At 35.4% G+C, this 72,089-nt stretch overlaps 4 protein-coding genes and 1 pseudogene across 6 annotated transcripts in view; 3 read left to right on the top strand and 2 right to left on the bottom strand.

The window, feature by feature from the left end:
* LOC131630658 (probable 2-oxoglutarate-dependent dioxygenase SLC1) overlaps positions 1 to 903 on the top strand; it is a 2,794-nt gene extending 1,891 nt beyond the window's left edge. The window contains exons 4-5 of the mRNA XM_058901419.1: positions 1 to 135; positions 244 to 903. The exon at positions 1 to 135 is cut by the window's left edge and continues 238 nt beyond it. Of these exons, the coding sequence (XP_058757402.1) occupies positions 1 to 135; positions 244 to 495 (387 nt within the window). The 3' untranslated portion in view covers positions 496 to 903. The remainder of the gene's footprint in view (positions 136 to 243) is intronic.
* A 38,188-nt stretch (positions 904 to 39,091) lies between these two features.
* On the bottom strand, positions 39,092 to 42,116 carry LOC131630656 (uncharacterized; annotated as a pseudogene).
* A 4,167-nt stretch (positions 42,117 to 46,283) lies between these two features.
* LOC131630653 (uncharacterized) lies at positions 46,284 to 48,652 on the bottom strand. Its single transcript, XM_058901417.1, has 2 exons — positions 47,474 to 48,652; positions 46,284 to 47,378 (listed from the first exon to the last, which is right to left on the bottom strand). The coding sequence occupies exons 1-2, from the start codon at positions 48,650 to 48,652 to the stop codon at positions 46,284 to 46,286; spliced, it is 2,274 nt and encodes a 757-aa protein (XP_058757400.1).
* Positions 48,653 to 51,061: 2,409 nt separating this feature from the next.
* Positions 51,062 to 62,339, top strand: LOC131630642 (uncharacterized). Of its 3 annotated transcripts, XM_058901404.1 has the most exons (20): positions 51,063 to 52,819; positions 53,571 to 53,642; positions 53,725 to 53,929; positions 54,060 to 54,168; positions 56,453 to 56,545; positions 56,743 to 56,838; positions 56,950 to 57,036; positions 57,143 to 57,224; positions 57,299 to 57,358; positions 57,456 to 57,508; positions 57,635 to 57,801; positions 58,800 to 59,010; positions 59,196 to 59,253; positions 59,420 to 59,476; positions 59,559 to 59,804; positions 61,156 to 61,220; positions 61,319 to 61,375; positions 61,460 to 61,553; positions 61,713 to 61,853; positions 62,012 to 62,339. In XM_058901404.1, the coding sequence occupies exons 1-20, from the start codon at positions 51,374 to 51,376 to the stop codon at positions 62,162 to 62,164; spliced, it is 3,552 nt and encodes a 1,183-aa protein (XP_058757387.1). In that variant the 5' UTR covers positions 51,063 to 51,373; the 3' UTR covers positions 62,165 to 62,339. The 3 variants fall into 3 exon arrangements, with proteins under 3 accessions (XP_058757389.1, XP_058757387.1, XP_058757388.1); XM_058901405.1 differs by lacking the exon at positions 56,453 to 56,545; XM_058901406.1 differs by lacking the exons at positions 61,319 to 61,375; positions 61,460 to 61,553; positions 61,713 to 61,853; positions 62,012 to 62,339 and having other exon boundaries at positions 51,062 to 52,819; positions 60,993 to 61,214.
* Positions 62,340 to 62,588: 249 nt separating this feature from the next.
* LOC131630644 (probable pectinesterase 15) lies at positions 62,589 to 64,987 on the top strand. Its single transcript, XM_058901407.1, has 5 exons — positions 62,589 to 63,507; positions 63,702 to 63,873; positions 63,970 to 64,176; positions 64,307 to 64,557; positions 64,675 to 64,987. Exons 1-5 carry the CDS (start codon positions 63,086 to 63,088, stop codon positions 64,829 to 64,831), a joined length of 1,209 nt encoding a protein of 402 aa, XP_058757390.1. The 5' UTR covers positions 62,589 to 63,085; the 3' UTR covers positions 64,832 to 64,987.
* Positions 64,988 to 72,089: the final 7,102 nt, after the last annotated feature.

The following is a 72,089-nucleotide window of genomic DNA, read 5'->3' as shown; positions in this document are numbered from 1 at the left end:
CATTCTGATTATGGCTTCCTCACATTACTTCTTCAAGATGAAGTGGAGGGTTTGCAAATTCAAGTTCAAGACAAATGGCTCACTGTTCAACCTATTCCCAATGCTTTCGTCATCAACATTGGCGACCATTTAGAGGTAATATGTTCATCTATAAATCAGATATTTTTTGTGTGCAACTGTACAAAATAGTCTTTTTATAATTTGTCTGGTGCTAATATTTTTTTGTGATGTATTTATTTTCAGATATTTAGCAACGGAAAATACAAGAGTGTATTACATAGGGTTTTGGTGAATGAAGTTAAGAGTAGAATATCTATCGCTTCGCTACATAGTCTTCCCTTTAACTGCACTGTAAAACCGTCGCCAAAACTCATTGATGAAGAGAATCCAAAGCGTTATATGGACACAGATTTTGGTAGTTTTCTTGCGTATGTGTCCACCAGAGAAACCAAGAAAAAGGATTTCCTAGAGTCAAGAAAATTGACAAATTCATAATTATTAAACAAATTAATTAGAAAAGGAACAAGAGCTATAGCCTGTAGGTAATTTGACATTGAAGTGATCAAGAGCAACAAAAAGATACAATTTGTCACCAAACACCCATGTATTATATATTTTGAGTCATGCTATTTATTACTAAGTCTTTTGGAAACAAAGTACCAGAATCAATGGTTAAAGAATAATAAATATGGTTTTTTATTTTATTTTTTGGAAATCAGAAGAGTAGTGGTAGTTAAGAGAGGTGGGGATTTGTTCCTTGTAATTCTTAGTTTTACAGTTCGTAAAACTAAGCATTTCTATTTTATTGTTACTGTATTCATGATCTTTCTAGCTTGTTTCATCGTGTGAAAATTATATTCTTTTTGAAAAAAGGATTGAAAAATGTAATTTGTAATATGTTGAAGGGTTTGTTTTTTTTATTCAAGCATCCACCATTGATCATAGTTGATTTTCACGGATGCAATAATATTGTGTTCAAATGATCTAAAATTAAAAAAAAAAAAAAAAAAACACTCATCATCCACGTGGTTTTCACGCCACAAACAACAATATTATGTCACAAACTATAAATTAGCGACGTGAACGAACACGCCACAGGAGTGTATGTGGCAACTTGGTGCCACGTAAAAATTATGTCACAAATTTGTCACGTGATATTCACGTCACTAATACGTACATAGGAATAGGTGCAGAAACCACCACCACCATGTTTCATCTTCTTCATACATTCATCACCATTTTAACGCAACAACAAAATCAAATGTGATCAAGCACTACTACAAAAAGTGTGAATACAAGATCACACTCACAAAGATGTTTTTGATTCATGGCAAACTCAACAAGCATACAAGCAACAAGATACAAGCAGAAGAACTCAAAGAAAAGCAAGCATTGGTCACTCATAACAGAGCAGGTCGACCTACTATGAATACAGGTCGACTCAACACAAGCAAAATAAGAGGAACTCAGAAAAACAGCAGTCAGGTCGACCTACTCCCAACACAGGTCGACCTAAAATGAAGAAATTTACATATCATTCTGCTAGGTCGACCTACACAACAACTAGGTCGACCTAATCTGAGGAAATGTCCCCAAAACGCATCTGAAGTGGATTCTGGTCGACCTACTTCTTTAACAGGTCGACCTAACTGGGAACAAATGACATCCAAAGGATATGCAGCTCTGTTAGGTCGACCTAAGCACCACAAGAGGTCGACCTATCTGATCAAAAATGCCAAAATTTCTGGTTTTCTCTGCTCCAACTGATAAGCTCTCATATATATTGTCCAAGGTTCAATTATTGCATAGAACACCAACGACTGAAAGATACACAAAGTCTTCTCATCTTCGTTCTTCATCATCTCCAACACAATTACACATAATCATTCTTGCGTTGAGGGTTAGTGATCGAGTTCGATAACGTCCATGGAACGGAATTGAAGATTCCTAGTGGGTGAAGATTTGTGGGGTTTTTGGTGAATAAAATCCGAGGGTTTTGTCCTCCAAGATAGGTGTTTCTTGGGGGTTTTTATCAAGAGGTTTCATCGAGGATCCATCTGAGTGTGAAGATTGAAGAACAAGGGTTCAAGGCAATTCAAGACACTGCAGAAAAGGGATCAAGTGAAGCTCTTGGATCACCTTGATCTGGCTCAAGATTAAGGGGGAAGAAGATTCAAAGGATCGACAAATTCGGTTTATTGTTTATCGCTTTGTTTTCTTCTTTGTATAAACTGCTTTCAACATTAATGGAAGATTTCCCAATTTCAATTTGGAATTGGGGCCAGACGTAGTCGTAGCGAGGACGATCGACGAACTGCCTGAACAAATATCGTGTTCTTGTCGCTTTTATCTTTTCATTTACGTTCTGTTCATATTTGGCCATAATTGCAAAATTGATTAACGATTCAAGTGTTAAAATTGTGAATTAAGGTTCCGCATAAACATCACAATTCACCACATCTTGAATCATCATCAATTTGAACATTATCACCAAGTGTTTGTCTTTTTGCTTATTCCATTATTACTGCATTGCAAACCAAAGTTTGTCAATTTAGAAGTTAATTGATTTTCAGCTGTGAAACGTATTGATTCGATAACATATCACTTCATCGTTAATCTCAATTATCTTGTGGTTTTGTCACATATACGACCCTTGCAATAACGGTCCGGAATAGACGCAAGTCGATTCAGAACCGCTTTCGCTTTAGTTCGAAATAATTCCGAAAAACTCTGTGAGATCTATTCACCCCCCCCCCCCCTTTAGATCCTCAGGCCAGCGTCTAACAAGTGGCATCAAGAGCTCTGGTTTATTCCGTGCTACGTGAAACACTTATTGGAAAGATGGCTTCCGGACCTAAAGGGGCTCACAATAGAGCTCCAGTTTTCAACGGTGAAAACTATGGCTATTGGAAGGATTGTATGTGTGTCCACATCAATGCAATTGATAGGAACATCTGGACAGCTATTGTCAATGGTCCCTTTCAGATCACCATGACAAATGCAGCTGGTGCAGTTGTTCCAAAACCAGAAAATACTTGGGATGCTGAAGATGAAAAGAGATATGCATACAATTGGAAAGCGAGAAACATTCTAATCTCAGCTCTAGGAGTTTATGAATACTATCGCGTTTCCCATTGTAGATCCACTAAAGCTATGTGGGACACATTGCAAGTTGCCCACGAGGGAACGGATGATGTCAAACTAGCTAGAATCAATACGTTAACTCAAGAGTTCGAACTGTTCCACATGGAAGATGGTGAATCCATCGAAAACATGCAGAAGAGATTCGTTCACCTGAAAAATCGGTTAAATTCTCTTGATAGACCTGTTTCCAATGCAGTTACTACTAACAAAATCTTAAGATGCTTTAACAGGGAATGGCAACCCAAGGTTACAGCAATAAAGGAAGCAAATGATCTAAACACCTTAGACATTACCACTCTCTTTGGTAAACTAGAGGAACATGAACAACACCTTAAATGCCTTGACATGCATGAGAAAAGGGCAAAGAAAGAAAAGAACATGGAGAAAGAGGTAGAGAAGAAGTCAATAGCTCTAAAGGCTTCAAGCTTCAAGACCTCAAGACAAGAGCTAGAGGATAGTGATACAAGTGATGACGAAGACTCCGATGATGAGGAAATGGGACTGTTTGTGCGAAGATACAACAAATATCTAAAGAAAAATGGAGCAAAACATTCTGACAAAGGCTTGATCAACTATAGAAAGCAATCAAACAAGTTCAAACAAGATGACAACAACAAAGGAAAAATCAAAGGCCCTTGCTTTAATTGTGGGAAAGCCGGTCACTACAAACCGGATTGTCCATACCTTAAGAAGGAAAAAGAGAAGAACCAAAGCAAAGGTCATAACAAATCTAAGAGAGCCTACATAGCATGGGAAAGTGATTCATCTAGTGAAAGCTCATCAAGCGATGAAGAAAAATCAGCAAACCTATGTTTTATGGCTCATCAACACAAGAAAAAGAAAGCTGTAAGTCATCTTAAACCTGAACTCGTAGATAAGGTATCTCATTCTCAACTAAAACTTGCTTTTGAAGAATTACATAAAGATGCAATTAAAGCTTTCAAACTTTTGGCCTCAAATAAGAAAATCTTTTCATATCTTGAATCAAAAGTTGAGAAAACCGAAAAGGATATGGAAGCTTTAAAACAATCTATGCTAGACATTCAAAAGGATAAAGTTGAAATAGATCCTACATCATGGTTTGGTTGTGAGACATGTAACATTTGGCAAAAAGAAGTAAGAGATCTAAAAGCCAAGTTAGACAAGGCTCTACAACCAAAAGTGACCTTTGCGGTTGATCCAAATAAGTTCAAAAGATCGTATACTCCTTTATATAGTAAATACACTTTTGTACCAAAAGTATCAACTAGCAAAACAGCATATTCTCATCATATTACCTGTCATTATTGTTGCAAAAAGGGTCATACCATTGAAAAATGCAAATTTAGGAGAATTTTAGTTCCTAAAGGAGTATTTCAATGGTTGCCTAAGTGCAACAAATTGTGTACTCACTACCAAGGACCCAATGAAAATTGGGGACCTCCCTCTCTAAATTAATCTTGCAGGAAAAGTGTCTTGACATTGCCGAAAGGTTGTGGTTCCTTGATAGCGGATGTTCAAGACACATGACGGGAGACCTATCTCTTTTCGTTGAGTTTCAAGCAAAGAAAAAGGGGTATGTCACCTATGGAGATAACAATCGGGGAGCCATACTTGGTAAAGGAAGTGTAGGTAACCCTTCTACCACTACTATAACTGATATGCTGCTAGTAGAAGGCCTTAAACATAATCTTTTAAGTATAAGTCAATTGTGTTACAAAGATTTTAAAGAAATGTTTACAAACTCTGGCTGCACAATAGAACATACTAAGAAAAGAGACATTATGTTTAAGGGCTTAAGAGTAAATAACATCTACATGCTAAACTTGGATGAGGTATCTAAGTCTAGTACCAAGTGTCTAATTGCTCTAGGCGAAGACTCATGGCTTTGGCATAGACGTCTCGCCCACATAAATTTTGACTTACTTAATAAAGTTGTCACAAAAGATTTAGTAATCGGCTTACCTAAAATGAAGTTTTCAAAAGATCATCTATGTGATGCTTGTCAAAAGGGAAAGCAAACAAAAATCTCTTTTAAATCAAAGAACGTGGTTTCAACATCACGCCCTCTTGAACTACTTCACATGGATCTCTTTGGCCCTTCAAGGACTAAAAGCATAGGTGGAAACACCTATGGTTTTGTCATTGTCGATGATTACTCTAGATTTTGTTGGACAATCTTTCTACCTAGTAAGGATCAAACTTTTCCAGCTTTCACACAATTTGCAAGATTATGTCAAAATAAAATGAACAACAAAATAGTTGCAATTCGAAGTGATCACGGTGGAGAGTTTGAAAACTATCTTTTTGAAAAATACTGTGATAAACATGGAATTGAGCATAACTTTTCAGCTCCTAGAACACCTCAACAAAACGGAGTGGTTGAACGTAAAAACCGGGTTCTAGAGGAGCTGGCAAGAACAATGCTGAATGAGGGTAATCTACCCAAGTATTTCTGGACTGACGCGATTAGCACCGCATGTTATGTTTTGAATAGGATAATAATACGTCCTATACTGAACAAAACTCCCTATGAATTACTAAAAGGTAGAAAACCAAATGTATCTCATCTCCATGTATTCGGTTGCAAGTGTTTTGTCTTGAACAATGGTAAGGATAATCTTGGTAAATTCGATGCTAAAGCTGATGAGGGCATATTCCTTGGTTACTCACAATCTAGCAAAGCATATCGGGTATATAATAAGAGATTACTTATAGTAGAAGAGTCAGTACACGTGTCTTTTGATGAATCTTATACAAAATATGTCGAGAAAGGTCTTTCGTTTAATGGTGCAGGTCCATCCACTGAAGACATTGTCAAAGATAAGGAAGACGAGAATGAAAGTATTGTAAAGAAAGATGCTGAGAAAGAGAAAGATGAGTCTCATGATGAAAATGAAAAGGAAAGCATCTCAAACAATGAAGAACTTCCTAAGGCCTGGACAAATGTGAAAGACCATCCAATTGACAATATAATAGGAGACATCTCAAGGGGCGTTACAACACGCTCAAAGATAAGTAACTTCTGTCATCATTTTGCTTTTGTTTCACAAGTTGAGCCGAAAAACGCTAAGGATGCATTACTTGATGAGCATTGGCTAATGGCCATGCAAGAAGAATTAAACCAATTTAAACGGAATAATGTTTGGGACTTAGTCCCTCATCCGGGAGATCATCAAGTAATAGGCACTAGATGGGTTTTTCGTAACAAACTTGATGAAAACGGCGTTATTACTAGAAACAAAGCTAGATTAGTTGCCCAAGGTTATAATCAAGAGGAAGGTATTGATTATGAAGAGACATACGCTCCTGTAGCACGTCTCGAAGCTATTCGTCTCTTACTTGCTTATGCGTGTTCTAAAGACTTCAAACTATTCCAAATGGATGTTAAAAGTGCCTTTCTAAATGGCTATATAAATGAAGAAGTCTATGTTGCTCAGCCACCCAGCTTTGAGAATTACATGTATCCAACTCATGTTTATAAACTGAAACGTGCTCTATACGGTCTTAAACAAGCCCCTCGGGCTTGGTACGAACGTTTAAGCAAATTTCTTCTTAGTCAAGGGTACTCTAGGGGTAAAGTTGACACTACTCTCTTTATTAAAAGAAAAGATAAAGATGTTCTCTTAGTCCAAGTTTATGTAGATGATATTATATTTGGGTCGACTAATGCAAAACTTGTCAAAGATTTTTCTAAGCTTATGCAGAGTGAATTTGAGATGAGTCTCATGGGTGAGCTAAATTTCTTCCTTGGCCTACAAATCAAGCAACTCAGTCATGGAACGTTTGTGAGTCAAACTAAATACTGTACGGAGCTGCTCAAAAGATTTGGAATGAGTGAAGCGAAGGAAATTGACACACCTATGGCAACAAATACTAACCTAGACAAAGATGAGAAAGGTAAAGAGTTTAACGTGAAATTGTACCGAGGTATGATAGGTTCACTATTGTATCTTACTGCCTCAAGACCAGACATTATGTTTAGTGTGTGTATGTGTGCAAGATATCAATCTTGTCCAAAAGAATCTCACTTAAAAGCTGTCAAAAGAATTCTGCGATACTTACGTGGAACTACTACATATGGCCTATGGTATCCAAAGGGAAATGAGTGCTATTTGGTAGGATTCTCTGATTCAGATTTTGCTGGCTGCAAATCTGATAGAAAAAGTACCAGTGGAACATGTCATCTATTCTCAAATTCATTGATAAGTTGGCATAGCAAGAAACAAGTATCAGTTGCATTATCTACTGCTGAGGCAGAATATGTAGCTGCTGGAAGCTGCTGTGCACAAATATTATGGCTCAAGCAACAACTTCTTGACTTTGGTATTAAGCTTGATCGTATACCTATCATGTGCGACAACACAAGTGCCATAAACTTGAGTAAAAATCCTGTCTTACACTCACGAACCAAGCATATTGAAATAAGACATCACTTCCTACGAGATCATGTAGAGAAAGGAGACGTTACATTTGAACATGTAGAAAGCAAGAAGCAACTAGCTGACATCTTCACCAAACCTCTAGCAACGGAGCAATACTTCAACATTCGTAGGGAATTAGGGATACTCGATATCTCTAATTTGGGCTAATTACGTTTGTTCTCTCTTAATGTTATTCCTTTACTTTATATCTATATTTTTCTGCTAACATTTCTCTTAGCGTAAAGGTAGTTCATTATCAAGCCAGGCGTCATTCCACATTGACTAAAGGCTTCCACTAAAGTTGACACCTACATATTGAGAAAGCGGTAACGTAACTGTTGTTCACTTCCAAAAATATTATTGATACTATAATATGCTATCAATTAACATGCTTATAGTGACTTCATACATATATCTCTCTTGCTCATGCATGTGTTTCATCTTTAATGTACCTTTAAACATATTTGGCTCTCATGCTATCACTATCTACCTTTTATCTACTATACTATGAATGCTAGCGTTTTATCTATGTTTCTCTCGTTACTCTCCTCTTCTGTTTTTCTTGTATCTCTTTTGATGTTGTCAAAGGGGGAGATAGATGTTGAGTGTACGGGGGAGCTCAGCTGAGTGAATAGATGGGGAGCTCAGCTGAGTGAATAGATGCTGAGTGTACGGGGGAGCTCAGCTGAGTGAATAGATGCTGAGTGTACGGGGGAGCTTTTACCACTTATTGCCAAAGCTTCTACTACCGGTTTGCCATCATCAAAAAGGGGGAGTATGTGAATACAAGATCACACTCACAAAGATGTTTTTGATTCATGGCAAACTCAACAAGCATACAAGCAACAAGATACAAGCAGAAGAACTCAAAGAAAAGCAAGCATTGGTCACTCATAATAGAGCAGGTCGACCTACTATGAATACAGGTCGACTCAACACAAGCAAAATAAGAGGAACTCAGAAAAGCAAGCATTGGTCACTCATAACAGAGCAGGTCGACCTACTATGAATACAGGTCGACTCAACACAAGCAAAATAAGAGGAACTCAGAAAAACAGCAGTCATCGACCTACTCCCAACACAGGTCGACCTAAAATGAAGAAATTTACATATCATTCTGCTAGGTCGACCTACACAACAACTAGGTCGACTTAATCTGAGGAAATGTCCCCAAAACGCATCTGAAGTGGATTCTGGTCGACCTACTTCTTTAACAGGTCGACCTAACTGGGAACAAATGACATCCAAAGGATATGCAGCTCTGTTAGGTCGACCTAAGCACCACAAGAGGTCGACCTATCTGATCAAAAATGCCAAAATTTCTGGTTTTCTATGCACCAACTGATAAGCTCTCATATATATTGTCCAAGGTTCAATTATTGCATAGAACACCAACGACTGAAAGATACACAAAGTCTTCTCATATTCGTTCTTCATCATCTCCAACACAATTACACATAATCATTCTTGCGTTGAGGGTTAGTGATCGAGTTCGATAACGTCCATGGAACGGAATTGAAGATTCCTAGTGGGTGAAGATTTGTGGGGTTTTTGGTGAATAAAATCCGAGGGTTTTGTCCTCCAAGATAGGTGTTTCTTGGGGGTTTTTATCAAGAGGTTTCATCGAGGATCCATCTGAGTGTGAAGATTGAAGAACAAGGGTTCAAGGCAATTCAAGACACTGCAGAAAAGGGATCAAGTGAAGCTCTTGGATCACCTTGATCTGGCTCAAGATTAAGGGGGAAGAAGATTCAAAGGATCGACAAATTCGGTTTATTGTTTATCGCTTTGTTTTCTTCTTTGTATAAACTGCTTTCAACATTAATGGAAGATTTCCCAATTTCAATTTGGAATTGGGGCCAGACGTAGTCGTAGCGAGGACGATCGACGAACTGCCTGAACAAATATCGTGTTCTTGTCGCTTTTATCTTTTCATTTACGTTCTGTTCATATTTGGCCATAATTGCAAAATTGATTAACGATTCAAGTGTTAAAATTGTGAATTAAGGTTCTGCATAAACAGCACAATTCACCACATCTTGAATCATCATCAATTTGAACATTATCACCAAGTGTTTGTCTTTTTGCTTATTCCATTATTACTGCATTGCAAACCAAAGTTTGTCAATTTAGAAGTTAATTGATTTTCAGCTGTGAAACGTATTGATTCGATAACATATCACTTCATCGTTAATCTCAATTATCTTGTGGTTTTGTCACATATACGACCCTTGCAATAACGGTCCGGAATAGACGCAAGTCGATTCAGAACCGCTTTCGCTTTAGTTCGAAATAATTCCGAAAAACTCTGTGAGATCTATTCACCCCCCCTCTAGATCCTCAGGCCATCGTCTAACAAAAAGTACATACAATGACGCCACCATTACTACGGTCCTTTGAAGGACTGTGGTGATATCTCTAAATTCAGCGCTTTATATATTTTTTTATTTATAAATTTAACATTGTTAATTTATAATTACTTAAAACCTAGCGCTTTTTTTTATATAAAATATCATTAATGTAAATCTTATATTACCACGATTGTTTAAAAAATCGTTTCGATATATTTTTCATTATTTTTAAAATTTTTAAATGCTTAAAACCTGGAAATTTTTTATAAAATTTTATCATATATCCCAACGGTTGTAATAAACAATTGTGGTGATATGATTTATTCACTTTAAGGAAATAAAGTTAGCTAACTTGTCTCTTCAGTTTCATATTTTCATTTTCATCACGAAAAACGTCATTTCAACCCATGATGAAACAACACCATTTGCAACTCTGACCAAACAACATCATTTTCAACCTTAACGAAACAAAATAAGTTTCAACCCTATCGTAACGTACAACACCATTTTTAACCTGAAGAAAAAATGACATTTTCAACCAACTTCTGTGCTTTCGTACTGTCGAGGAAGGAGCCGACATTGTTTCTTCGTTCTTGACTTACATTCGGTTTAGCTGTCGAGGAGGAACTCAAAGATTCTGACAACATTTTTTACTTATTTGTCACGTTTCTGGTTCATGAACGTTTTCCCCATGCATCTACACTGCTGTCATTTTCCATTTATGTCGCCATTGTTGTTTATGTATTTGTTGATGATGCCATTGTTGCTTGTGCATTTGTTGTTGTTGATGATGCCATTGTTGTCGATGGTGTCATTGCTTTTGTTGATGCCATATTGTGTTGATGATGCCATTGATGCTAATGTATTTGTTGTTGTTAATGTCATTGTTTTTTATCCCATTATTTTTTATGATGCCATTATTGCTTATGTATTTGTTGTTGATGACGCCACTCTTGTTGATGATGTCATTATGTTGATGATGTTATTGTTGATGATATTTGTGTCTTGATGTTGATTGTTTTATGTCTTGATAGATTGCCTTTTCTTCATCTAGTAGCGGCGAAGACGTATACAAATGAAACCAATACAAATGATTATCAATCTGTAGGCGGAGAATAGGAAGAAAAAAAACAAAGAAGGGCCACAATGACAGCTAAGTTATTAAAAGTCAACAAGTCGTGTATCAGACTTCCTGTCGAGTTTAAAGCCGCATATACAATTATTGATGGTCCTTATTCTTCACTTTTAAAGAGTTATGTTGTGTTCCTTAGACGTAGCAAAGTTAGTATATTGATAAATGATTGTAAAGATGTAATAGACATGTGAAAAAGAGCATATGGACAGACGTTCAGGTATTAATTTTAATTTTCATCGATTCGATATTACTTTATATAAACACTAATACATAGCTATTGATGTAAATGTGTAGTTGACGTTTGAGTTTAGCGATGATTTGAAGTTGAAAAAAAAGTAGATCACTTATGTTGGTACGTCTTGAAGGAGTTTTAAGTCACGGCTCACGAGTGACTACTATTGTAACAATTTTGGTTCATCAATTAATCCTTGACACTCATCAACTAAACCTTCAAACCGGAGCTCTGATAGCAATTGAAGGTTCAATGAAACACATGAAAGAGGTTTGAATTGGGTTTCTAGAATTTAATCTTTTTGAACTCCTAAACTTCAAACAATACTCATGCACAAAGTAAACAACAATAATAAAATACACAAGTATTTTTATCCTAGTTTACCGTTAGCTAGGTTAGTCCAGTCCTCCCACCAGAGTGATTTTTCCATATCAACAAAGACTGAATCCAATAATCAATTCCATGATTACAACCGCAAAGACTATCTGCCAATGTCTTCTCAAGGATCCTAACTAAACCTTTAGTCCCTCAAGGAATTACAACTCAGAAAAACTGTCAATGACATCTCGAGTATTCTGACTAAACTTAGTCACTCAAGGAAAACCTCAACAACAACTGTTATTCACTTCTCAAGGATTTTGATCTAACTAGGTCCCTAAAGGAAATTAACCAACTGGTTAAATACATTGTTTTTTTATATACATGATTGCTTCTACAAAAAGCTGATTACACGAAATTTAAGCTTAACAGACAACACTTAAAATAATTTAAAACATAAAGCTCTAAGTTTTTCTGTCTTGATGTTCTTAAAAATCTTCTTAACACTTGCTCTTTACATCTTGTTGAATATTCTTTTTTCTTCCATTTGCTATGTGTTAATATGTTTCTTTTGCTCCGTGTAAATCTTCGATGCAAATCTTCTTTTGAAGAACTCTTTTAGTATGTGTCTTTTTCTTCTTTGAGACTTCTTCTTATTCTTTGTGCTGCTTCTTCTTCTTTTTCTTTGTGTCTCACTCTTTGGTGTATGTATTGTCTACATTGTTGTTACATAATTCTTCTTCTATTTCAATGGTCCAATTTTTTAAAAATAGATAAAGACAATAAATCCTTTGGAGAAAGAGAGATAAAGTATCCACACAGTAGATAGATGTTGGAGACATTAAATAGAACAAAAGTAGAGTGGCGGTAACATCACTATGATGAGACGTGTCAACAATACAGTGTACAGTCTTTTATCCTGATTTCCAGGCTTCTAATAAACATTACTCCTTTGAATCATAGGCTTCTAATAAATAGTAATGAAGCTTGTTCGTAATTCAAAGTCATTCTCTTTCATCAGATTTTGCTTGCTTTTCATGACTTTAACCTTCAGACTTCGCTAGTCTTCAGATTTCGCTAATATCTAGATTCAACATGTACTTTGTAACACCCTAAAAACCCCCACTTATATGATGAAATAAAGCATACACAATATATATATATATACCACACTTAGGATGTTACTCGACATCAAATACATATGCTCTGTAACACATGATCATATAATAAGACATTCAATGCCTGTCATCGCATGCTCACCTTCACTTAGGGTATCATTGCAGCAGAATCATAAAGATAAACGTGCTTTGCAAAGTCATATAAGTCTCATAAAATACTTTATTAAAACTAAACAAATACGGTAAAAATCTCCTCAAAATAACATAGTCATCACAACGACGAGAGTATAACATCCAACTCTCTAAAATAACATTACTAACTAAAAGGAAACAATTTTTGCACCGACCCAGTATTACAGATCAGAGCAACATTATTCTAAGAAAACGCAAAACAAAAAGGAAAGAAGAAAAACCTCGTGCCATCCTCTCGTTCTAAGAAGCTACTCAGTTACCTACTTATTTATACTCCAAGAGGAGCACATACCACAAAAACAACAAAGGGATAAGAAATCTTATTAATAAAGTAACTGGTACATACTACAAGGTAGGGTATCAATACCTACATGTTCTACAGATAATTGCATACATCATGTCATAATACATCCTCACGCCCAAATCAACAATCACACATAAATAGATATTATACATGCAACTCATTAAGATAATGCAACTCAACTATGCAACTTGATGCATATGCATGTTGTACCAACTCAATATTGGGTTCTCTCAGGAACCCGGTCACCTCTCTAAACCCATAAACCCCTTGTCTGAGCTTGGGACAAGTCATAAGTCTCATCTTTTAACTAGCGAACATGCCTCTTGACACAACTCAGATGATGCATGAATCATACATATCAAGGTCAATGCGTTAAGACCCCTCTCTGATCCTAACATAATGCACTGACAACCCTCATAATCCACTCTCTGGATTACCACACAAGCACAGTCACAAATGCAAAACACAAGTGAAATCAGCGCAACACAATTATTAAATAATTTCAAAGTCATTAGTACTCATCATCTCCAACATAACATCAGTAGCCCATGTAACCCACATCCATAACTCAGGTTATCAATAGACATTCACCCCCTGATAACAATTCTATTGATAGTAATTCGCGTTCATTTTCCTATTCTTCAAACGAAAACTCATTTGGACTTACGGATCAAAAGTTATGGCCAAAATCGTTGGGGAATACAACTTAAGTTAAAATGATATTTTTTTCAAATTCTGCCCAATATATGTCAACTACTAGGGAGCATGTGTCGACTTTTGGGACTTATGTGTCGACCTATGGGACTTATGTGTCGACTCCAAAAGGACAGGAAGTCCGAATTTCCAAACGAATCAATATGGTTTGACCCATACGATGTGTGTGTCGACTCCCAACTACATAATGCAGAATTTCTGCATTTTCTCATCGTTAAAGGCCTTTCGGACCACTGATTTTTATTCTGTTAAAACCCTTGGTCTCAGAATTCGACGTACTATAGATATCTGATGAGTAAAACAACAATTCAACATACATGATTCTCAATTTTCTCAAAAATATCACTACGCCGTACAAGGGCTTTCACAGCGCTTTTTTTGGCCTTTAACAGCGCTTTAAAGCGCTGCCAAAGCCAGCGCTGGCGTAGGCTACGAAAGCGCTTTTAAAAGCGCTCTGGTAGACCCCCCCTTTAAGAGCGCTTTCCTGGAAAAAGCGCTCTGGTAGGACCCCCTATAAGAGCGCTTTCCTGGAAAAAGCGCTCTGGTAGACCCCCCTTTAAGAGCGCTTCTTAGTAAAAGCGCTGGCAAAGACCAGTAAAAAAGCAAAAAAAATTAAAAAATTACGCAGCATACAAAAGCGCTTTTGGAAAAGCGCTCTGGTAGGCCCCCCTATGAGAGCGCTTTTTCCAGAAAAAGCGCTCTCATAGGGGGGCCTACCAGAGCGCTTTTCCAAAAGCGCTTTTGTATGCTGCGTAATTTTTTAATTTTTTTTGCTTTTTTACTGGTCTTTGCCAGCGCTTTTACTAAGAAGCGCTCTAGTATGTGGACCTTTAAGAGCGCTTTTTAGAAGCGCTGTAGTTGCTAAATGAGGTATTTTTATGTGCAGCCTATAATTTAATCCTCCCAGTCGACCTGTAATGTTTTCGACCTGTAATATTTTCGACCTGTAATATATTTTCGACCTGTAATATATTTTCGACTATATTATTTCAGCCATCAGTAAGACAATATATATACTAATATATACCATTATAATATCCAAAATTATATATATACATCATTACAAAATTATATATATACATCATTACAAAATCAACAATATTATAGTTCAAATCTGCATGAAAAATAGCTTAATATAAAATTGACACAATTCCTCTTTGATTTCTTCTAACTTTAGCTTCGAGTACCCAGCAGCACGGAATTCGTCAAGGTACTATAAAACAAAAACATAATATGAATAATATATTTAGGTAAATGTAATAAATTATATGAAATTATCTTAAGTTATAACTTTATACCGTGGGAGGAATCTCTAATTGATTCGCCTGAATGATTTCTTTCATAAACCTCAATACAAAGTATCCGCAGTCTGAACTGTTACGCTGTAGCGGACACTACATAGAAAAACAAATAAGATTCTATATAAGTTGTCTTGTTTTACCAAGTAGCATAAATATTATAAGCAAATTTGTGAAAAGTAATGTACCTGCACTTCGATCCAGGTGATGTTGTTTGATTTAGTCCGGGATACCTGTGCGTCCCGTTGACTACGGAATACTTGTATTGATCTAATTAACAAATATATAAAAGCATATGTTTAGATCAATCCCACAAATAAGTAAATATATAAATATACACGAATATATATTTAGAACGATCCCACTTACAAATCAACGATTTCCTTCATGGCCGGATAATTGGTCCATTCACCCTTTACCGAATTCAGATAATACACGACTTCCCTTATCGGGTTGATAGCAAGCAGCAACCAGTGTGCTCTATAAATTAAAACAATAGGTTATATGAAAATATTGCTATACACTAAAGAAACAGAGATTAGATGAATAAAGAATGAGAAACTAACCCTACTGGTCGGGTATTATACGCCCAAAGATGCAGACATTCTGTATTGCCGGTGGACATGAATCTATCGACTAAGCGCTGTCTAACAGATTCCGGATCCGAAACAATTTCCATTCCGCTGCAATGGGCGGAAGACACGAACCGGAATCTGTTAGACAATGCAGTCCCGCGCAACACTCTGTCATACAACAACCTTAAATAAAAACATAATAAACATTAGATTCTTTTCATTGAAAAGTGTAAATAAATTATATTGTGGGACTAATTAAATAATATATCGGATGAGTGAATATTACCGGATGTATGATTGCATATTACTGACGCCTAGTTGATCATGGTTAAAAATCTCTTGCAAGTCATCAATTGTAATATGTGACTTGAACTCAATACCGAAGACACTTTCATCCATATCGATTTCCCGTAAAGCACCATCCTTCATATCGGACATATCAACCATTGTTGCGAGTGTCGCCCGGTATCGAGGCACAAAAGCACCGCCTTTTCTTGCCGCTTGCTTCGGAGGACCACTGGGTGGTACGCTACGAACCTGCTGCGTCACTTGTTGTGACTCCCGAGCGGATGCCTAAAAATCATATAAGTTAGGTAAAATATAAAATCATGCATATTTTGATTCAGATTATATATTAACACTTTAAATGTACCTCTTTTAGCGATGCAACAGACTCCTCCTCCTGTAAAATCCCTTTACCCTTAATTGCGGGTTTTATAGGAGCAGTCTAAAAATAAAATGTAAAACATAATTAATAAACGGTTTAGAATTGACATTCGAAAACTAAATGATTCATAATCGTTTTCAATTTACCTCATCACTAATGGTAATGAGCTCCGAGGGCCATGCAACAAACGATCCTATTGCATCTCGCAGCAATGTCGTCTCTGAGACCATGTCAGGTACCGGTAGAATCGCATCACGATCTAATACAACATCCACCGATACTTTCAGGTGTCCATCCGGGAGCGGTCTGTGGTGAAGTAAATCTCCCGAAGTGTTGTGCACTTTTCCCTTGCCAACTAGTCGATAATTCGGTTCCGATAAGTATAGTTGGCAAGATGAAATGCCCTAAACCAAAAGTAAATATAAAGTCATTATCATTAATAAAATAGAACAGTTTGTAAGGAAAAAAACTTATAATTACCTCGGGAAATTTCTTTTGATAGTTGATACTAGCCTTATCACTAGTTTCTCTCACCGATGAAGTGTTGCACTTTTCTCTCATATACATATCTTTATCTCTTTGCAATTCAGAGACCTGTGCTTGCAATTCCTGCAACTTTTGCAACACTTCTTCATTGGTAAGATTTGATCTTCTCCTAGAACTCTTATAAAAAGAGGTTGGAGTCACACCATGACCCTTACCCCTCACCCGACCGGGATACTCGGGAGCATCTAGTACTCTACTAAGTACGCTCTCCTCACCGGTGGATGCCGATTGCGACAAGGTCTCCTGTAATTCATTTACATTTAAATAATTATTAGTGGAGATAAAAAGTCATTTATATATTAAAAAACATTTGATTTAATTAAAGACACAGTATTATACTTACACATTCAGTATAAACTCTCTGAACATCGGGATCGACAGCGTGATTCTTGCCCACACGAGCTTCCTTCCACAACACATGTACAGGAAGTGAAGCTTCCTCACTTTTAGTCTCCTCCAACTATGCATTGACACAAACGATAAAATCGTCAATTAAAACATGCACATGTAGACAATTAATTAAATCGAATTTCTATTTACTTACAATTTTATCCTCTAAGCGTGCATATCCCAAACGCCCTTTTTTGTATGGATACGCGGGTTTGGATGCTCTCTCCCTATTCGTGGCACTCTTTTTCTGAAAAGCTTCATCTCTTTGCTTTACAAACTCAGCCCAATCTGCTTCATCAATGAAGGTCGCATACTTTGTTGGCCGTCCCGGTGCATCTTCAAGAAATTTTCCATCTTTATCCTTAAGATAGGTGTTTGTCAAAAAACTTTTCCACCCTCTATATCTCTTGCCGGCCAAACTAAGTATGTAGCTTTTACGTTCATCTGGTATCTCAAAAGTCCTCTGCAAAAAAACGTACGCATAGTGTGTTAGTATAAATAATTTAAACAATTTATCGTCAAGATAATAACAACAATTAACCATATATGATATATACCTGAAGCTCTTCCCAAATCGCTTGTTTTTTCTCCTCCAATTCTAAATTTTTCGTTTTCGATTTCCAGGTAGCTATGGAGACCGGAATATGCATACGGACAAGTGTACCAATATAACTTGTCAACTTTGCAGAATTAGGACCAATTGGTTGTTTATCAGAATTCCATTCCAATCGGTATACTAATCCTTGGTCTCTATGTCGTATGATACTCCTCATAATAGTGATGCCTCGTGCAACCTCTTTTGCTTCAGTATCAGGTGGAGCATTTGTATCCGAAGCAACTCTTTCTTGTGAGTTTTCTTGTAAGTTTTCAGGTGGGTTTTCAGGTGGAGCATCTCTATCTGAAGCCATTGAACCTGTATCAAACAAACTAAAGCACATTAGTACACTATTAATAAGCTAACAATCTATACAAGTCAAATGGAAGTCAAACCATGCATGTACAAGTAAATCGGAAACGAAATCGGTACAAATCAAAATAAGCGTAAAAAAGAAAGTTATCGGAATTGAACGAAATTTACATGGCTATGGTAAAACGTCGCCACGGACTCAAAAACAAAGTCGGTTTTCCGAAATTCAGACCCTAAGCCCGACTTTTGATTACGGGCAGAAGCAAAACCGATAAAAAATAGTCCCGAAATGTAAAGATAAGTGCATGAGCAGCTCCGGAATCGTCAAAATAGTATAGTTACATGTAAAGAAGTCAACAAGCGGATACATGGTTCAAAAGTTATGTACAAAACGAGAATATGCACCAAATTGAATAAAACAAATTAGTCGGACTATGTATACTATTACCTTTATCACTAACGTCTCTTTCTTTTCTTGGTAGGTTTGTGTACTACGCGTCTCTTAACAATGCGGACGGTTGGATTGATCCAAATACCCTCATTATGATCATTTCTAATACAAGATTCATTCTCATTTTGATCGTTTCTTGTACAAGATTCAATGCCAACACCAATATCACCTTGATCTTCAATTTTTTCATCAACTATTTTGTTAGATAAAAGCACTATAGACCATTTCGTACTTGTCGGATCATTGACATAGAACACTTGTTTAGCTTGAGAGGCTAGAATGAAAGGCTCATCTTTGTACCCTACCCTATTGAGATCCACTTGCAAAAATCCTGACTTATCCATTCGTACGCCACTATTATTTTCAACCCACTTGCAACCAAATACAGGAATCTGAAACTTCGCGTAATCAAACACCAAAATGCGCTCGATAACCCCAAAATATGACAAATTTGCAAATTTCGGATTTAAGTCATTCGCACTTGATATGTGCATAGCTTCAGCTACCAAGGTAACACCACTATTTTGCATAGTACTTTTATCATCCTGTTCTTTGGTATAAAATGTGTATCCATTAATTGCGTATGCGCTATAAGAAAGTACAATTACAGATGGACCATAGGCTAAACATCTCAACCTTTCTGTTACTGAAGCAGGATCTGAACGATACTTTGAATAAATATGATCTCTAAACCACGGTATGAAACTTCGATTGTGCTCTCGTACTATCCAGTTCTCATTTCTATTTGGATTTAAATCTCGGAGAACAACTTTGTGCATTTCAACAAACGGCTCAACCTCAATCTCATTGTGCAGAACATACAAGTGCACTTGATCCCGTTCGACCATTGATACTGTCACAACTTTATTTCCAATTAGCCTTTTTCCTTCTTTTTTTTCGACAATATGAGATTTGGGGAGTCCAATTGATTGAACATTTGACAGATATTCAGTACAAAACTCAACCGCTTCTTCAGCAACGTATCGCTCGGCAATACAACCCTCCGGTCGACTTCTGTTTTTCACGTACCCTTTTAATATTTTCATATAACGTTCAGCAGGGTACATCCATCTCATATAAGCTGGTCCGCACAGTTGTGTCTCTTTCACAAGATGAACGACTAGATGAACCATTATGTCAAAAAACGAGGGAGGAAAATACATTTCAAGATCACATAAAGTAACAACTATCTCATTTTGCAATGTTGGTAAGATCGCGGGATCGACCACCTTACTGCAAATAGACCTGAAGAAGAAACACAGCTTAGTTATTGCGCTTCTTACTTTTTCTGGCAGAATAGAACGTATACCTATTGGTAAAAAATGTTCCATTATAACATGGCAATCATGCGTCTTCAAACTCTTTAACTTGAGGTCTTTCATGGACACAAGTCTTCTAATATCTGAAGAGTAGCCTTCTGGAACTTTTACTTCACTGAGGAACTTACACAATGTTTTCTTCTCCTTTCTAGATAGAGTGTAAACAGCAGGTGGCAGATATGTTCGTCTTCCTTTCGTCACGGGCCCCAATTCAGTTCTCATCCCCATGTTTACCATGTCATTCCTTATGTTAACGCCATCCTTAGACTTTCCTTGTATATTGAGTAGCGTACCTATAACGCTGTCAAATACATTTTTTTCAATATGCATAACATCCAGGAAATGTCTTACGTACAACGACTTCCAATATGGAAGTTCAAAGAAAATTGACTTCTTCTTCCACCCACCCTTGACAATTGAATGTGCAAAAGGCTTGCCAAACTGAGTGCTCACATCTTTCACCTTTTCAAAAATTTGATCACCTGACAAAAAAGGCGGGGCTGTACGATGTTCGGCCTCTCCATTGAATGCTTTTCTCCACCCACGGTAGTGATGATTAGAATTTAAGAATCTACGATGGCCGAGAAAGACATTCTTCTGACAAAGCGCCAATCGTGTCGTATCGGTTTCATCTTCACAAACAGGACACGCCTTTTGACCCTTGTTGCTGTACCCGGATAGATTTCCGTATGCTGGAAAATCATTAATTGTTCCAAACAACATCGCCCTCAAGTTGAAACTTTCTTTCCTATACCCATCGTAAACCTCCACACCTCTCTCCCACAAAAACTTTAAATCTTCGATTAAGGGTGCCAAGTATACGTCTATGTCATTCCCTGGTTGTTTAGGCCCAGAAATTAGCATAGATAACATCATGTACTTACGCTTCATACATAGCCACGGAGGTAAGTTATAAATCATAAGAATCACAGGCCATGTGCTATGCGAGATACTTTGAATACCATGCGGGTTCATTCCATCAGTAGACAATGACAACCGAAGGTTTCTTGCTTCTTTTCCAAATTCAGGATATTCAGTATCAACTTTACTCCATTGTGGTGAGTCTGCCGGATGTCGCAACTTTCCATCAATAATTCTTTCATCTGCATGCCAAGTCAAGTGTCTTGAATCGGTCTCACTACGATACATGCGTCTAAATCTCGGAATTATAGGAAAATACCATAAGACTTTAGCAGGAGACAACTTTTTCTTATATCGAGGGGCACCACATTTAGGACACTCATTCAACGCTGCATACTCGTTTCGAAACAAAACGCAATCGTTTGGACATGCGTGTATCTTATCATAGCTCATTCCAATAGAAGACAACATCTTTTTGGCTTCATACGTTCGATTGGGAAGAACATTATCCTCTGGTAGCATATCTTTCATAAGGGCTAATAACTCTGTGAAACTTTTATCCGACCATCCATTGTCCGCCTTTAAGTTGTACAACTTTAACACCGCAGACAATCTTGTGAATTTTGAACAACCATCATACAACGGTTTCTCTGCATCGCTTACCAACCTCTCAAACATTTTGGGACAATCCGCTAGATCTTCTTCCAGCGCTTCTGCAATCTCTTCGACTCGATCACAATCGTATGTGTCTGTGCAATCGTCGTTTGAAGCATACTTCCTATTACACCTCGACCCAGCATTCCCGGTACTTTTCTCACCATGCATTGTCCAACATGTATAACTTCTATCAATTCCAAACCGTAGTAAATGAGATCCCAACTGATTCCCGTCAACCTTACCCCCGGCATAACAGCAACCCAAGCAAGGACACGGCATTCGAAGCGGGTCTTTGGAGTTCGCAACCGCAAACTCAACAAATTCCCATACCCCTTTCTCGTACTCTTTCGACAATCGGTTTGAATTCATCCATGTCTTATCCATGTCTTAATTAAGCTAAACAACAACGGTCAAACTTCCACTCTTCACAAGTAACCCCTATGGCGAATTCAATTCACAAAGTTAGTAAGTACCTCCTATATTAACTCTCTAAACACATAAAACTAATGTGTTTCTGTCAAAACGCAAAGTATAAACGGAATGAATCCGAAGCAATAAAACGTAACATATATAATCACACAATTTCAGACAAATTCATCATAATACCAGTAATTTGAGAAAGAAATTTACCTCGGATGTTACCGAACTCAAGAAAACGCCAAACGTCGAACTAGGCTGGGAAACGATCAAACTTTCACTATACACAAGTTACCCCTATAGCAAATTCACAAAGTTAGTAACCACCAAGACAAAATCGATTGAACAAAGGAAATCAACAATAGTTTGATGTGTGTACATACTCCTAAATATGTAGTACCAGAGTCAATGATACGAGCTCCAAAGAGATCCAAAGTTATCAATCCAGTCAGACCTATACAAGAAATTCAATTCAATGTATGATTATAATAAGAATGGGTGAATAGCTCATGATGCAGTTAATTAAATACACCACTACTAACACTACTAACACAAGACACACGATGCAGTTAATTAAATACACCACTACTAACACGAAGCTATAAAACTTTTTGCTCAAAAGCAAACCTTATGAATCATCCTTGTCTATATACATTAACTCACTCTTGTTTCATTCTTTACCTTCTCTCTTCCTCATTAATTCAACTCTCATAAGGTATATATTATTACTATTATTATATATTATTTATTATTTAATTTCTCTATGTGCTGTCATTCTCATACTTTACAGTACTTGGCATCCTTGAACAAGCCAATTTATTGTACAATATATATATACCATCACTCTCAATCTCATACACACACAACATATATATCATAGAGTTATTATATATAAATAAAAGTATATAATATATATTTTATCAAATTCCAAAATCTATATAGCTATGTATGTACTAGCTAGGGTTATTGTTGTTGTTATTATATCATCATTGGTAGAGAAATATTGCACCTCCTCCACTATCTTATACAACAGTCAAGAAACTTTACTCACAATTTCAATTCTACTAAGATAACAAGAGACTCACAATTTCAATTGTACTAAGATAAGAAGAGGCTAAGGACATAAATGGAGACCACAAATTAAGAATAAGAGCCTCTCTATGGAACAGAACTCAAAAGATAAGAAGAGGTTAAATTTATATTTTGTGAAAACCATACAAGCAGACCCCAAACAATCCAACAGCCACCATTTCACAGTTCAACAGAACTCAAAACCCTATCACTTAGAAGTTTCTGGAACAAACCCTATCACCTAAAATCACACGTTTCTGGAACTAGGCAATTGCTAACAGAAATATTATGTATATATATATATATATATCAAAGGCCTTAAGAAAAGAGCATTCCATCAAATTCAGAATCACAAGGATACATTGATACATCTAGGGTTTTGTTAAAAGCTATGAGAAGTGTGATACCTGGGTGGCGCAAAGCAAGTTGCTACCAGAGGAGAAGAGACGGAGACGAAACGATGGTGGTGGACGGAGGAGAAGAAGTTCGCGCGATGGTGGTGGACGGAGGACCGATAAGGTTGACGGAGGACCGACGACGGTGAGGGGTACTGGGGTTTCTGGTTCGCGTGCAGAGAGAAAAAGAAAGAGAGAAAGTGAGAAACAGTAGAAGCGTGTTTTTGGTTTTAATTTTAGTAATAAGGCTACTAAAGCGCTTCTGGAAAGCGCTCTCATAGCCTGGGCTATACCAGCGCTTTTGACAAAAAGCGCTCTCATTAAACACCCCTACCAGAGCGCTTTTGAAAAGCGCTTTCGTTCCCCCCACGTTCCCCCCACCTACCAGAGCGCTTTTGTAAAGCGCTTTCGTACCCCCCCCCCCCTACCAGAGCGCTTTTGAAAAGCGCTCTCATAACCCCCCCCCCCCTACCAGAGCGCTTCTTAAAAGCGCTTTCATACCCCCCACTATTAGAGCGCTTTTTTAGCGTGTTTTTTAATTTTGTCTTTAGCGAAGCCTATGCCAGCGCTTTTCCTAAAAGCGCTTTCGTAGGGGTGCTGCTAAAAGCCAAATTTGGCGTAGTGTATATTAACCCCGAAGCTTCAACCTTCAACATTGGTGGAAAATATTACAATTTCAAACAATAAAATCACACATAATCATACACAAAAATTCATCATCTATTCAGCCAGCAACATCATAACAATACCAAAAACTCATATTTAATCAATATAAAATACACTATTGAAGGTTAAGAACTCCTCTACCCTATCCTCATGCACATACCCTTTATTAAGGTTGTTCTCTCCTGCCTTAGATTCTTAATAGCCAAACTGAATTCAGATTAGAATGGGTGTTCTTCCTTCTTCAAGCTCTAGTCTCTTTCTCCCAAACTTTTTCTTCTTTCTCTTTTTCTCAACAATTCTACGAACTGACCTAACTTCTTTCCCTCAACTCCCTTTTTAAAATAAAACTTAATTCCTCATTAGGATATTCATACCTTACCCTCATCTTTTTTCTCTAACTCCCACCTGTTCCTCAATATCTCAACAAACTCATATTTTTCCTTTATCCTATTATATTATTTAAATAATAAAAATAAAACATTATTTCAATTAATAAAATAAATCTAATTTATTCTTTCCTCCTCTAATTACTCTCCACACTCCCACCATAATGTCACACACCTTTACTATCACCCCTGTTTATTTAATTACCACCACATAATAATTAAATAAATACACAAAATTCATAAATAATTTAAATAAATAAAATAACCTAAATTGGGGTGTTACATGCTTAGCTCAGCATCGGGTGCATTCCAACTTACCTTTTTCAGAGTTAGAGTTGCTTTATTTTAGATATGCACTTTGACAACCATTAGAGAACAAAATTATTCTTCGTACAGGAGCACTTGTTATCATCATAACTTCAAGGATTAGTTGACGAACAAAATATGTTCCAACAGAACCTCCTCTAGGATTTCTACATTTGTGTCTGTTGCTGCTAAAGATGCTTCTTCGTATGTTAAAATTAGATGTCAAAATTTGATTCCAAACTGATGCCGAGGAATTAAGGCTAGAGACTTTTAAAATATGAGCAGTTGCTCATGCTCGAATTTACACGTCCTTCTCCACTTGAGATCCCAAATCCACGACAGATCCTCCCAACTAACCATCTCCCCCACAGAACAATCTTTCTGGTCAGAGAGAAAAATGCCTATGAAACCTAACTCTGAGGGGAATGTACTCGACTAAAGGATCACTCTTAAACAGGGTGGGAAGACCATAACCAACTTGAGTCCTTCTCCACTTGAGTCACGTGACAATTTTACAAGGCCCCATGGTGGGCGCCAATTGTACTTTCAAAAATTATAATACATGAGACCATGTCGGCAATGTTACGACCAAAAACCTTTTATTTGTTGGTATGCCAATATATCCTTTATCAAACCTAAGGTTGAGATATTTATGGTCACGATCCATGGGGAAAGTTATGGATGGAGAACCGATTACGACCTTAACTAATTACTTTGGAAAGCACATATGACAACAGTTTTGAGAGGGATACCATCACGGTTGACCAACCGTTGTGAGGTAGGGTGTGATTGTAAGTTTGGTGTTAGTAACTACGGTCCATTTCCCGTTGTAGTAAGCTAGAAAGTGTGCTACCTATAACTACAGTTTTATTTATCAACGGTTGTGTAATTATTTAAATGTATTGGGTTTGATACCCTGCAACATCATTTTTGTCGTTTAATATTCTAGATAGCCCTCTACTTATAACAACAATTTTATCAAACAACTGTTGTAGAATTATTTGTTTTTTAAATATATACTTTCTTATTTTATAGAATTCCAAATTTTTTTAACCTGAATTTTTCTGAATCATATCAAACCAGAAATATTACATCATAATTGAAACAACAATAGAACCATTTGTTAATCGTATCAGACCAAAAATTGTATTACGTAGAAACACAATTGCATTAAGAACAATAAACTGCATATTATATCAAAATCAAAATGGCACAAAAAAACCTACAATTTATACATCATTACATCAAATAATAGTATCTTGGTGTCTTGTCTCTTTGTGTCTTGACTTGAAGCATCTATAATTTTAAATAATAATACTTGTTAGTAAATAACCTTAGAATTAATTGTGATTAAAGAATAAAAAATAACTACTTATTAATTTTTCCATATGTCTTCTTGATGATCGTTACAAATAGCATGCACGTCATCTCTATCAAATTCTTCATATGAAATAGGCACTTGTGTTGAGTAAGAAGGAGTGGAAGGAATATCAAAATTTTCATCACTATGAGGAATGTATTTTCCTCGGAAAATATTTGATAATCTCCTCGCTAAGTCCGAAGGGTCTGTCACATAAAAAACTTGTTTTACTTGAGTAGCCATGATGAATGGTTCTTCCATATATGTTGTCTTGCCAAGGTCAACCCGTGTGAATCCTAACTCATCATTTTGTACACCATTAATATTGAAAATCCATTTGCATTTAAATTAAGGCACCGAGAAAATAACATAATCAATTTCTAAAATCTCCTTAATGACACCGTTGAACGCTTTAGATGCCAATATAAGATTCTTATCTTTCGAACTAAAGAAGTTCATGGATTCGGCATCAACCGTAGCCTCGTTGTTTTTCACTGTACTACAATCATCTTTTGCTTTGTATAAAAGGAAAAATTACTAATGTCATATGCAGTCCAAGTTATCACTTTAAATTTCGGCATGTACGATAACCATTTAATTATCTCAGATGCATCATATTCATTAGAAATCCTTTCATTGAACAAACTTATGAATTTCTTGTTATGCTCTGTTAACAACCACTTGTCTCTTATTCGAAGATATTTTTCTTCATATATCTTTTGTGAGTAGCTTTGTAAGGTTGAACTTTGTCATATTTATTCAATATATAAAAATGTGCTTGAAGAACTAATACTTGAGCCTTTAACTTAACATTTAAACCTTGAGTACCTCTACCTCGATAAATAGTTTGAACAAAAATCAACAGCTTCTTCTCTGATATACCTTTCATCGATCGAAGCTTCCAGTTGGTGATGATTCTTCATATATCCTTTAGAGTGTGTTTGGATGAGGTAATTGAAAATTTTAAAGGAATTTAAAATTCAAAGCAATTCAAATGATTCAATTGAAATCTATTCATTTTTAAATTCTTTTGTTTGGATGGAGTATTAAGATAATCATTGTTAGATTTTTGGGGTCATTTTTTATAAAATTTAAATGTTTTGGACCAAATTAAAAAAATTGAAAAGTAGAGACTAATTTGCAATTTTTAAAAATTAAAGGACTAAATTATAAATTTTAAAAATTATTAAGGACCAATTTGCAATTTTTTGAAAATTTTTGGGGTCAATTTTGTAATTTTGGAAAATATGAGGATCAATTTGCAAAATTTAAAGAAATAATAGTAACAAATACATTCTATGGAGTATGATAGGAATTTCAAATTCTTTGGTTTTTGGTGTCATTTTAAAATGATTAAATTTAACTTAGATAAAATACTCCATAAATTTCCATCATTTTAACAATTCTTCATTTTTGTATCCAAACAATAAATTCTGTGCAAATCATTTTAGATTCCCTCAAAACATTACATTACCTCATTAAAATGCTTCACGCAAACACACTCTTAAAGATATTCATGTTTCGTTCTATCGGATACATCCACCTTAAATAAACTGGACCACAAAATCTGATTACTATGACTAGATGAATAAGTAAGTGAACCATAATGTCATAAAATGATAGAGGAAAATAAATCTCCAATTGACACAAGATTATTGTAGCCTCATCTTCTATTTCGTCTAATTTTTTGAAACCAAGAACTTTATTACATATAAAATTGAAGAATAAGCACAATCTGGCTATAGTTACTCTTACATTTTTTGGAAGGATGTCACGGATAGCCACTGGTAGAAGTTGTTGCATCAAGACATGAAAATCATGAGATTTTAAGCCAATTAAATTGAGATCTTTCATTGATACAAATTTCTTGATATTTGATGAGTAACCTTGAGGAACTTTAAAGCCATGAAAACACTCTCATAAACTTTTCTTTCCTTTTTTAGATAGAGTGTGACATGCCAGAGGCAAATAAGTTGTTTTTCCTCTTTCTTCTAGAGCTAACTGTTGTCGTATACCCATCTACACCATATGTAAATAGGAATTCTTACTATCTTTAGTATTTCCTAGAATGTTTATAAGTGTTTCTATCAAACTATCACACACATTTTTCTCCACATGCATCACATCAAGACAATGTCTTACATCTAGGCTAGAACATTATGGAAGATTAAAGAACACCAATCACTTTTTTCAAATATTTCTCTCAATGGGGCCATTTTTATTATTTCCATAGACAGCACTAATGTGTTCTTGTTGTTGATAAACTTCATCGCCCGTTAAAGGTTTATGAGCGATTTCAAACTCTCGTTCTCCGTTAAAAGCCTTCCACAATCTACGACAAGGATGATTGGGTTTTGGAAATTTTCGATGACCAAGGTAAACAGTCTTTTTTCCAAAATCAAGTTGGTGAAAACAAGTATTAGATTCACATATAGGACACACTTTATGTCCTTTGACATTGGATCCAGTCAAATTACCATATGCAAAAAAATCGTTGATTCTGCAAAATAGTATTGCATACATCTTAAAATTTTCACCAAAATATGCATCATTAACATCAACACTTTCCTCCTACAAAAGTATTAAATATTAAATTAAGGGACTTAGATAAACATTTATGTCGTTTTCATGTTGTTTTAATACAGAAGTCATCGTACTTAACAATATTTACTTGCACTTCATGCACAATCAAGAAGATAGATTCTAATTCATGAGAAGAATAAGCCACGAAGTATGGTTAGTACTCAAATTACCATAGGGTTCATTCCTTTTGTGGAAAACCCAAGCCTAAGATTTCTTGCTCGAGGCCAAAATCTGGAAACAGCGAATCAATTTTCTTCAATTGCAACGAATCAGCTACATGGAAAATGTTTCCATCATATTTTCTTTCATTTGCATGTCATCTAATATCCTGAGTCATTCTCATTAGCAAAAAGTCTCTTGAGCCTTGAAAGTGTTGGCAAGTACCATAAAACTTTAGCAGGAGGACGCTTCTTGCTAATATTGTCATTGTCATTACCATTTTTGTCCTTCAACTTGTAGTGCAACTCCCCACATTCTGGACATTGATCTAAATTTTATATTCTTTTTGATATAATATGCAATCATTAGGGCATGCATGTATTTTGATATACTTCATACCTATTGGACAAAGTATCTTCTTGGCCTCACAACAACGATCCAATAAATTATTTTCTTCTGGTAGCATTTGTTTCAACAAATCAAGCAATTCCGTGAAACTTTTATCCGACCACCTACTTTTATCCTTCATATTAAACAATTTTAACAACACAGAGAATCGTGTAAAACTTGTGCACCCCTTATATAAAGGTGCATCTTTATCACTACATAAAGTATCATAAATATGGGCTTTTACAAAAGATGATTCTCCCATATCACGGATCATATCGTTTATTCGATCATCCATATCTACATTAACTTCGTGCATTTGTGACGTCACATTTCGGCCTTTATCCACTTCTTCATGCAACGTCCATGTTGTATAATTTTGAAATATTCCATCACAACATAGGTGATGTAATATTTCTTTCTTTGAACCTTTTTTGATATTCCCACGATTAACACAGTGACAATAAAAGAGACCACTATTTCTTAGAAGATTTTATTGCGCTAACTCAAGAACTCCTTTCTTATGCACCGAACCTAATCTATTAGCTTTCATCCAACTATGATCCATAATAAATTCTGAAAACAAAAACGACATTTCTTTCTTCCTTTGCAATAGATTTATAACAGCAAAAAGATAGCCTTATAACAACAAAAACATCACAGCGCGGGAACAGGACACGTGATATCATCACATGGCCTTATAACAACAAAACTATCACAAAATCTGAATAAAACCAAAACACAAAGTAATCAAATTGCAACAAAACAAAAATCCATGACTCATAAAGGAAAACCTCACCACAGGAGAGAGAGAGAGAGAGAGGGAGAGAGAGAGAGAGAGAGAGAGAGAGAGAGAGAGAGAGAGAGAGAGACCGAGAAATAAACAATGAACAAAGAACACAAAAAGGTAATGTGTCGTACTTCAAAGAGGAGAAAGAGACCAATAAATGAATGAAGATGGTGAAGATTGGACGTTCCAAGAAATGAATGAAGATGGTGAAGATTGGACATTCCAAAAAATGATTAAAGATTTTATTATCTCTGTCGTATGGTTCGCTAGGGCATGTGTTATGAACGAAATTAAAGAAATTGTTATGTTTTAATTTTGTAGAAAAATATTTCACCATGGTTGTTTGAAACAACCTTGGTGAAATATGGCACATATAATCACAGTTGATTAAAACAATCGTAGTTAAAAGTTTTTCAATTTTTATTTAACAATACATGTTTGAAACAACCTTAGTGAAATATGGTACATGTAACCACAGTTGATTAAAACAATCGTAGTTAAAAAAAAATTCAATTTTTATTTAACAATACATGTTTAGGGAAATGCATTTTTTATTGAAAAAATGGAAATATGTTGATGTTGGAATTCAAAACTTGTAACCCTTAATCTACGACCATGGTTGAAATTAAGAACCGTGATGAAAAGTCTTTTAGGAAAAAACGCGTTAAAAATTATGAGATATTACTACGATTGACAACAGGACGGTAGTTATATTATAGTGATTGCTTGGCGAAAACGTGAGAATAGGAAGATAGATTCTTCCCTATTGTTAGAAGAAATTGTTTATTCTTTGAGAAATGACTATGACGGCCCTTTCATGTACTAAGAACATGTATCACTTATTAACTCCATTTTAGGTCGGACATCCCTACCTAAATAGGTTAGTTCAAATCAGACAATTTTATGATCCATCATTTCACGTCTACCCAACTTGTCCTCTGACCTTTTACATTATCTTTTGGCTGATTGAATTATAGATTAGTCTCTTCCATAATTCGATTAAAGTTATCTCATTTGTTACATAATTTTATATATATATATATATATATATATATATATATATATATATATATATATATATATATATAATTATGGGTTGTTTTAGTTAAATATTTTAAGTTATGATTTAATCATTTCGCTATGAGAATATTTTAAATAGAAACCTATATATGAATCACCACATTTCTTTATTTTACGTGTATTTATTTGACTAAATGTTTGTCCCTAGCTAGAACACTACTTAGCAAAAAAAAAAAAAGACATACATTGAATTTAAACAACAACCGAAGTGAAAAGAGTAATCGGTTGGGATTTCAAATATGACCACAAACAAGAGCAACTCTGTCGTGCTTTGAAAGTCCATGTACAAACTCAAGAATAAGTACTAGTAGGTAGCATTAGGAATAGGAACTACCAGGAAGTGACATTTTAAGCAGCCAATGCATGCATGTCTTGGTAATATCCATGCAGTAACGACACGTACCATGTTCTTGACTTTGAAGGGATTGGTACGTACATGCCCAATTGACTTGACCAAGTTTGTCGGTCATTAACCAAATTGACTTGACATATTGTTCATTAACTACATGCAAGTCTTTGGCATTATCAGTTGACTTTAAAATTTTCTACATTTTATATGTATAATGTCATAGTCATCATGTTAGTACTGCGATAGTTCACACTTCAATTATATCATACTAATCTATGGTGTGTCATGATCTCATGGAGTGTATTTTATTGCAATTGACTTGATTCATTTGGTAGTTGTTGTGAATACGTACCAACAATTTGGTCTCATTTGTTTAAGGGTCAATTATTTCCACGCCATGCTAAGGCTGGCACATATAGACATAGTCCAATAATAGTTGTCAAAGTGAGGGATCCGGGTACTCTTGAGAGATTAATTTAGACTATAAAATCAACCATTGACAAAGGTAAACAAACGGGTGCACATGAAAACTTCTAGTACTAAACGTGTTGTAATAACAAATATAATATATAAAATGTGGATTGGCAAAAAAAAAAATAGTCTATACAGATTTAAAAATAATATTTAAATTTTCTAAAATTAATAATTTTACAAACGTTTTATTTAAATAACTTATAATATGTAGGACAACTTTTCCTTTTAAAATAAGATATATTTTATATTACAGTGTATGTTTAATTTCAAATAATTTATAAAACTTAGAAGAATAAATAAATAATAATATTATTACTAATATATTTTAGTAAAACTTTTATAAAAAATTTCATATTAATTTTTTGATAAACTAATTAATATGGGCAATAATTATTTATAATGAGGATAAAATTTTAAAATATAACTTAATTTTAAGAAAAACTAAGCTTGAACTTTATCCGGTTCATGATCTCCCTCAAAGGTAGGAGTATTGTTCCTCTGAAACTTCCCTAAAGCACGATACTCATCATCATCATCACCATTCCAATTTCCACCATTAGCTTGAGGAATCTGACCAAGAGATCCAGCCAACATCCTCAATGCATCAGCAATGGCATCATCGTTCCTTCCAGCAACCATCGTCCTAAGACAACCAACAACCAAAACAGACAAAACAGTATCGATCGTGTCAGATACACAAATCTAATACATCGGGAATGAAGACATTAACGACTCTGACCAACTGGTCGACATGCTCTGATGCCACTATTGTAACACCTGAAGGTGGAGAAAAACACAAGAAAGGAGGGATTGAATTGTGTTCTTTATCAATTAAAAAATCCCTTTCTTTTTTTTAACGTCTTTTCTTTCTTTCATTTGATCATCTATTAGATTATGCTTTTGGTGTTGCGTAAGCATGAAGATGTAAAATTGTATAACCAATGAGATGTTTCATTTTAACTTCTAAAGGATATCAGAACTTCTGACTTGCTCAGTACAGTTCTGCAGGGCTTTTGCTTGAATGTTCTAAGTTAAAACGAATAGTGCAGAAAGTAAAAGACACATTCATTTTTATCCTGGTTCACCTTCTGAATAAGGCTACTTCCAGTCCACCTTCTTCAGGTGATTTGCCTCTTGTCCAAAGGTCTTAATCCACTATAACCAAATTATGATTACAACTGCACGATCCTCCGTCGTGACTAACAATCCTGCACAACCAACTGCTGTGACTAACCCTGCACAAGCTACCCGCGAGTGACTAACCCCTAGATGACTGAACCGTTCAGTGATCCCTTCTGGATATAACGTTCATCAATCTAGTAGCCTGCAAAACAATGCATTGTGACTAACTCCTTGCATAGCTACCTGCTATGACTGACTGCAATGGACTGTTCAGTGATCTCCACGAGATATAACATTCATTGACTCCTGGACTCCTGACCTTCACTTGGTCTCCAAGAGATTTCCACAATGACAGCAGCCAATTGTCTTCTCAAGCTTCTGACCTCAACTGGTCGCTCAAGGCATCTTTTGGAGATTTACGGATGTGCTTCTTATTCAAGCAGATGGTCTCCTATTCTCAATACATATGTTTACGACTCACTGACTAGAAGTCACTTCTGGAGCCTAAACAATCTATCAGAAGTTTCTAAGATATAACACACTACGAGCAACAATTCTATGTGTTTTACATTTAAATACAAGAATCAAGTATCTTGCAGTCTTCTTTTCTTCAACTTCTGGATGAGATCTTCTTCTTCTGAAAGTAGATAAAGAGCAGCAGCTCTTATGTTGGATGCTTCTATCTTGATCTTCTTCTTCGAATCTTCTTAAGCTGATTTAGAGCAACAACTCTATTGTTGATTGCTTCTAATTTGATCCTCAGCTTCTTCTTAAGCATATTCAGAGCATCAGCTCTGTTTTGATATGCTTCTTCAAATGATCTTCTGAAAGCAGATTTAGAGCAGCAGCTCTAGTAAATTGCTTCTTCATGTTGATCTTCAGCTTCTGCTTCTTCAATACTAATCTTAAAGCTTATTACAGCTGATGACGTATTGATTAACATTGGTAAACATGAAACACTTCTACGAGCAACAACTCAGTGTCTTCTGTTTCCTTTGTGTTTCAATATGATCATTTAACCACATGATCCAGTATTCTTGGATATCTTCTAACTCCATTGGAGGATACTGCTTAACAGCAGATTTTCTTCTTCTTCTTCATCTTTTGAGATACTTCTAGTAGGCATGTGACATGTATTTCAGTATTTGATTCATCATGCACTTCGTGTAAGTTGCCTCTAGTGTAACTTCTGATGTGTCTACACACATTTTCTCTCTGTCTTTATATAGTCATATGATTAGTGTGTAACAACACTATAGCTTATTTCAGCACATACAAAGTATGTGTTGCCTCTTGCATAACTTCTGACACATGACTTCATATTTCTTTACTTATACTTTCATGCTCAGCTTCTCTCTACAGATTATCTCTCAAAAGTTTTCTTTTTCTGCACTCTGTAGTTGCACCATGGATACACACTCTGAATATTCACTTAATGCATTTTTGGTGTTCTGATGGGCACACACTCAAGTTTGATATATATATATATAGCTTGATGAGTTACCGTTGGAATCTAGCCGTTAAGATTTGAATATTGCTTTGAAGGCCTTCGTCTCGACTTGCTCATGAATGACAAATGTTGCTCTTGGAAGAACTTTATCTTCAACATGATGATTATAGTGGATGGCGTGTTTCTTTGTTTAAGCTTTGTCTTTCCAACACGCTGCATGTGGCTTGCTTCTTCTTTTAACCTTGGGAGTTGTTCCTTTTAAATGTTGTAACCGTTTTGCATGAGATGATGTTTTTAATGGTTCTCCCTGATTCTAAGCTATTGTGTTTTATTCAATTTGTATGCTGGGTTGTAGGTTCTTCATTGGCTTGTATGTGACTTCTACTGATGTTTGTATATTGCATGTCTTTGTATCGTAGCTTCAAAACTTGTAACTTCAGATCTTCTGGTCTTTCTGCTTGTGTGATCTTCTGATATTTGCAAAGCTTCTTGTAATGATCTTTCTTGTTCATTTCCTAGCAGCTTATTGTTGTACTTTCTGAATTTGTGCTTGTTGTATGTAAACGTTGGCATTTCTGTCTAACTCTTTGAAGATTTTCTTGTTGAATTCTGGCTCCTTGTGATACTGTTGTAATTACATGTTCTTCAGAGTGGACTCGTTTTATATTGTTGCTTCTTTACGTCTGATTTGCTGATCTTGGCTTGTTTGACGTATTCTTAGACAGAACATCTGATGAATGATGTCAATCTTCTAGATGTTTGATTTCATATCTGAGCCAGTTTCTAATATAGTCGTTGTACTCTTTTTCTGATGATTCCTGTATAAGGTTTGTATCATAATATCTGCACACTAAATTAAACTATTAGTAATAAAATTGTTACTAACAATATAAATGCTTGTTATCATCAAAACTAGATTCTGAACACAGATTTTCAATCTTGTTCTAACAACACCTCTTTTTTAACCTCAAATATATCATACAATCTCACAGAGTAATGTATTTTAAACATAATACATTTTTAAGTATTATATTATCTCTTATAAATACTATAATGTGATTCTAAATAGAATATATGTCTAAGTTGTATAAAATAATACTTGAACATTTATTATAAGAGAAAAACTAATATAATACGATGAAAAAATGTTGATTATATTAATGTATAATATTTAAAAGAGAAAGATTGAATAAAATAGAGATAAAATTTAGTGAAGTGAGGAAAATCAATAGTATTTTGGAGTAAGATAATATAATTATTAATATATTGTTTTAAAATTTATAATCATGCAGGCCTAATGGGCTACCCACGGCCCATATGAATTATTTCTAATGGGTAGCGGGCTTTTCAGGACTGGGTTAAAAAGGCCCTGAAAAATATGGACTCTAATTTTAAGGCCAAATCTATAATTTTTCGGGCCTGACGGTCCGGCCCATATGGATTAGATGACAGTTTTATACTCAATACATTCATTTGAACCAATATTTATTCTATTTGAAATTTTGTGATTAATACTTTTGTTAAACACTTATACATTTCATTTGCATCATGTTGTTTTGTTGTCAATGAATCTAGATTTTTTACTATTTCAGTATGGCTCATTTATTTACCTCCTAAAATTACATTTTACTCTAATTGTTAGATGCTATCATGTTTTGAAAAAGTAATGCGAGTAAAATCATAGTAAGGCAAATTCATAAAGAAAAATTCTCATTATGCTATTATTATGATCGTGAGTTTGTTTAAATATAAATATTATGACAGTTTAGTCGCAACATTTCTCAAAAATGGAGTTTGATCAGATACTATTGTTAGAACAAGATAAATTACAATAATAATTACAGTTGTTAATTTTAAAAGCTGCGTAGGAAAAAAATAATTTTAGGTTCTGTTTGGTAAAATTAGCTGGTAGTTGATAGTTGATAGCTTATAGCTGATAGTTGGTAGCTGATGGCTTATAGTTGGTGACTGATAAACTAACATGAGTGTTTGGTAAATTAGTTGTTTCATTAGCTGATAGATACAAAATGACATAAACATTTTAATTAATAAGAGTAATAATATTTTGTTAAAATAATAAGAGTATAAATAGAAGAAAAAAAAGTCACAAGTTAAAAGCTACTTCAAATAGCTTTTGAAAAAAAAAACTAAAAGCTAGTAAAAAAGCTACAAATTAAAAGTTAAAATAGCGTTATCAAACAAAACCTTTTCATTAATGTGAACTGAAAAGTTAAAAGCTAAAAACTTTTTTTTAGGTCTTATCAAACAGACCCTTAATATATAAACAATGTGAAAGAGATAATTTTAAAAATTCACTGAAGAAAACTTATATATCTTAAATAGACAATGTCATTTCAAAGTCTGTGGAAACAAACTTTTCCTCGAATGTTAATAGCTAATCAATCCAAGACAACCTTGACTAGAGCAAGAACATCTTCCATATTTCTCTTCCTATCTTTAAAGACTATCTCATTCTTAGACAGCCAAATACCCCCCATAAATTGTTAATCGATTGATGCCCACTATAATAAAATAAGAAAATCATGGCACCAAATGTTAGGAATTACACGTGATAATGGAAATATATGAATTATAATTCATGAACAATTTAATAGGGTTTTTTTTATGTTAAGAATCAAGCTAAGCATGTAAAAAGTGCAAAAAAAGAAATTGAAGAAGTAAGATATGTTGCAGATTTTTCATTACTCACATCACAAACACATACAAGTGGATATGGTTATTTATATAGCTCATAAATGTTAAAATTTTGTTATTTTGAGTATATATTTGTACCGCTTATCGATTTTATTCTTTCCGTTTTTATAATAAAATCTCAATTTTTATGTAAATATTCGTATACTTGAGTTTTGATTTGTTTTATGTATCGTTTGATAGTTTTTTCTTCGTTTTATAAGTATTGATGCATATCAGAGCCCCGAGTAATAAAGTGTCGAAGGCACGGCTTCGAATACGCATTTTTGAAGAAATAAGGAGAAAAATCTACATAAGCCCGCTTAGCGAAGCTGTAGCGCGCTTAGAGTTTCAATAACAGAAGCAGAATTGACTTCATGAGCTCGCTTAGCGCGGTCAGCCCGCTAAGCGATGTCTCTTTTACTATACTAGATATTTTGCCAATAAAGACAAGCACACTAAGCCCAATGAGCCCGCTTAGCGCGCCTGCGTAAATTTTGCCTATTTCTTTTTCATTTGAGACATCTCTTAGTTGATGGTTTTTAGGGTTTTTGTGTCTAACTCCATCAAGTCTATTTTTACGGTAGATTAGCTTAGAAAACAACTATGGAGCTTGCTTTTGGATGATTGGAGGTGGCTTGATCATCGATCGTAGCTGACAAACCGGGAGATTTTTAGTTCATTTCTCTTCTTCTTTGTGTATTCTCTATTAGTTGGGTTTTGGTTATGTATTTACTTTGAACTCATGTATATTTGTCGCCCATGACGTTATATTTAATTTTCTTTACAAATCTTTGTCGATTGTTATCTTAGATTTTTGTTCTATGCTTGGATTTTGGGTTGCTATAGACATATACTGCTTGAATCCTTATTTAGGATGAATAGTTAGTTTCTAGACTTTAGAGATAGATTTAGAGCTTACATTCACTTGGGTATTTGTGCTTAATATCTCTGTGTTGGTTGCGTTGTGCTAAGAGATCGTTGACGCGAGTAACATTGTTGTCTCACGTGTTGTTGAGGTTGTGCTGAGAGATCGCCTCCGAGATGATATAGTGGGTATTGTGGTTGATACGTGATGACATTAATGATTATTGTAGGTTGAGTATAACTTGTCGATAAGTTTAAGTTTGTGACGAGTGGGTATATTTGCATCCCTGCTAAGTCATTTCTTTCCTAAGAATGTATTTATTTTCATGTTTATATCCTTTTACTTTATATCATTCAAACTCGAGCTCAAAAACATTTAAACCGTTGAACGACATTCTAACCAACAATCCTCTGTGGACACGATAATTCTCGGAATAATATTTCCAAATCTTTTGTTGCTTGCCGCTAAACAACTTCAACAAAATGGCGTCGTTGCTGGGGAATGAGTTTACGTTGGAGTTGCATCGCAATAGTTTCCTTAGTTTTGAGCTTTGTATATATCGTATATATTGTTTATATTCACTTGTATATTTTCACTTGTACATGTTTACTTGTATATGTTACATATAAATATACTTTGTTAGTGACTGTTGGCTAAACAAGTTGAAATTGGACTAGTGCTTTATTTCAAATCTTCACTTCTCAACTTGTGAACTCAATATTCACCAATTTTTCCTTCTGTATATTAATAGTTGTATTTGTTCATAGTTGTATATTTGTGTTTTATTTTATGTTCGTGCTAGTGTTGTATATATTTGTACCCATAAAGTTTGTTGAATGTTTTGGTTTGGACCAGTGGCGGAGCCAGGAATTTTATATAGCCTGGGCAAAAAATTTAACTGAAAGTTACATTTGACAATATAAAAATAGTCATAAAGTGTGCTACATAAGAGAGATGAAACCTCACTTGCGAATAGTGTGCTAAATAAAATTAACAGGTAAATGCCCTCTCCGAGACTTCTTTGCGGTGAATGTTCGAATAATATCAACATCTTTAAGTGACTTGAATATCTCTCGCTCCGTGTAACATATCATCAAGTCATTGAACCACACATCGTTGATCTTGTTGCGCAAATTAGACTTGATAATCTTCATTGCTGAAAAAGCTCTTTCAACAGATGCTGTCGACACCGGCAATATCAAAGCCAACTCAATGAGCTTGTAAACCAATGGAAATACCAAATGTTTCTCAGTTTGAACCATCTTCATATCCAAACTTTGAACATCTTCACAAGAAGTAAAAGAAGCATGCCTTTTCACTTGATGTACATAAGTCTCAAGTTGCTCCCTTATTGTTCCACGGTCATCATCAGAAAAGTCTGCATGATAAATATTAGCAAGACGAGAAAGCTTATCAACATCAAACTTGGAAAAAGAGTTCTTGGGGTCAAGACATGAGAAGCAATCCAGCACAACGTTACTTCATTCACAAAACCGGTGATCCATCTCCACACATATTTTATCAATAGCAACATAAAAAATCTCTGCGCGGTAATGGTGAAGATTAGTGACAGTCCTCCCTTCTCTTCTTGAACGTCCGCGGACCGGTATTTCTTCATCCATATTTGGCACCGGAATACTTTGAGTAAAACAAAATTCTTGGACATCACTAAATAAATCATTCCAACCACTCTCTCTCAATATAGCCAATCGAGCTTTAACATCATCAACTAATTCCATAGCAAGCACAATATTAAGATCTTTTGTTTGCAAGATTTTTGAAAGTTCATTAGTGATACCAAACAACTTTATATAAGCTTCAAAATGAAAGCAAATTTAAAGCTCTCCATTTTTTCTATCAAACCCGCCGCTTGAGATGGTCCACGTCCATCTTCATCAACAATACTAAGCACCTCTAACACGGAGGACCACATCTGATCCAAACGAATCAAGGTAGTATAATGTGAACCCCATCTAGTATCTCCGGGTCTAGCGAGACTAGATGATTGGTGCAAGCCCTTTCCTTGAGATATCTCACCACTCTCAAGTTTATTCAAAATATCTTGGTGTTGTGCCTCCTTCAAAGCATCCTTTCTCTTGCAAGATGCACTTGTTGTGGTTACAATCAAGGAGATGTACTCAAAGAAATCATGAATAGATGAGCAACTACTAGCAACATATACAACCACCAATTGCAAACGGTGAGCATAACAATGGACATAGAAAGCATAAGGGTTTTCATCTAGAATCTTTCTTTGTAAACCATTAAACTCACCTCTCATATTTGAAGCCCCATCATATCCTTGCCCTCGTATCCTTGAAATAGATAATGTATGACGATCGAGAATACCATAAAGAGCATCCTTTAGTGCCTCAGATGTAGTATATTTGACATGATGTAGAGCAATAAATCGTTCCACAACTTTCCCTTTGTCGTTCAAGAACCTAGAAAAATAAGTAAAAATTCAAATGTATTCGAGTATGTTTGAATGAAATTTACAAGTTTAAGTTAATAATTGTAGTATTTTCAATAACAAACTCATTGTACTAACCTCAACATCACCGCCATTTGTTCTTTGACAGATATATCACGTGACTCATCAATAAGCACAGAGAATTGTCTATCACCAAGCTCTTCCATAATAACCTTCGTAACTTCATGTGCACAACACGTTGCAAGCTCCTTTTGAATGTCACCGGAAGTCATAGTGCAATTTTTTGGACCACGATCAAAAGCATCTCTTACTTTTTCATCATTAGATTTTACCCAATCCACCATCTCTCTAAAATTTCCCTTGTTTAGAGAAGTAGAGCTTTCATCATGGCCACGAAAAGCAATGCCTTGTGCTAAGAGATATCTAGTACAATCTAAAGAACAAGTTAAACGGATCTTATACAATTCTTCTGATTCCTTAGTTGCTCTAGCAAAGATACTTGTCACACTTTGTCTTTGATTATTATAATCATCATAGTGCTTCACACATGAGTTGTGCTTACTATCATGACTACCAATATGATCTTTAAAGCCTTTAGATGCATGCTTCCAATCCTTAAATCCGTCTTTGTTGAAGACTTCATAACCAAAGTGTTCGGCCCTCCCGGGCGACTTAAAGAGAAAGCAATAGAAACAATAAGTTGCATCCTTCGACTCACTGTATTCAATCCATGTATAATTTTTATACCATGCTTTACAAAATGCTCTTGAATACTTCCCAAATTGAGTACGAGGAAATCTTGCTAAATCTGGCTGCGTTGGACCCTTCAATATATATGCCCTCCTCACTTGGTCTTGAATATCCGGAGCATACTCATGAATTTGTTTCCTACATCCTGGATCACGCACAATCTCATTTGGATTAAACTCATTGGCTACATTAGGTGGTGTTTCTTCTACTTCGACTTCCGGTTGCTTAACATTCACTTTCTCAATCCTTGTTCTAGGAACCAAAAACCTCCTCATCTCTGAAATTTAATGATTCAGTGAAACGAATTTTTAAGTAAACAATTTATAACACACAAATTGACGAGACCAAATAATTAAATAAAATAAATAATTGATAACAACAAAATTAAAAGAGAATTTTATTATTATGAATGACCTATTAAATTAACCAAAATCTTTGATACTATATTAGAACCCCAAAAAAGAGAGTAGAATTTCTGTTAAAATATAAACTACAATATAAATATTAGAAGAAAAATTAAACTATCATTCATTCTAAATTAAACTATGTAAAATTGACCTATATTAAACTATGTAAAATTGACCTATATTAAACTAGAAAAAAAGGGTAAAACAAGAAAGGTTGGGTTTACAAAAGGATAAAACAAGAAATTGAACTATTAGAAAAACTGCAGGATAAAACAAGTGAACTATTAGAAAAAAAATTGGTTTTCAAATTTCTATTGAACAAGGTTGGGTTTTAGGTTTACCATTTACACAAATTATAAGGGTATATTTTTCAATATAAGACTATAACTATATAATATTGTATTACTAATTTACTATAAAACTAATAAGATATAAGAAGACAAATTTAAGAAGCATGTTACTTACCTCTGCTAGTGTGCTGCCAGTGCTGGAAAGTGACGTATTTGGAGAGAGATGAATAGGAACTAACGTACTGGAGAGAGAGGAATAGGAACAGGGCGGTTCAGAATTTGTTTTCGGTACTGTTTTGTTATTTTTTAATTTGTTTTAAGTAATAAATAATTATTTAGATTGGGCCTGTCTAGACCATTGGGTATTCATCTGTTTTAATTTTTACACCCTTATTTTTACTAATTTTGCCCCTAGTTTTCTTTAAAAATCGGCTATTAAATTTGGGGGAATACAAAGAAAATAGGGGTTGAGCCCGGGCGCGTGCCCGGGCTTGCTGGGCTATAGAACCGCCCCTGGTTTGGACTCTTTCTTTAGGTTTGCTATCTCACCATGACATTAAGAGAGGAAGCTACTTTGCGAGCACGAAACCAATAAAGGCGTTGAGTTAACGATATAAAACAAACACTTGTTATGAGACACCTCAACGATTGTAAGTTTTGGTTATTTTTTTGGTTATGAGTGTTTAGGTGAAGTGAAGAGTGGCTGGAAGATTAGATTCAGTTATGATTTTTCTAGTACCGCTTAGCGCGCGCAGAAAAACTCAGTCTCTTTATTTTGTGCCACTTGTAACCATTTGGCCGCCTTTTTTCCCACTTTCAGCAAGGCTATTTAGTAATAGTAACTAGTATTATATTTTCTAATTCTTTTGTTGTTGTTTGTCGTCAATTTTGTTCCGTTAGCTTGAGGAATTTTTGAGGTGATTTTTTAAGATTGAGTGTATCAACTTCGGGATGTATGGTAAAGATATTGTTTTTGAAGTTGTATCATTCAAGGTGCTCATTTATCGCTTTCTATAGCATAATATATTTAGAAAACTTTTCATTTGTACAATTACCATATCATTCATTCTTTTGCATTACTTGCTTGTTGATTGAATCACTTTAGTTCTTACCCCTAAATATGGGGAAGCTTTCTATTGTTCATAAATGCTGGAGGCCACAATATTTGTTTTAACTGAATTTTATTATGCTTAATCTTTTACTTATGTTAATCGTATGGAATCATGAAAAGGATCAAGGTATTTTGTTTCATTTTGAGCATAACCACCTTAGCCAAGTAGTCAATTCACCTTGTGAATGTGTGATTATTTGCTAACACCTTTGAGCTTTTTGTCAATCTTCATGTTGCTTTTGAACTTGATGCTTGTCTATGAGTATTTAGTTCTCCTTTTTGCATGGACTTAGATATTTGTTTTCTTGAACCCTCAACCATGATTTTTAGTTTGAATTTTTACCTTGCCTTAGAAAGTAGGGAGTATTCACACTTTGATGTTGGTTGAATTCAAGTTGGGGAGAGAAATGTTGCATGCTTATTTGGTTGTTGCTATGAGGTTGAAAAGAATAGAAAAAGAAAAAAAAGTGAAAAAGAAAGAAAAAAAATTGAAAAAGCTTTGAACAAGAAAAATAAAAAGAAGTATGGAATAATTGTGCAAATAAGTAGTATGATTGGTTTGACAACTTATGATAAAGAAGAAGTTTGATCGAGATTTTGTTGCTTGAAACTTTGTGGATTGATCACTCCCTTAGGTTTAGGCTTTTTTTTTCGATTAACTTTAGGACTTATCCCTTGTCACATTACAACCTTAACAAGCCCTTGTAATTCTTCCTTTTGTATTGTCAATATGATTTTTGGATGAGTGCATAATTTAGTCTTTTATTTGCAAGATTGTTAGATGAGTGTCTAAGTCCCTCATTTTTGTGTGTTTTCCATCCCTTGATGAAATTTGCTAGGTGTGATTCATGATGTGAGCTTGTATTATTTTAGAATGTTTAGTATGATTGTTTTTTTTTTAAGCAAATAAGATATATATTACTCTCAAAAAACAGTTAATACAAAGGGTGATCCATAGATCCAACCCATCAAAAGTACCTATAACATCAAAATAGCTATATGTTTCCTAGTTTTCTTATACTGCCAGCCCCTATATACAATATTATCTAAGACACTTTGTATAATTTCTCTATTTGTCGTATGTTTGAAAACAATGGAACTTCGTCTACTCCAAATGCCATAAACAGTCTCGGTAAAAGCTAACTTCAGTAAGCAGGCTTTCCAACCTTTCTTGGTAACCTCCCGAATCAGCCAACTCAGTTCATCAGCCCAAGGGAGAGGTTGATGTGATCTACCAAGCCATTTCAGAACCTGAATCCAAACTGCAGCATTTTCCTTACAATCAAAATACAGATGGGGAATACTCTCCTCAGTTTCCTGGCAAATGCTACACACAGTATCCGTGATCATATTAAAACGATGGAGTCTATCTTTTGTTGCTAGCTTACCATGACACAGAAGCCAAGTTATGAAACGAGCCCGAGGCCTAGCAGCATTCCTCTAAAACAGCCATCTCCAATCCACCACAGGGGCCTCTTTAATCATGTCATCATACAACAAATGCATTCTAAATTTTTATTGGTGTAACAGCTTAGTCCAGGTCTGCTGATGATGCCGAGTTTCTCCCTTTAACTCCAAAATCCTTTTCATCGCCCAAGAGCTACTCTGAGCAACCCTTGTTTCCATCACATCTTGTCCTTTCAAGTAGTACATATGGACCCATTTGACCCACATATTGTCAGATTTCCTGCATATGTTCCACAGACATTTAAGCATAGTAACTTTGTTCCACAAAGTAAGGTTAATCACACCTAGCCCACCTTGTGCTTTAGGCTTGCATACAGTTTTCCATGCGATTGGACTCTTCCTACTTGCAGCAATATTACCTGTCCAAACAAAGGTTCTGCACATAGATTCAATTTTGTTAATCACAAACTGAGGCAAAGGAAGGCAATGCATCCAATATTGGGTGATGGCCATAAGAACACTTCTAACAAGCAATAGTCTACTAGAGTAACTAAGTAACTTTGCAGTCCAGTGAGTAACTCTATTCATGATCTTTTCAATCAATGGTAAATAGTGATTGATACTTAGCCTTTTACTAGTAATAGGCACTCCAAGATATTTCATGGGGAGCTGGCCTTCAGGAAACCCTATTAATTGCATAATGTTATCTTTAGCCTCTTCATTCATGCCTCCACAGAATACTTGACACTTACTAGGGCTCAGTACCAACCCTGTGGAATCAGAGAAATCCTGTACAGCCTTGAGAATCCTTTGAACAGAGTTGGAGTCACCTCTACAAAAAAGCAAGATGTCATAAGCAAAAGTGAGATTGGTTAGCCCAACTTTCTCACACTTTGAGTGAAACTTGAAATCAGAGGTAGCTAGCATTTTCTTCAAGAGCCTATCAAAATATTCCATCATTAAAACAAAGAGTAGAGGAGAGATTGGATCTCCTTGCCTCAACCCTCTTCTAGCCTGCAAAGTATCAGTGTTATGACCATTCATATTAAATTCATAGGACACATTTTGAACAACAGTTTTAATCCAATGTGTAAACATCTGAGGCATCCCTAGCTCTTGCAGAACAGAATCCAAAGCAAACCAGTCTACCATATCGTAGGCTTTTTGTAGGTCTTGCTGAATCATACAATTGGGTGGCCCTCCTTTTCTTGTGTACCCTTTGATCAACTCAAATGCCAGCATGATGTGATTATGTACCATTTGACCTCGAATAAAGGCTGCTTGATTTAGACTGATAATACTAGGCAGAACTTTACCCAATCTTTTAGTCAGGATCTTGGATATCATTTTATACACAGTGGAGCACCCTGCTATGGGTCTATAATCTTTAGCCTGTTTTGCATCCTTGATTTTTGGAATGAGGGTCACACTAGTTCTAGTGAAGTTCTTCAGAATCCTACCATAAGTGAAGAACTCCTGAATGGCTGTGATGACATCTTCTTTAACAGTATGCCAGCAGGCTTTGAAGAACCTTGCCCCATAACCATCCACCCCTGGTGACTTCAGATCACCTATACCATTTAGAGCCTCTTGAATCTCTTCAGTGGTAACCATGCTAGTCAAGTACTCTTTCTGCTCCATGCCCAGTCGCTTGCCTCTTCTCATAGCATCAATATCTATGTGGTGAATAGTCAGATTAGCCTTGCCCTCAGGCTGCCATAGAGCTTCAAAAATTCAGCTTCAATGTCCTATTGGGAAGTCACAGTACTCCCATCCTCTTTTTGAAGGTATTGAATACTTTTAGTATTATCACGAGCCTTCAGATAAGCTTGGAAGTAGGTGTTATTCTCATCCCCCATCTTTATCCAGTTTATCTTGGTTCTTTGCATCAGACTAGTTGCCTCCATGTCATTCCATTTAATCAAATCTTCAGTGCAAATTTTAATCCTCTCCATTATGTGAGCTTCCATTTGGTGATTCCTGAGGTCATTATAAGCCAGCTCAAGCTTATTCCTGGCTTCAGCAATCTTCATATGCATGTCAGTCATAGGCTTATTCAAGGTTCTGAGAACAGGTTGGAGCCTAGCTAATTTCTTCCATAGAACCTCCATAGGTCTACCAGTCATAGGTTTGGTCCAGCTAACCTTAACAGCTTCCTGAAAACCCTCAATACTAGTCCAGCTATTGCAAAATCTAAAAGGCCTCTTTCTTTGTCTAGGCCTTATGGGATCACTCAAATACAATAGAGAGTGATCAGAAATGTGAGGAGATAGCACATTCAGTTGGAGATTACCATTGTCTTGCAACCACTCCACATTAGCAATAATCCTGTCAATTCTTGAATATATTGGATTAGCACATTGCTTATTAGACCATGTGAAAAAATCACCCTTACTATCCATTTCACATAGCCCTGTGATTCGAAGCATATCATTATAATCCATATATTCAGCTTCTACCACCATTTTACCACCAATCCTACCATTTGCATTAGCAACATTATTATAGTCTCCCACTGCACACCAAGACCCCTTGAACTGTTTCTGCAAGTTAATCTTCTTCCTCCATAATCTTTTCCTATGTTCCAACTGATTCAAAGCATAAATGGCAGTCAACCAAAATTTGAATCCCCCCATCATATCATAAACACCACAATGAATATATTGTTCAGAGCTACTTACATGTTGAATGTCAACTTTATTATTATCCCAATATAGCCTTATTCTACCATTAGCATGATGATCATAGTTATCAATAAAGCTACCCTTCCAGTGCAGTTTCTCTCTTATTGTCTTAGCATTACTCTTTTTCACTCTAGTCTCAAGAAGTATTATAATCTCAGCCTGGAAATTAAGGATATGGGAGCTAATCTCCCTTATTTTTCCAGCTTTATTAAGCCCCCTTATGTTCCATGAGACTAACATGGACCTCTATCAACGGCCACATGGTGGTCAATCAAAGCCCCCAGTGCATCAAAACCATTTAAACAATTCAATTGCTGTGATGTTTCAGGGAACAAGTGACCCTTACCTTTATCTCTCGCAGCTTTCTGAACTTTTGTCCATTCCTTCTCCTCAACTGCTTCAGCACTCTCCTTATGACTGTCTTTTGGGGTAGTCATGACCTCAATACTTGGTTCCTTTGGAGTATGCATTAACTCAATGATTGGTTCAGATTTCTTCTCCTCAGGCATTTTTGGCTTCCATTGTTTAACTCTTGGTTTTTCAGCACACTGGTGTCCTACTTGCTGGCACATGTCACAATATTTAGGTCGCCATTCATACTCCACCACTTGTTTCTTTTTCTGACCTCTGCTATCCTTGATAGTTATCTCATTGGGCAATTTCTTGGTAATGTCCACCTCAACCAAAATTCGGGAATAGGATACTGTCAATTTATGATTCGTACATTCATCCGTCACCAAGGGGGTTCCTAAGGCACTCCCTATCTTATTAAGGCTTGAGGCTCCCCAAAGTTGCAGAGGGAGCATTGGAAGCTTAATCCAGATAGGGATAGTTCGCATCAAATCCTTCTTAAGATTGAATTCAGGGTTCCATTCTTTGATCCGCACATGCATACCTCGAATGGAATACGGTCCCTTCATCAAAACCGAGTCCATATCCTCAGAATCCTTGAATCGTAGTATGAAATATCCCTCATCATGATAGTATAAATCTGGTAATTGAACAAAGTTCCATACCTTTTGCATAAAATTCTTGATAGCGTGCATACTCAGATCAGCCCCGAGCACATACAGGATCAAAGCATTTTCCCATAATTGGAGTTCCGATATTACATCGTCATCATTGATCTCAACTTCAATTTTACCATCAGTCACCATCGGTGCAATATACTCTATAGTTCTCCCTTTTGCAGGATTCCGATTATCATTGATAACATCAACCCATAATCGTCTCTGTTCAGGTTCCTCTTTGGTCTTCGTTAGGGTTTCAACATTTACTCCTTGAGTTGCTTTTCCGTCTTGACTTATGTTCAATTTCTCATCATCTACATGCTTCTCTGATGTCGCCTCCGATTGACTCGCCGCCGGCGTAGAGTTTGTCGCCACTGTTGGCACCGTCAGTTTCGGCCGCCCTCGAGAGCGCTTCGCTCCCATCGTCTCTTCTTGTTGTACTTAGAATTCATTTCGTTTACATGTTATCGTTAAGGATAGTGGTAAGTATTACTTTGTTTATACGTTTTTGTGTTGAACCATACATTTGTTTTTGTTTTCGAAACTTGTTGATTCACGATTCTTTGGTTTATTACTTTTGATTCTTTGAGTTGTTTGACATTGTTTGAGGACAAACGTTTCAAGTTGGGGAGAGTTTGATAAGTGCCAAAATATCGTTATTTTGACTATATATTTGTGGCACTTATCAATTATATTATTTCCGTTTTTATAATAAAATCTCAACTTTTGTGTAAATATTCATATACTTGAGTTTTTATTCGTTTTATGTATCGTTTGATAATTTTTTTTCGTTTTAAAGGTATTGATGCATATCGGAGCCTCGAGTAGTCAAGTGTCGAAGGCACGATTTTGAATATGCATTTTTTGAGCAATAAGGAGAAAATCCGGCAGAAGCCCGCTTAGAGTTTCAATAACAAAGGCAAAATTGACTTCATGAACTTGCTTAGTGCAGTCAACCCACTAAACGATATCTCTTTTACTATACTAGATATTTTGTCAATAAAGGCAAGCGCGCTAAGCCCAGTGAGTCCGCTTAGCGCGCCTGCATATATTTTGTCTATTTCTTTCTCATATGTAGGGGTGATCGCGGTGCGGTTTGGGCGGTTTTGACGAAAAAAATCATCCGAACCGCAAGAGAAAAAATCGTGCGGTTTGGTTTGGTTCGGTTGGCTTTTAAAAAAAATCCGAACCAAACCAAACCAACCTAATGCGGTTTGGTTCGGTGCGGTTGGTTCGGTTTTTTAAAAATATTTTATTGAACCATTCATATACATATAGATGATAACATAACTTTGTATTGAGACATTCATACACTATTAAATAACAACAAAACCCGTCATATTTTGACAATAACTTTCTATTTCATATGTAAAAATTAAATTAGACAAAAGTGGAATAATAAACATAAAATAATAGTATAAAAAATAAAAAAATTATTAGAATGAAACATAAAAATAGAAGATACGAGAGATTAGTGAAGGTGAAAAAGAAAAAACAAAAGAGTTGAGAGATTAGAGATTAGAGAAGAAGATGTGCGATAAAAACGAAACTGAAATAGGAAACATTTGCCTAAAAATGAGAAGGTGAAAAAGAAAGAATACAAGAGAGTATAAATTATAGAAAAAGAGGGAAGATGTATGTGACAAAGAAGACGCGACAATGCTATTAGAGATTTGAGAAGATCGGGACTAAAATCATGTGTAAGGATGAGAAAATTGTTCGTAACATAAGGTTAAGGTATTATAGATTTAAGTTTGGGTTGAATGTGAGTTAAGTAAAAATTAGGTTGTAACATAATGCGGTTTGATTCGGTTTGGTTCGGTTTTTAAAATACAAACCGCAAACCAAACCGAACCATGCGGTTTTGTTAAAAGATGACCCAAACTAATCCGAACCAAATGCGGTTTTTTGCGGTTTCGGTTTGGTTTGGTTTGGTTTGCGGTTTTCTATTGGGTTGGTTTGGTTTTGATCACCCCTACTCATATGAGACATTTCTTAGGTGATGGTTTTTGGGGTTTTTGTGTCCCAACTCCATCAATTCCATTTTTAGGGTAGATTAGTTTAAAAAATAACTATGGAGCTTACATTTAAATGATTGGAGGTGGATTGATCGTCGATCGAAACTGACAAGTCGGGAGATTTCGAATAAATTTGTATCATTATACTTTAATATTATATATTATGAGATTAATTACTATCCATTCTAATTATAAAAATTGTTAATTCATCACGATAATTATAAGTGATTAAAATAAGCATCATGCTAACGAGTGCTCGGGGGCATTTTTTAAGGTTTCCAAATAAAAAAGATATTGTCTAAATAAATAAATTGTTTCAATTTTCAAATCATTGAATACAAATATTTTTAATAAAACATACATTTTGTTACTTAAAGAAGTCAATTATTTCTATTTTTAATGTATTGAATACAAGTATTAATAACATAATATATTAATAACATAATATACCTTTTCAAACGGTTAACCAGTGCAACGGGAGCAAGTATCCTCTCCATTTCTCAAAAGAAATGGAGGTGTCCATTATTATGGTTTTGGTGTATAAATGTGTAATTAATGTCACCACTTTTAAAAATACGTGTATTTATATCTTTTATTTTCTTGAAAACTATAATAATGGACACCTCCATTTCTTTTGAGAAATGGAGAGGATCCTTACTCGTGCAACGGAAGCACTCCTTAGCATTTCACTTAAAATAAAAATAAACTTCTTTCCATATTTAACTTATATAATTAATTGAATATGTGAATTTCAGTGTATTTTATTTAATTTTATATATTATTATTGGAAAAAAAACGTTTCAGAAAAACAACAAGTTTACGGTTTGCCATTTGCCCCATTTCTAAGTCTGTTTGTCGTCGTTATCCATTCCATCGAAAGTCGAAACTATGCACCGAGCAAGTAAGTGAAACTTGTGGACCCCACCACCTTCTTCTTCTTCCTCTCCCAAACGGTTTCTGAAAACTCCAAAAACCCTAAACTCCACCATCTTCAATTCAAGCTTCAATGCCCTCTTTCCCCCTTCTAAATAATTCCTCCCCCAATTTAACTTCTAAACCCTAGATTACATCTTTCAATTTCTCGATCTTCTTCTCTTTCTCTCAAATTGACGCACAAAAACCTCTTATGGATGAATCCGTGAAGCCAGAATCGGAATCTAAAACCGTTTTGCTTGATCAGGAAATGCCCGCGGTGAATGGTTGCATTGTTTACACTCGAGGCAAAAGGTCTCTCAATCCGTGTAATGGTCTTTCCGAGGACGTTGATTGCAAGAGATTCAGGGAAGATGCGGAGACGCCGATTGAGTTGGAGAATGGGGTTGATTGTTGCACGGGGAGTAGAGATGATGGCGAGTGTGGTGATGGGATGAAGAGTGAGGTTCGTGAGGTTGCGGAAACGGCGGTCAAGCGGATTACGAGATCGGCGATGAAAGCGGAAGTTGAGTCCAGTAAGGTGCCGGTAAGGAATTTCAAGCGGATTACACGATCTGCTATGAAAACGAAAGTTGAGTCCAATGAGAAGATGGTGAATGTGTTAGAACAGATTGGTGCTGCAGTTGGTGCGGTGCCAGTGAGAAATTTGAAGCGGTTTACACGGTCAGCAATGAAAGAAAAGACTGTGAATGTGGTAGAACAACAAGGTGCTGCAGATGTAAGTGGTAAACGCGACGGTGTGGTGCCGGTGAGAAATTCGAAGCGGCTTACACGTACAGCAATGAAAGAAAAGGCTGAGTTTCGTGAAGAGACTGTGAATGTGGTAGAACAACAAGGTGCTGCAGATGTAAGTGGTAAAGGCAATGGTGTGGCGCAGGTGAGAAATTCGAAGCGGTTCACACGCTCAGCAGTGAAAGAAAAGGCCGAATCTTGTGAAAAGATGGTTACTGTTGTAGAACAACAAGGTGATGCAGTTGTAAGTGGTAAAAGTGATGGTGCAGTGCCAGTGAGAAATTTGAAGCGGTTTACACGTTCAGCATTGAAAGAAAAGGCGGATTCCTGTGAAGAGACGGGGAATGTGGTAGAACCACAAGGTGCTGCAGTTGTGAGTGGTAAAGGTGATGGCGCGGTGCCAGTAAGAAATTTGAAGCGGTTTACACGCTCAACAATGAAAGAAAATGCTGAGTCCTGTGAAGAGACTGTGAATGTGGTAGAACAACAAGGTGCTGCAGTTGTAAGTGGTAAAGGCGATGGTACGGTGAGGATGTCCAAGCGAATTACACGATCGGCGGGAAAAGTGAAGGCTGAATCCGGTGAGGAGACAGTGACTGAGTTAGAACAGCAGGGTGCTGCCGTTGCAAGTGGTGAAGGTTCAGTGAGGATGTTCAAGCGGATTACACGATCAGCTTCCATGAAAGCAAATCCCGAGTCCGGTGAGGAAACAGTGACCAAGTTAGAAAAAAAAAGGGCCGCCGTTGTGGGTAATATCAATGGTGTGTTAGCTGCTCCGAGAAACAAGATGGAGTTGAAGATGTCAAAGAAGATTGTGGTTAATAAGAAGCCTACAACAGTCAAAGAGCTCTTGCATACCGGATTACTTGATGGCATCTCTGTGGTTTACGTTGGCGGCCTTAAGAAGGTTCCTAATTTTATTTTGATATGCTTAGCGTTAAACAAGAAGTTTGCATTTAAGGAAACATGTTTAAAACTTGAAGGAATTGATTTGATAATTGATTAAAAGCATTTATGTATAATGATAAACTATTTTAACTATCAAAGAAGGAATGTGATTAAATTGTTTTCATTTCTGCAAGCTATCTTGATTAGCTTATCGAAACAAACTATTAAAGATCTTAGAGCTTGGAAAATATAATGAGAAACATATATGTGAAATTGTGTCACATATTATCCGGAGAAAACTTTACTTAGAATAGATAGACTAATAAAAACTTTTCCATATATAGTGCATACACCCAAATACATTGTAATATTTAAATGCAAAGCAAACTCTAGTAGCATTGTATTTATTATTGAATTTTAGGAGGACAGTTTAAGTTAAAATGGAAAGTGGATTAATTTCTCCGTTGCTGAGGATTGTGTATACTGATTATCCGAGGCATTAGGAGATGGCATAAGCGTTACTAATCAACCACGCTTTTGCTAATAGGAATTATTATTATTAGTTACACCCCGAACAATGCATTAATAACTTGTAACATTGCACTTCAACATGTATATATCTATATATATCTATATATATTTTTTTCTCTTCATAAGCTTCAAACTGGTGCTCTTGGTGGGCTGTTTTTTTTTTTAAGAAATGCTGCTTTAATATATATGTTCACTAACTGTGGTGTTTAATATTGCAATTTTGATATTTTTTATTACAGGCACTAGGATTAAAGGGTGTTATAAGTAATGGGGGAATATTGTGCTCGTGCTGTCTCTGTAAAGGAAGCAGGGTGAGTTGTAATTCTGTCCCTGCTCACCCTTTTGTTTCTTGGGTCTGAATCTGTCCCATCATTCACTTTGTTTTTTTTAAAGGTTATTCCACCTTCCCAATTTGAGATCCATGCTTGCAAACAATATAAGAGAGCAGTAGAGTATATATGCCTTGAAAATGGGAAGAACCTGCTTGATCTGTTGAGAGCGTGCAGGAGAGCTCCCCTGCATGATTTGGAGGCAACAATTCAAAATTTTGTTCGCTCTCCACCCGAGGAAAAATATTTTACTTGTAAAAGGTGCAAAGGTGAGCTTCTTGTCATGCTGATCCGGATCTTGTGTGTCACTATTATGGGAAGATAATGTATAGCTTTCTTTATTTTACTTTTTTTTTTGGTTTCCTCGGGTGCTTCTTGATATCATTATTTTACCCATAGGATGTCTCCCTTCTTCTTGTATGGAAAGAGCGGGACCTATATGCTCTTCTTGTGCAGAATCATGTAAACCTGAAGAAAGCTCGAAGAATGTAGTTGGCAAAAGAGTCAGGTACTTGAGTCATTTCTACCCATATTTTGCTCATGTTGAGTGAATTGCATCATGATGAAATTTTGGGTAAAGTTGATTTCTTATTGTTTAATCAGAGTCAGCACATTTTGAGCAGGCAACTACAGAAATGTTTTAGCCCTTATTTTTCTTCTCAGATTAATTAGATTTGCTATTGAATTATCATTTTAATGGATTTCTGTCTGCAGTTACCAAGATCTGTTTAAATTGATTTATCTTAAGCTGGTACTAATTGTTATATGATTCCAAACAATCTAGACTAGTATAATACAACTAGTGTATTCAAGTTTTTATCAAATTACTGCATGCCAGTGAACACAACATTTGTTACTCGGGACCATACATTCATTGCTTGAATTATAAACTAGGATTCGAAGTTCGTAGACAATTACGACAAGCTTAATTCTGCCATCTGTCTTGTTAAGCCATGTACAGGAATATAATCTAATGGAATGGCATAATGTTACAATTTAAAATGGAAACTAGTTAAAAACCCGTGCTATCACACGGGTCCCGTCTGGATTCACAATACTCGTCTACGAAACCATCATTTGTAAAGTTTGAATTCATTCTTCAATTAGTTAACGTTGACATAATTACAAATATAGGCAAATGATACGCACCAACTTTTAACCATTGATTCATACCTACTTTATACCGTACAACCGATTCTCCAATTTCAATTATATAAAACAACAGGAAAAGAACGATTTAAAAGATAGACATTAAAATTAACAGTCTATAGCTGGTTTCTAAGAGATACGTTCACATCTATTTGTGGATCTATGCCTGCAATGCAAGGACCTTCATTACGATGAACAATCTACCGCTGTTAAATTGAGAAATAAAATGACAAATAAAAATAATCTTAGATTAATTTACTTGACCAAGAGAGTGTTAAGTCTATAACGTTAACTTAAGCCATGTACAAGAATATAATCATATGGAATGGCATAATGTTACCGTTTAAAATGGAAATTATTGAAAAGTCGCCATAATTTCAACTTACCTGTAACACCTCTTGGCCTTAATTACAACAACTTTGGGCTGCCTTTATTGCAGCGCCCAACACCTTCACCGTGTTGGGTGTAAGGGAGTGTGTTTAGCCCCCCATTGCCTAGAGATATGGTTTAAGTAGTGCTTACAAGTCTATCTTCATATAATCAAGTTTTGTACAATTGGGTTAGGTCTTAAACTTATGTTTGAAGATGGCATTAGAGTTTATCTGAGACCCTTTAGGCCTCCCTAATACCTTCCGGCCTTAACTACAACTTTGGGTTTAGCCCCCCACATTGTCAATGCTTAAGGCTTATAGCCCTGTGTGAGGGTGTGTGTTGGAAAACCGCTTTAATTGCAGTTTAAACCAAGTTGCCTAAATTGCGTCAACTTTGAGTAGCCTTTTTTTACAGGCTCGGACATCTTCGTGGTGCTGGGCATGAGGCCAGGGTGTGTGTAGTCCTACTTTGCCTAAATATATGGTTTAGGCAGCTAGGTAGTTAATAGTGGTAGATAGCGCCGGGACCGCGTCTTCGCCGCCGCGGAATAAAGATGCGTCTGCCACAGAAGAGATCATGCATGGCATGTAGCTGAGGCCGTGTCACTCGCGTGTTCTCTTCCGCAATATTGAAGACGACAAAAACCCTCATTTTCCTCTGAAGTCTCAAAATTTAAAACATTATAAGGGTATTTTGGGTTTGTCACACTCGAACCTAGTGTTATTCTCTTTTATGTGTTTGCTGAAAGCATTTCTCTTCCCTCTTCTGCTAGCTTCCTTTCTGTGTCCCATTTCCTGCAATTTAGCAGCGGGCCCCGTCCAACTTCCGCACGTCATCAGATTCTTGTTTTTTCCTCTCTTTTGTTTCCAGTTTCCTTCAATCCTCTTTCTTACTTTCCTTCTGTTCCGTTCTTTATTTGTCGAATTTTTCAGCGCACCCCGTCCAACTTCCGCATGTAATTTGTCGAATTTTTTCATCAAATAACAGTCATCCCAGCTAAGCAGTGCCTAAAAGGCTGGAGCAATTTTCACTTTACAATTCGGTTTTATGAGGCCGAGTTAGTCATCTAAGTCCGAATTCTAAGAGAAATGCTAGGTTCACTTTGTTAACGTTTTATGAGGTTGAGTTCGTCTCTAAGTCTGAAGTCTAATAAAAATGCTCTCTTCAGTTTTTTAAAGCGACCACATGAAAAGTTCAATGAGATGTGTTCGAGGTCTCCCATTGCTCCTCTCTAATTTATGTTTTCTTTTCATTTTATATCAATCTTTCAGATCCCCTAGGCCAGTGTTGGTCTCCAAGTCATCCTGTGCTACTGAGCTGTCAATTTCTTCAAAAAGTAAGAGACACGGGAAGAAAAGAACAAAGTTAGTATTCATATCTATTTCATCCATACAACATATCAAACATTTATATAGTTTTGCATAATATTTGGTTTTCATAGCCCAATCCATGTGTTTACATGGTTTCAGTTTTTTGGATTTCATGAATTGATTTTCTCTCTATAGTGGTCTGCTTTGTTGTTTTCTTTTAACTTACATGCTGCAAACCGTGTGTTATCAAGGTCATCAAAAAGGGACAACAACAGCTCAAATTCTTCCAAGAGTGCTTCTGTGCCTATTCTACCCCGGAAGAAAATTACTCTGAAGACGAAAAAGAAGTTTGTACCTGCCTTTACTTTCTCGGCACCCTTTATGTAGTTAAGATAATGTTCTTGTGGGTAATGTTTAAACTAAATAATATTTTTCGTTTCCCTTTTATTCTATTCAAGTGTTATTACCAGGTCACTCTCCGTAAAGTTGAAGACCACTTCAAATTGTTTATCTCCTCAAAAGAGTCAATCGAAGATAACTAAGAAGTTAGTTCCATACTCCCTCTTTCCACTTGTGGGTAACAGCTGTAGTGTTCTATCACTGTTAGGCGATGTTAATCTTGTTTTGTTTATCCATTGTATTCTTTTCCAGGGATTTTCGGTTGCACAAGTTAGTTTTTGAGGAAAATGGATTGCCTGATGGAACTGAAGTAGCTTATTATGCAGGCGGACAGGTTTGCTTGTGCTTGATGCAACAGTTATTGTATGTCTATTATACTGCTGTGCTGATGGCTATTCTGATTGACAGAAATTGCTTGAAGGTTTCAAAATGGGCTCTGGAATTTTGTGTAGATGTTGCAACACTGAGGTATCCTCACTTGCACACTTAGCCTGTACATTTTTAGGCATTATTTGAGAATAAATAAATTGTGTATAATTTTCTTTAAATGTTTAACGTTGTGCAGATCAGCCCCTCACAGTTTGAGGTCCATGCAGGCTGGGCTTCTCGCAAGAAACCGTGAGTCTTTTTTCTTTTCTTTTATCTTGGGGTGGTGGGAGTCTGGGAGGGATATTAAGCAACTATTTGAACTGTTTGTTGCTTAAGCCTATGAATTTTACTGGAAGTGCAAAATTTTTTGGGCAGTTATGCATACATTTACACATCAAATGGGGTGTCTCTCCATGAATTATCAATATCGCTCTCCAAGGACCGAAAATACTCTGCAAAGGACAATGATGATTTATGCGTTGTTTGTTGGGATGGTGGAAATCTGTTGCTTTGTGATGGATGCCCAAGAGCATTTCATAAAGGTCAGATATACATTACAAAATATTTGATGGGGAAAATTATGTATTTGCCAGATGCTAACCATTGTGTGAAATGTGGAATCATCTTTGTTCCCCATTATTTATCCTCTTATTCATATGATGTTGTTGCAAATTATATGAACATATTTATCACCATATGTTGTTGATACCTATAATGTAAGCGTTTCTATATGACTATCACCTATGGTGCTAATTAATGTACACAGTTCGTTGAGAATAAAACACTTTAAGGGATCATGAGGAACATGAGCAAAGGTGACGCAAATTATAGTACTTTTTTGTGATCTGTCACATGCCTACTATTCACCCTTCCTGCAAAAATAAAAATGGAGAAGGAGAAAGTGAAATGGTTGTTTATCTATTTTACTTTTTTGCAGAACATTTTTCCTTCTTGGGTAAATTTAAATACCTCATTAACAGTTGTGTTGTACTAGATTTATTCATTTTTAACTTTTGATACATGTACTAGATTTATCATCTAAATTTTTCAAAGATGGGATAATCACATGTTCAAGTTAAGGAATTAGACTCCTGGATATATAAGATAAGGCTGTCTACAAAATTACCTACAATGGGTTTGACCCTTCCTTGGAGTGGACCCTGCTAGGACTATTTTCTTATAGCACTAAGTTGTTTTTTTATCTCTTTTTTTGTTATATCGCTAATGTCTCAAATATAATTGACGACATCTTAAATCATCTCTTATGATTGACTTTCAAATTTCCTTATTTATCATAATTTGTTTCCTTATTAGTTATTAAATTAAGTATATGTGTGTAGTAGTAGTATCCATAAAGATTATTGTTTTTTCACTTTAATAACATTTTGTTCATGTCATATCAATAATTTATCATTCCTATTATTCCTTTTCCCCCCTCATACCTAAAAAGCTAACCATATAACTTCAACATTTGCTTTATTTGGTAAATAAAAAGATAGTCATCAGTGAACTTTTATGTTCCGATTTTTGGAATGTACAGAATGTGCATCTATATCAAGTATTCCACGTGGTGACTGGTACTGTCAATTTTGCCAAAACATGTTCCAGAGAGAAAAGTTTGTCGCATACAATAACAATGCTTTTGCTGCTGGAAGAGTTGAAGGAGTTGATCCTATTGAGCAAATCACCAAGAGATGCATTCGCATAGTCAAAGACATTGATGCTGAGCTTAGTGGGTGTGCTTTATGCAGGTAATTTTGTAAAGATCAGAAACCATTTTATTTTTATGGACTTGGATTTTATCTTTACTGTACTTCATATTAGCAGCTGTCACCATATGGATGTGCTTCTGTATTTAATTAATTGTAAACCAATATTGTATATTTTGTGATTTTTATGAGATGTACTATATAGAGAGAAATTTTTGCACATGCAGGGGTGTTGACTTCAGCAGGTCTGGCTTTGGTCCACGTACAATAATACTGTGTGATCAGGTATGTGCTCTTGTGTTGATGTCCCTACAAAGGCCTCTCCAATATATAGTTTTTTTTTTTCTCTTTTTTATAATGGTTTAGTGATTGATGAGCGTATGAATTATCTACTTAGGGGTTTGTATTGTTTTACTGAGCCAACTTGATGTTGCCCCCTCTGTTTCTGCAGTGTGAAAAGGAGTATCATGTTGGCTGTTTGGGGGATCACAAGATGGCATTTCTAAAGGTGTGCAGTTGTTTATATACGGATACATTAGTATAGCCAACTTTCCTTTGTCTTCTGAACATATGTTTGTAACCAATTGCAGGAATTGCCAAAAGGTAACTGGCTTTGCAGCGATGATTGCAAGAGAATACACTCTACTTTGGAGAATGTTTTAGTTAGAGGGGCTGAGAGACTCCCTCAATCTCTCTTGGCTGTTATAGAGAAAAAGCATGGAGAAAAAGGATTGGATCCCATCAATGATATTAATGTGAGTTGGAGGCTTCTTAGTGGAAAAAATGCTTCTCCTGAAACTAGACCATTGCTTTTGGAGGCTGTCTCTATCTTTCATGTAAGTTTTTCCCATCCTTTTGAATCCATTATAATCCTTTTTGTTCCCTCTTTCGTGGAATGTGGTAGGGATCGCTATATAACTTTTAGCAAGCTATAAGACTTACAATGGCTATAGCACTTTTTCATAACTCAGTTTCAGATCAAACACTATCTTATAAGCTGTTTTTTTTATAAGATATCTTAGAAAACTTAAACAAATAAGTTAAAAAACACTTAGAAAATGTCATAGGCTGTACTTATAAATTCTCCCAAACAGTCTTACAAAACTTATGTGAGTAGATAAACTCATATAAGCTAACCCAAAAGGCTCTAAAATGAAACGAAATAAACTTAAGGGACCAAAGTAAAATCTAAAATTGACTTAAGAGACCAAAAGTGTAACTTAGCCCACTAATTAAAAAAGAAATCTGATATATATTAACTGATTAATTTCTATGTACTGAGGTATTTAAACATTGATCCCATTAAATCATGTCCATTAGATATTTGTATAGATATTTTAGAACTTAACTAACTAATAAAGGTGGTATCATGGAGTGATTTAATTGATTGCATGTGTAAACAAATTTTACAGTGTCGGTGTATACAAATTAGATCCTATTATTATTACTTTTTAAAAATTATTCAAATACTATGTCTTCAAGTTTGAACCAATGTACCCTGAGCTGGTGCCTTAACCGGTTCAATGATCCTTTCGATTTTCAAAACATAGCCTAGACATTGTCAGTTTGCCACCATGACTTTTGATTACTAACAAATACTCCCTCTGTCTGGCCTTGTTTATAAACATAGTTACTAAATTTAGCTCTATTTAATATCATTGTTTTAAAAACACCATTTTCTAAGATTAATGCATAGTCCCAATGCAAATTTAATGTGATATTTATAATAGTAAGTGATAATTTAGCTAATATAACTAATTTCTTAATGTGGGAAATAAGTCATTTTTGCTTATAAATAAGATCGGAGGGAGTAATAATGTTTATTATTTTATTTTTCACATTTATGTGTAGTACAAATTATTTAACATAATTTTCAGTGTAGTGGCCATCAAACTAATTGATATCCTGCAATAGCACTCTTTGGAATTTGATTTTATGCACTTTGCTACAGATACACATAGTTGCTGTATGATTATATGATGATTATCATGCTACTAATCTTTCGATTTGCTTTGCCTTGACAGGCTTTAATGGTCTTTTCATTTGTTACTTAAAAGCCACTCTCAACTTGTTTATCAGATTTTTTGCCAATAATTTCACTGTATATATGAGCTTTATATATACATGGCTTGCTTTATTGTAATATTACAATAATTGGATTTGTGATTTAAACTTCAATTGCTTCAGCAATGCTTTGATCCTATAGTTGATGAAGCCAGCGGCCGCGACCTTATTCGAGCAATGGTTTATGGGTTAGAAAATACGTTTAAAGCATTTGATTAGTCTCATTTTTCTCTTCAATGTTTTATTGTCTTTACCTTTGTCTCAATTGATGTATCCTCACATACAGAAAGAGTGTGCGGGGTCAAGAATTTAGAGGAATGCATTGTGCATTACTAATAGTCAAGTAAGAAGTGGTTTTCTGTCTCGTTTATTATTTGATTCCTACAATTTACAATACTATTTATAGTTTCTTTCTCTGATATTGAAGTTCATCTGTGGTATCTGCCGGCATGCTTCGAATCTTCGGCACTGATATTGCCGAACTTCCTTTAGTTGCAACAAGTAACAGTCATCATGGGAAGGTGAGACATTACTGGTTGTCTGCCTCACTTGCTCCATACACTTTTCTCTACTTTATTGAAAAACTCCATTGAAATTTTATTTGATTTGCTATGTTTTGTGGACATTTGTGACGTTGACTTGATATTGCATTAATTGTACTTTGGTTTGATCCAAAACAGGGCTACTTCCAAGCACTCTTCTCCTGCATCGAACGGCTACTGGCTTTTATGAAAGTAAAGAACCTTGTGCTACCAGCTGCAGAAGAAGCACTGTCCATATGGACAGATAAATTTGGGTTTAGCAAGATTAAACCAGACGAGGTATAAAATCTGTTTTACTATTTTCCATGTGGTAGCTATTTTGACATTTTTGTCTCTTTTCGGCCTAGCTTTTTTGAAATTGGGATATAATTATGTTTACTTATCATCATGATACCCTGCTTCCAACTTGAAATATTGAGTTTTCCCATGACCTGCAGCTTGCCAGCTACAGAAGGAACTGCAACCAATTTGTGAACTTCAAAGGGACAAATATGCTTCATAAAATGGTGCCTCCATGTCGAATCATCAATAATCAACCCCCACAAATTTTTATCGAGAAAAAGTCAATCATGGAAGCGGAAACCTCGTAGCCTTCTCGCCTCCCTTTTTCTTCTTCCTTTCAGATAGATAGTTATGTGAATATATATTATGCTGTCGGCTACTTTAAGCCATTAATTATTCAACCCATTCCTGTCAATTATTTAGACATGACCCATGATGTTTTCAATGTTAATTATAGTTTTAAGTAAACAGATGTTCTTGATCTTGGATATTGTTTCTAAGTTTAACAAGCTCGACTAGTTAATTGTTGCCCACAACAGAAGTTTCATGGTCTAACATTATTATTGATATTCCAGTTTTTCAGTTTTATGCGGTAATCAGTTTCTTGTATGATTCAGAATTTTAACAGGGCATATTAGTTTTTAATTCATAAATTGCAGAGGAAGAAAGTGGTAGAGAACATCATCACCTTTTCAAAGGATGATCCTGTGTAAGATTTTTCTTATCACACAGTCAATGTGAATACACCTTCCCTTAGTGTAGTGCAATAGAACGAAGCACATGGTGCATTAGAAGATAAGAATCCAACTTCAATCTCTAATTAGAATGAAACATAATAATAGAATGTTGACCAAAATCTCCCACACCCACCGCCCTAAAATGAATGACATAAAAAAACCTTCATTTAGTTATCTTCACCTTTTTCTAATGTCAATATTTCTACAGTTACTTGGCGTCTCCATTTTCCAATCTAATTATTTACAACGTACCTTTATCTTGCAACCAAAATTCATTATTTTCATAGAACCACACTTTTAAAAGTTGGCTTTTGCAATTAACCCATAACTTTCTTACCTCCTACTCCAATCATACATCTCAACCACCCACACACCTTTTCACATGCACATAATATGTGCATTCCTTCCTAGTCCATGCACCATCCCTTCATTCAAAGCCCATTTCTAAGTCCAAAATACACGAATATACTAACCAAATCCTAAAACTCAAACATGAGATTCAACAAAATCCACTTTTGGCTATCAAGCTTTGTCATGTTTCTCATTTCTATTATCATTGTTCATTACAGCACGCCACTTACCAACACCTATAACACTACTATTAATAGTTCTCAAGGTAGTTTCGGTGTTCAACTTGGCATATTAAACAAGCTTATAAAATTAAATGGTGTTCAAGATTTCGTGTATTTGGTGGTATCAAGTATTGCACAGCATCATCATAGGGAGAAGCATAAGGAAAAACGCGACCGGGTCGAATGGACTTCTAAATCATTTTTAAATTGTAATGCGACCATTGTTTTCACGGTTGATTTAAAGGGTCATGCTAACTTTAGTAGCATTCAAAAAGCAGTTGATGCTGTTCCTGAATCTAGCTCTAATACCACTCTCATCATAATCAATTCTGGTACATACAGGTTGATATTTCTTTCAATTTATCCTTTTACTAAATATATTATTTTTTAAAACAATTTCTCAATAGATAGAATTACCAAATGTGATTTCACATATTTGTCGAAAAATATACACTTCCAATATAGAGAAATTAAACTGTATAATATATTATATACAAACTAACTCTTTCACTTCAAATATTTGATGAATTTTTTAGAGAGAAGATAGCGGTTCAAGCCAACAAAACAAATCTAATACTACAAGGTCAAGGATATCTTAATACAATCATAGAATGGAATGACACTTCAAATTCCACTGGTGGGACTTCCTTTAGTTACTCATTTGCAGTCTTTGCTTCTAAGTTCTCTGCTTACAACATTAGCTTTAAGGTAAAGCATTCTATGTATTATATTTATAAGATAATAAATATAATACATATTTGCATGTGTAACATTTTAACCTTCTAGATTGTGTGAAAACAACAGAACACTTCTCCTCCACCTTCACCAGGAGAGGTTGGAGCACAGGCAGTAGCGCTGAGAGTTACCGGTGATCAAGCGGCATTCTATGGCTGCGGTTTTTATGGCGCGCAGGACACACTCAATGATGACATGGGAAGACATTATTTTAAGGAATGTTTCATTCAAGGATCCATTGATTTCATATTTGGAAATGCTAGATCACTTTACGAGGTAATAAAATCAATTATACATCGTTCTATTAAGTCAGTTCAGTTGATAGCTGTGTAGAGATATCATACGCAGAAACGCACAAGTTTTTTAGGTGTTTGTAAATAAATCTCTTATTAAGTTGTGATACCAGGATTGCACCATAAACTCAATAGCAAAACAAGATTTAGGTGGTGTTGACGGGTCTATCACGGCGCAAGGAAGACAATCATTAGAGGAACAAACAGGATTTTCGTTTGTGAATTGCAACATTGTTGGAAGTGGAAAAGTGTGGCTTGGAAGAGCTTGGGGACCATTTGCCACAGTTGTTTTTTCAACAACAAACATGTCTGATGTGGTAGCTCCTGAGGGATGGAACGATTGGAATGATCCATCTAGAGACCAGTTAGTAACTAACCAAATATTTATTTATTCTCTTATATATTAATTTTTATTTGATTGTGTTAATTAATATTATTAAGACATGATGATTGACACAAGTTTAATTGTTGTGTTAAATAGGACTGTTTTCTTTGGAGAGTACCATTGTACTGGAGTTGGAGCAAATGATACATCTAGAGTCTCTTATGCAAGACAACTCAGAGATTGTGAAGCAATTTCATATATTAATGTTTCATATATTGATGGAAATGATTGGCTTCTTAACTATTTAACTTGATTTTTTTAATAATAAATTTATATGATCAATTTTAATTTTGTTTTTGTCTCTCTTATCAATCATGTTGTTTTTTTTCGTCTATTCTATTTGTTAACTTTCTATTAGTTTAACTAACATCTATATGTGGCTCTCCCTACTAAGTCTAACGCCAATCACCACTAGACCAACTAACGATTGGTTTACTTAATCTTCTTTAAATAACTATTTATTTCACAACTAGAAAATCACTGATTAGTTACGACTAAAACCATAGCTAATTTAAAGTGAATCTCTATCAAACAGATATAATTGAATATTAGTTGTGAATTAACTACTACCTATGCCGTAGTTTGAATTGAGTGGCTAATTATTTGGACTAAATTTGCAATTTATAGCACATGAGTTTATCATGATAAACACTCATGTATAAACTCTTTCAATAGTAAAACATAAAATAGAATTAAATTATTTTCAATTGTAATAATTTTGTGGAAGTATTTCTTCAAAATTTTAAAACCATATTATATTTTGAGCTAACTTATTTGTTTGAAAATTCTCCATTTGAGAGTGTAGTATATCACAACTTTATCAAATTTATTAAAAAGAGAGTTAGTCATGCCAAAATGTCTAAGAAGATTTGGACTCAGGTATAATCTTGATTTAATTGATATAATTCTAATTTTGTGTCATCTCTGATGACTATGTTTTTAGCTTTGAAATTCATCAACAACTCTAAACGATCGATTAAAGTCTCATATTTTGCTTCATTGTTTGAACATCATGGAGATAGTTTAAACATAAAATTGAAAATGATGGTGGAGATAGGATAAGCATTCTAATTCTACTACATCACTACAATATTTATTGTTTTTCACAACACTTTTTATTGTAACATGCAAGAATTGTTGTCCAAAATTATTTCTGGCAACGTTTTATGCTTGATGTCAATAATATTTTTCAACAACATATCAGTGTTCCCTAAAATCTCAATGGAGATGATTATAGGCAATGTTTAGTGATTGTTCCTAAATATAACATTTAAAAAGCACTGCCTTAAATGCCACACAAATACGTCCCCTATTATTTTAAATGCCTAAAGAGGGAAAAGAGCGTTACCTTAGATAATAGGCAATACTCACATAAAAGACACTTATTAAGCAACGATTTTTGCATGTTTAGCAACAATTTTCAAGTGTTGCAAGAGGCAATAAATGTTGTAGTGCCTCTACCATGTCATGAATAATCGAAATATAATTTCCATAGATCCATGCCAATGTAATTTTGCTCAATTATCTTTGGTATTCATAGAATAGTTTTCCAAAAAATCAACAATTAATCTTTCATAGCTTTCAAGGAAACAAATGTTAAAGAGAACCCGGTCAAAGATAAATTCCATTTTCCTACTCTTCTGTGCAAAATAGGTTTGAGTAACATGTGCTTTATTATATTATGATGAGAAGTTACAAAGACCTCAAAAGACATATATATCTAGTTTCAACACCAACTAGAGTTCTACTTAAATATTAAATGGCTATCTTGTTTCCATTCGAGTCATCTTAAGCAAGCGCAAACTTTCAGCCATTTTCTTTGAAGAAACACATAACTTTAATAGTTTTTCTTTTATAAGACACGTCATAATGGTAGGATTCTCCAGATATATTTTAATTTTCTCAAATGCCTTCTCATGTCAAAGTCCCATCAAAATTCTTCTTCACTTTTAAGCTTTAATAAAAGTATGAACACCTTTGTCCTTCCAAATATATTTGAGATAAATCTTCAAAGTTAATTTATTTTTCCTGAAAAAGAATGAAGTTTATTTTTCGTTATTTGGAAGGGGAAACTCAAAAATAGATTCCTCTTAGATTGATTCTACCTCAATTCCTTTTATTTAAATTAGGAATCCTACAAACATTTTCCATGCCAAAAACACATTTAATTGGATTCATTTTTGTTTAGGTTTACCTTAGGCCGAAATAAGGAGAGACCCAAAAACAAGAAGGCTCAATCACAAGAAGACCCAGTTCAATGACACATACACTGAGCTACTGAAGTCGAGTGGTCCCCTAGTCAAAAGACCAACAAATAATCTTCGTCCTCAAATGTTTTCTATCCATGAGATCTAATCGAAGGGTCCTATGCGTTCCACACCAAGTGACTCAGGGAGGTTCTAATAGTCTTTCGTATATAAAGATCTTCACGTGCCAATACCCATGAACTCTACTCATTCTCACACTCATACTACTTCTCCTTCAGTCACGAACTTCAGTGTAAAAGTGCTAACCTTGCAGGTCCACCCACCCCGCTATACGAGGAGCTTGCACATTGTCCTATTTCACCCCTTCATCAATTATTTATATTTCCTAAACAAAATAGTGGCGACATCCGTGGTAAATCGACTTTTCATTCTCACGAATTTCCATAATCAAATCCTTCTTATTCTAAATTTTACAAATTGTTACATGGATTTCGCTCAAAAGAAGACGATGATATTTGATTCATCTATAGAAGTCACCATATTCTCATTAGCCTTTAAGTCATCCTCTTACCTTGTTGTCTCTTCGATTGGAGATGAACCATCTATCAAGAGAAAATTCAACAACTTTTTTACATAAAGCTCTTTGAGATCACTAGAGGTAACCCAAAATCATGAAGAATACATACCTATCTTAGGATTCTGAGACAATAATAAGGTGAATAAGACTCCTAACACGACACTTTCGTTGGTTATAACTGCCATTATAAGAAAGCATTTAGTATTAGAGATCCTTATAGACCATATGAGTTCTTGGGATGTTATGTACATCAAGGTCTTCACGAAGCAAGGATTACATGACTGAGACCTCACACCATATGAAGGCAAGAACTACCAAGAGTTCAACGACTTTGCCACTCACCCTACCAGAGTCGTGGATTTTCTAGTCTCTATCATAAAATGAAATGATGAAAATACTATGAACGTGTGTTTCTTGGTGATTCTAGGCATGCGCCTCTACAATTGCATCTCATGGATATATTTCCTCGTTACGTTAAAAATGTTACTTCATTAAGACTAAATCTCTATAAATCTTTGGTGCATTTCTTACATCCCTTAACTCTTTACTTTTCCATTTTATTATATTCGCTTCCTTTTACTCTGTTTATTTTACAAAAAGGTTTTCAACTTTATTTTTGTAAAAGATTTTGTTTTGAAAATGTAATTTCAATCCCATAAAATTCACCCCCATGTGTTTGGAGTCTCAAGTCTAACATGAACTACCTAATGAAGGAAACACGAGTGTTGATCATGTATCACCTCAAATTTAGAATTTGTATTGTTTTGACGAATTGTGGCGGATAATTGGAAATGTCGATGTTTTGATGACGTTTGTTGAGGGTTAGAGGTATATGTCATTGGGTGGAGAGGGTAGTGCATTGGATTAAGTGGTATGTTGAGTTGATTAATTAAATAAAGTTTAATTAGTAATAGTATTGTTGGGTAAATAATTAATTAGTTATTTTTATTAATTAATGAAGTATTTTATTATTATAGAATAATAATAATAATAATAGAAATAATATGGTGTTGAGACTATGAGGGTAAGGTAGTCATTCGTGAAGTGTAAGTGAGGGAAATATGGGAAGACCGTAGAAAGGGTCCAAGAGTTAACATAGGGAAAAAAGTTTAGTTGCTTCATTCTGTACGGTCAAAGTTTAGAGAAGAGGCAAAGGAGGGGAAAGCTTGGGCATGAGGAGGAGAAAGAAGAACCAACCGTAGAAATTGGGAAGAGAATCAAGCTAGCCAATAATCTAAGGTAAGGGGAGTTATCGTAATTCTTATAATTGATCTAAGGTTTAGATATTTCTAGTTGGGTATGTGTTTGAGATTTTATGATGAATTTGATGATATTGATGAACTACCATGATGGATTGTTTGGTTTATATGATCTATGTGATGTATGATATTGTTGATTGTTGTGTTGGTGAATGATAACATGAACTAGGGTCAAATCCACCATTGTTGAGGATTTGAAGGTTTAGGGTTTGATGAAGAATAATGAACATGTGTGTTTTTGTGATTACAATGGTTAATCCATGTTAGAACTAGGTTAATAGACCTTAAATCATAGAAAAATAATGATTAAAATCATTTTTTGGCAAAGGTTTGGGTCTTGTATGATGCAGGTCGTGCAGGAATTTTCTACAGAATCGTAGAGCCCGCTATGAAAAAATAATTTCCAAAAGAGGGCATGCTTAGCACGGTATATTGGTGCTTAGCGCGGTCCCCAAAAATGAAAATTTATATTTTTGAAAAACGATTTTAGAATATGGTAACTTATATTTTATTATAATTTTTGAGAATTTTATGGAATTTACTGTGCACGTTTGGGTAGGTTTAAAAGGCATTTTGTATGTAATTCGGTACGTTGAATTCTTGTGTTCTGTGCTTGAGTTTGGTGAATGTTGTTGTGTTGATTGATAACATGATAAATTGATGTCTATGTGTTATGTTGACCAAGATGTTTATGAAGTTTGTATAATTGAAATGATTATGCTTTGATATAACATGATGTATGCTTTCTATGATGAATTGAAGTCATTATGACAAGGATGATTATATGATGGTATTTGTATGATGATGATTATATGATGATGGTTATATGATGGAGAATGTGTGATGTGTGAAACAAGTGATATTAAGCATGCCTTAATGCACATACATGATATGTGGAATATGTGTAGTAATGATGATTTGTGTAATTGAGATGATAACATGACGTTGATGAATACATGAATGATGATGCCATTTTGACTAGTCGTGGTCGTTGCTTTTTGTGACGTTAAGCATCATACATTGATAGCATATTGTAGGACGAAAATCCAGTGATGTTGTAGGATGAAAGTCAAGTGATGTTGTAGGACCTTTGGTCCAGTGTTGGGCTTAATCCTATTGTGCGAATTAAGTGCATTTTGTGTTGAGTTCCGGTTCCAAGTGGAAATCAATCCTATGGTGGAGATCTTTGGAGGACGATGACAGAGTCATCAGTGATGAATTGGTACTACATGCATGAGTCGATGATGTTGCATTGCATTCTTTGTGAAAGTGCATGATTTATTGATGTATGATTAATTGTGAATTGATGATGTTTGATTTACTGTGAATTCAATGATGTTTGATTAATTGTGAATTGAATGATGTTTGATCTACTGTAAATTGAATGATGTTTGATTAATTGTGAATTGAATGATGTTTGATTTACCGTGAATTGAATGATGTTTGATTAATTGTGAGGTGAATGGTGAATTATATGGTGTATTGTTGAAGCGGTAAAGCGGCAAGCAACAAAAGTTTTGGAAGTATTTATCCGGGAAATTATCGTCTCCATAGGGACTAGTGCTTTGAACTGCCATTCAACAGTTTCCCAAGTTATGAGTTTAGATTGAATTGTTTAAAGCATAAAAACTAAAAAGTAAATATCAACACAAAAAGAATTCATTCTTCAGAAAGAAAAGACTTATCAAACCTGGTATATAATCTACTTATCACAAACTTAAACTTATCGACCAGTTACACTCAACCTACAATACTCGTTAATGTCATCCGGCATCGCTCACACCTTAAGTAACTTCTAACCCAAAGTAGAGAGGACTACTATATCATCTAGGCGACGATCTCTCAGCATACCTCAACAACACAGCAGACATCCATATCAATCGTATCGACAATCTCTCAACCGACACAACCAACAAAGAAGCATTAAGCTTCGACACCCATAAAGATTGTTAGCCCCAAATCTATCTCTTTAGTCCAGAAACTAACAGATAATCATCCTAGATAAGGATTCGAGCAGTATATGTCTATAACAACCCAAATACCCAGCACAGAGCAAAAATCTAAGACAACAATCAACAAGGATTTGTAAAGCAAACTTTATATAACGCCATGGGTGACAAATATACATGAGTTCAAAGTAAATATATATACAAAACCCAACTAAGAGAAATACATAGAGAGAAATAGAGATAAAACCATAAATCTTCCGGTTTGTCAGCGCCGGTTGATGAACAATCCACCTTCGAATCACCGAATGCACGACCAAAAGTTGTTATCTAAGCTAATCCTAGAGAAAAATGGGTGGAATTGGCATGAGAGCACAAAAATCCCCAAAACCAACCACACAAAACCTAAAATGAAATTGAAATATAAACAAAATCTGTCCCGACGCGTTCGCCCGGCGAGCCAATTGCTCCACCCGGCGAACGACTTTATTCTGGCCACACAACCTGCGCCACGTCAACAAGTGGCAAAAATATCTTCTTTCTCCCGGCGAACGAATACTTCGCCCAACGACTCCTTCTTCTTCCGCCCGACGACCAAGAGGCGGACCAAGGAAGATGCAAGACAAATTATTTTCCACGCTCGCCCGGCGAGCCAATTGCTCGGCCGGGCGACTCACACCAGAAGCAGGAGCTTATTTTCTCATTTGCTTCTTCCTTTATTGATCCCAAATTGCATCTTTGAAGCTTTATTAATCAATGCTCCATACATGCTCAAATACCTAAAAAATGAATGAAAAATATTAGTCGGTACATAAATGAATCAAAAACTCGATTAAATACAAAGTATACGTATTGTATGTAATATACACTAAAACACGTCTGAATTGAGGAAAAAGAGAAGATAAGTGCCGCAAAACTATACACAAATAACTACAATTTGACACTTATCATGTGTATGATTGAATAATATGATGATGTCGTAAATGGATGATGATGTGCAGGTGTGAGTAAATATGTGAAGTATGAGGATACACATGTATCTGTATATGTGTGATAGTAGATAACTGTGTGAAACTACTATATTTATTTCTTATGTCTTTTATAATAATTATGAAATACTCACCCTTTCTGTTTGAATATTGCCTCTACGTGGGTAACGTGTAGGTAATCAAGAGTAGTCCATTGAAGCTTAGAAGATAGCTTCATGGAGTCTTGTAGCGTTTATTTAGAGTTAAGGGGGTCTTGATCTGATACGTAACATCGAGGTTGGGAATGTTGAATTTGAAGTATATGTTCTTTGTTGGCATGTTGTATTGAGATGCTTTACTTTGTTTTGAGATACTCTAAGCATGATTTATGCGTTATGAAGTGTGATGACATTTTAGTTGAAGTATTAAATAAAAATGTTTTTGAGACTATAATTCTGCTGCGATGTTTGAACTTCTTGATGATATTTTCAATGAGTTAAATATTTTAATTTTTGAGAACTTGTGTTACGGAGCAAGACTAGTTATTGTGAAGT

This window comes from Vicia villosa, unplaced genomic scaffold (assembly GCF_029867415.1).
Source record: "Vicia villosa cultivar HV-30 ecotype Madison, WI unplaced genomic scaffold, Vvil1.0 ctg.000714F_1_1_1, whole genome shotgun sequence".
NCBI lineage: Eukaryota > Viridiplantae > Streptophyta > Magnoliopsida > Fabales > Fabaceae > Vicia > Vicia villosa.
This window is presented reverse-complemented; position numbering and strand designations above follow the sequence as displayed.

Coding starts and splice junctions, on each gene's coding strand:
- LOC131630644 (XM_058901407.1), top strand. CDS start 63,086: ATGAGATTCAACAAAATCCACTTTTGGCTATCAAGCTTTGTCATGTTT. Junction 64,177..64,306: donor ATGCTAGATCACTTTACGAG/GTAATAAAATCA, acceptor TTGTGATACCAG/GATTGCACCATAAACTCAAT. Junction 64,558..64,674: donor AATGATCCATCTAGAGACCA/GTTAGTAACTAA, acceptor TGTGTTAAATAG/GACTGTTTTCTTTGGAGAGT.
- LOC131630642 (XM_058901404.1), top strand. CDS start 51,374: ATGGATGAATCCGTGAAGCCAGAATCGGAATCTAAAACCGTTTTGCTT. Junction 59,254..59,419: donor CAATAATACTGTGTGATCAG/GTATGTGCTCTT, acceptor CTGTTTCTGCAG/TGTGAAAAGGAGTATCATGT. Junction 59,805..61,155: donor AGGCTGTCTCTATCTTTCAT/GTAAGTTTTTCC, acceptor CAATTGCTTCAG/CAATGCTTTGATCCTATAGT.
- LOC131630653 (XM_058901417.1), bottom strand. CDS start 48,652: ATGGGAGCGAAGCGCTCTCGAGGGCGGCCGAAACTGACGGTGCCAACA. Junction 47,379..47,473: donor TGATTGACCACCATGTGGCC/GTTGATAGAGGT, acceptor CTTAATTTCCAG/GCTGAGATTATAATACTTCT.